Here is a 72089-nt window from a genome sequence, read left to right as displayed (position 1 = left end):
AGGTTGGAAGATGGATGGATATATATCTTGTCTTTACTGGCATTATTTTAAATATATATATATATATATATATATATATATATATATATATATATATATATATATATATATAATGTTTTCTAACGAGCTTCACCATTAACAATACATTTTCACAAATAATTCAACATATCCTACTTTACATTGAATTCAATGAACTGAGTAAAAAATTAGCTAAATTATTTCTAAAAATTTATGTGCTATTTGTATTTTATACGGTAACAGGATACATCTTGATAAATAATGCAGTGCACAGTTCAGTTTGAAATTTTTTATTTCTACTGACTAACATTATTTGAAATGTATGCAACTTGTCTCAACCTTTGGGTTTTTTCTTTTGTTCATATAGTTCTCAATGGTCCAACAAGCATGTTCCTCATGCTACCAGTGGATTGAAATGTGTTGAACCACTTTATTTTTGCTTTATTCATTTATTTTTATTTTATTGATTTTATTGAAATCACATAACATTCCATACAAATAAATCAATTTTTACAAAAATAAGATCGAAAACAAATCATCCCCAACCCCTGAGAAAGAGAGCTAAGCCAGCAGAGTAAAACTTAAAGCTAGTAAAAATAAGTAAATAGATTAATTAATAAGTTAATACAAATAAATGGAGAAGAAAAAAAAAGAAAAAGTGAAGAGAATCTGCTACCTCAGTGCTTTAAAAGCTTATTCTAAAATGTTATTGATTAGATCCTGCCAGGTTTTGAAAAAGTTCTGCATAGATCCTCTTAAGTGACAATTTGATTTTTTCCAGTTTCAAATAGTATATAAAATCAGTTACCCACTGACTTAGAATAGGAGAGTTAGGATTCTTCCAGTTGACCAAGATAAGTCTACCTACCAGTAGTGTAGTAAAGGCAAACACAGTTTGTTTGTCCTTCTCCACTTTAAGCCCATCTGGAAGTCCACCAAATACAGCTGTTAGTGGATTTGGAGGGATTGTGACACCAAGGCTGTCTGAAAGACATTTAAAGATTTTGTTTCAGAGTGATGGTAATTTGGTGCAGCCCAAAACATGTGACCCAGTGAGGCTGGAACTTAATTGCAGCGTTAACAGGTTGGATCTTGCCCTGAAAACATTTTGGACAATTTTAAGGGAGACAGATGTGCTCAATATATAATTTAGAGTTGAATAATTGTATGTGGGAGGCACAGTGGTGTAGTGCGTAGCGCTGCTGCCATGCAGTTAGTAGACCTGGGTTCGCTTCACGGGTCCTCCCTGAGTGGAGTTTGTATGTTCTCCCCATGTCTGGTTTCCTCCGGGTACTCCGGTTTCCTCCCACAGTCCAAAGACATGCAGGTTGCATGGTGCATTGGTGATTCTAAATTGTGTGTGTGTCTGTGCGCGCACCCTGCGGTGGGCTGGAGCCCTACCTGGGGTTTGCTTCCTGCCTTGCAGGGCGTGTTGGCTGGGATTGGCTCCAGCAGACCCCCGTGACCCTGTGCTAGGATATAGCGGGATGAATAATTGTATGCTTTGCGCATATGAAACTAGAGTGAATTCCCCACATTGCTATCTTCCAATCATTTTCTGAGAAGTTGAGTGAGAGATCCTTTTCCCACTGCCCTCTTGGATCTTAGAAAGGGAGGGACTTCATAACGGTTTTATATATTGCAGAGATGCTGTCTGAGTCCTTGAGACTCAGCAATATTTTTTCCAGCATAGAGGAAGGTGGGAGGTGAGGAAAATTGGGCAGGTTCTGTTTAACAAAGTTTCTGATTTGAAGGAAGTGAAAGAAATGTGTTGCTGGAAAGTTAAATTTGGAATGTAATAATTCGTAGGATGCAAAGATGTTGTCTATGTACATACAAATCTATAAGTGATTGAATCCCAAAGGTTTTCCAGACATTAAAAACTGCATATGCTTGCAGGGGTGGAAAAAGGTGGTTCTCGTGCAGAGGTGCCACAAATAAAAGCTTCTTTATCTTAAAATGCTTCCTTCATTGGTTCCATATTCTGAGTGAACCACTTTAAAATAATGTTAGAGTACAAGCAGGTCTTCCTCACTTAAAGTAAATGCAAAATCTTTACTACTCTGCTACAGATTTAGATCCAATGTATGCTCTAACAGCAAATATGTGATATCAATTATCAATTTTGCCTTTAGCAATACCAGCAATTGATCAAATAGTTCAAATAGTAGGAGGTGGCTCTCTGGCCTTTAGATTAATATCAAGGTAACTGAAGGACACTTGTTACAATTTATTGATAAACACACGGATTATAGAAAGATAACTGCTGTAAAAGGTGCCTGACCCTACACAATTTAAAATTGCCAATGCACCTAACCTGCATGTCTTTGGGAGCAAACCAGAACACCTGAAGGAAACCCATGCAGACACGGGGAGAACATGCAAACTCCACACAGGGAGGACCCGGGAAGTGAACCCGGGTCTTCCAACTGCGAGGCAGTAGCTCTACCCACTGTGCCACCATGCCACCCTTATAAAGGCAAAGAACTTTTATTTTTCTTCACCTGTGGGGCACATCTTCCCCTTGATTCCCACAGGCTCAACCCAGTCCCAAGTAAACACACAAGCACAAAACACTCTTTTTTGGCACCACCACTTCTCCTCCAAGCTTCGTCCTCCTCCTCCCGACTCTGGCCATTGAGTGGCGGCTGCTGCCCCCTTTTATAGTCCACCTGGAAGTGCTCCAGATGGTTGACTGCTGAGTTCCGGCTGCACTTCCAGGTGTGGCAAATATACAGCCCATACGGGCTCAGGAGTCCCAGCTGCACCACCCCCTGGTGGCGCCTGCAAGACGCAGCAGGGCTGCACCCAACTCCAATTCCAATGGAGCCCTGCAGGAAACCGAGGCACCACTCAAACCCAGGGGGGCATCCATTTAGCATCCAGGGGGAGGTATTACACCGGGCCGTTCGCCACACTGCATATACTGTATATGTTGACATATAAGACTGGATGCAGAGAAACTAGATAGACAAACATATAGCACAGAAGAGGCGGGCTGTTCACTGGTTATTCTGAGTTCTTTTTTTCTTTTTTTTTTTGAAGAGATGAACAGTTTTACAATTCCAAGATGATGTCCGATGCTGTTTACAGCTGTCTCTGTTGTTGCTCTGGGTTCATGTGGAAGATTCTTCATATGTTGTAGTGCACTCTTTATCTTTGCTGTGCGACACATGTCAGTGCTGCTTCATCAATATGCCTTCTGCTTTGTTTTGCCACTTCATAGTTAAAACGTATTCCTTACTCAGGCCCAAGAGTTTTGATGCTGAAGGTCACTTCTTGACGTAATGGCTTCTCAGCCTTGTCAGATTATTAGCACACAGACTTGGCTTGACAGACTAGGTCTCAGCTTCATGTCCATAGAGAGAAAAGAATTTCACCTTTTCAACTCCTCACAGAGATTGTGGCTCATAACTTCTTAGGCTTCAGAGACCAGGTTTCAGAAGGTCATTTTGCATACATAAAAGTGGTCTGTGGTGCTGTGCAGTTGTTTTAAATAAATAATTGTGTCACGAGAGCATGCAGGCTTACAATAGGTGCCAGTGTGCACCTGATGGTGCTGCCCCGGGGTTGATTGCAGTGCTTGGCTGATTGTGCACTGATGTGCAAATACGAGTGGATCACTCAGGTGCCTCATTCACACTTCAGAGTGGGTAGAGGGTCACATCTGCACCCAATCAAGCTAATAGAAGAGGAGCTTGCACGGATGAGAAAGGACAGAGAAATAGGAAAGAGAGAAGGAGGTTTAAGAAAGTCAAAGAGAGAAAGAGCAAGAAGCAGAATCAGGAGAGCCCATGCTAAAGAGGAAAGGGGGCAAGTGGTCTGATGCAAGTCTCAGGAAGAGGAACCTGTGGCTGAAGAAGGGTCACCCCTATTGAATGATCCTGGGGAATAGGTGTGGCCTATTATGCAGAGTCTTCCTCAGACACCAAAGGTTTGGTAGTGGGAGACATGTGTACAGCTCGGAACAGCACCCCACCAATACAGAGGGACTGGCAATGGGGACCTGAGCCAGGTATTTAGGGTTGATTAGACCTGTCAGAAGGACATCTCTTCTGGCTGAAGGATTCTATATGGGGTAAGAAGAGGAGATGTTGTGTTTTAAAAGGAAGAATTGGGGCTTGTGAGTTTTTAAAGAATTGTCTCCAGATTTTAACCTTGCTTTTATTAAATATTTAAAGATTATTTATCTTTGGGAACTTTTTAACTGCCATGATTTGCACTGTTTTTATTGGATTATTTATTGTGCAGTATTTGCATTTTTTCCTTTTATAATAAAAAAAAACACTTGACACTTTTTGCACCAACCCCTTGCTCAATAGTCATGAATGCAGATCATCTAGGTTCATGGCTGTTGATGGTTCTTGTTGGAAGAGGCTCCCAGACATGTCAAGGGACTGTGGAGCTAACCGGACAGTCACAGAGGAAGATAATCAATGGATCAGTGGTCAATTAAGCAAAGAGGGATCTATGTTTTATGAAAGTGCTGCTCCTTCTTTCAAGGATCTGTACTCTACAGAATGGTCCTAAATAAATCCTGGTTTCCAAACTGCCTGCTTTTTAAAAAGCATAAAGACAAGTTAATGCATGCATTTTTTTTACGTGGCTAAAGTGATATCATGGTTTACAATTGTTTTCCTTTTCCACTTTACTGGGAACAGGGAACAGGGGAAGGTGGTTACCAACTGTTTCACACTTTTAACCTTCACTATCATTCTTACTTGATCAGAGCCAGTTAGGTGCTCCTTAGGCTTGTCTTTGACATTATACCCACATATACACAGTATATATAGATACATATATACAACACAGTTATAAAAACTGTTTAAAAAAAATTAAAGGAAAACTTTGAAAACACATCAGATCTCAATGGGAAAAAAGAAAACATGCTGGATATCTATACTGATATCGATTGGGTAATGTGTTAGGAACGAAAGGATGCCACATCGTTTGATGGAAATAAAAATAATCAACCTATAAAGGGCTAAATTCAAATACACCCCGAAAATCAAAGTAAAAAAATTATGCAGCAGGCTAGTCCATTTTGCCGAAACTTCATTGGAGCAACTCAAAATCATACTCAGTAGTTTGTATGACCCTGAGTGCTTGTATGCATGCCTGACAACGTCAGGTTTTGGGGGCGGGGGGGGGGTTGCATGCTCCTAATGAGATGACAGATGGTGTCCTGGAGGATCTCCTCCCAGATCTGGGGCCTCATGTATAACGCCGTGCGTAGAACTCGCACTATAACATGGCGTAAGCACAAAAGCCGAAATATGCTTATGCACAGAAAAATCCAGATGCAGGAATCTGTGCGTACTCCAACTTCCACGTTCTTCCGCTACATAAATCCCAATCAGCGTGAAAAGTAACACTGGTGCACGCGCTTTATGTAACGCCCCAACTTCTCCCAGAATTACGCCTCTTTGAATATGCAAATGAATATAAATCGCCCTTAAGCTCAGCCTTCTGTGAAAAGACAATGGGAAAAGCATGGGGGAAAATATAAGAATTTCAGCGAATACCAAGTGGAGGCAAAGGAAGAACATACTATTTGTTCAAATAAACCGTGGTATAATCAACAAAAGGAAGTTGATCGAGTGACATAGCATGTTGGAGAAACTTGAAAGCTCACGTTCACAAAATCGCACAGTGCCGGAAATAAAAAAGAAGTCACATATCAAAGTCGCCATGAAAAGTCAAGTAGTAGCCCACTGCCTGAGTGTCATATGAAAGCTTATTAGGGTACAGAGAAAAAAAGGCACACAGTGGGGAAAAAGCACGAAATGTCAACTCCAATCTCGACATTTCCACTTTAATCACGTAGTTTATTTTGTCATTAAAGTAGAACATCATAAACTTCATCTTAAAATCGTTTAAATAACCAGTTTCTTAAATCACATCGTAATTAAAGTAGCACGTTAAATGCTTTGTTTTGTATTTGATCTTCTATGTGCTCTATGTGTGTGAATCACTACTTGCTTTTTAAACCGAATCTCTTCTCTTCCATTACATTCGTGATATTACAGCTCTCTGAATAACTAAAATACTGAGATTTATACGTGATATCATTTTTATGATGATAGGAGTTAAAGCACGTTATTAAACATGAGTTTCACGGCGCAGTGATTGTGTGCAACCTTCGATGAAATAATTTATAGCAGCAGTACTCAGGGGCGGCTCTAGGCTTGTGGTGGCACTGGGCAGAGGAAGAATTGGTGCTCCTTCGCCCGCCAATGTCAGTAAGGTAGCTTATGCACGGTGGATGGCCACGTCCGTTGCAGACACTGCATAGCCGCCTCGTGCTCATGACACAAGCATTTAACTTTTACCGAAATTTGTCGCTGCATTTTTAGCTGTGTTGTTATTTTCTCTTTCTGTTTTATATTCAATATATATTGGCATAGCCGCCACTGCAGTCCTTGCTTTTCTTTCCCTAAATACCCAATCACCACACAATCAGCTCTGTAATTCTCCTTAGAATTCCAAAAGCTAAACTTAAAAGAAGTTGTGAGGCGGCCTTCTGCTGTTATGCACCTAAAATCTGGAATAGCCTGCCAATAGGAATTCGCCAGGCAAATACAGTAGAGCACTTTAAAAAACTGCTGAAAACACATTACTTTAACATGGCTTTCTCCTAACTTCACTTTAACTTAATCCTGATACTCTGTATGTTCAATTCATCATAATAACTATTCATAGTGGCTCTAAAATCCGTACTGACCCCAACTCTCTCTTCTGTTTCTTTTTCCGGTTTCTTTGTGGTGGTGGCCTGCGCCACCACCACCTACTCAAAGCATCATGATGCTCCAGCATTGATGGACTGAAAGCCAGAAGTCTACGTGACCATCATCATCGAGTCCTTCCATGAGAACCCTAAATCCAAAGCGGACTGTTTCATTTATGTTAGGTAGAATGCCCAGAGGGGACTGGGCGGTCTCTTGGTCTGGAATCCCTACAGATTTTATTTTTTTCTCCAGCCGTCTGGAGTTTTTTTTTTTGTTTTTTCTGTCCACCCTGGCCATCGGACCTTACTTATTCTATGTTAATTAATGTTGACTTATTTTTATTTTTTATTGTGTCTTCTATTTCTCTATTCTTCATTTTGTAAAGCACTTTGAGCTACATTTTTTCTTGTATGAAAATGTGCTATATAAATAAATGTTGTTGTTGTTGTTAGAGCGCTGATTCTTCAAAACGTTTAAGGTACATTGAAATATCTTCGTAGTACATGTTTAATTATTCTATCCTTCACGATACTCCCAGTGAAGAATATAGATTATTTAAATGAAGTTAAAGGTTTATCTGTATAATATAATAAACATATTTTGCTGCATTTCACCTTAAAAATGATATTGTCATCATATGTAAATACGTGCTTTATAAAGTGGCTCAGGTTGTGCGATATTATAACTGTAGTGCAAGTTGACAGTGGGGTGATTGTACTTATAAGTACAAACAGTTTTACAAAGAGCAATTGGTTGAGGGCGTTTATAGTTCTTGGGATGAAACTGTTTCTGAACCGCGAGGTCCGTACAGGAAAGGCTTTGAAACGTTTTGCCGTGGCTGAGGCAGCGTGTCCTTGAAGTTGTATACTGATAATTCTCTTTCCGATCAGCTGCTGCTGTGATTCACACTCAGATACAGTGATATAAATACTCCGAGTGGTGCAGTGAGAGTAATATGGAAAAAGATGATCCACTGTGGCAAATCTTAACGGGAGGAGCTGTAAGAAGAAGAAGAAAAAAGAAGAAGAAGGTGCAGTGAGAGTAACAACACTAAAGCAGTTATGGTATTTGGAATACTATGGCTATTCCCTGGACCATTATATTGTTACAAGTTAATTACAATCAGATGTGTTACACTTATAAACAATATGCAGTTAGTTTCAGTGTATTTATAAAGCTGCGTCAGGAAAATAAGGTGTAACAGTTACATTGCTTTGACGCTGGGTGCCGGCAGTCTGCAAAACTGAGCGGAGAACTTGCGTATGACAAAGTATGAGGTACCGTGGAAACAGGTGTGCCTTTACGCCAAGTGTAGTTTTTATACATCGCAATTTGATTATGGAAAAGTTCTTACGCAACATTTCTATGTGTACGCACATTTATACATGAGGCCCCTGGACCAGGGCATCACTGAGCTCCTGGACAATCTGAGGTGCAACCTGGCGGCGTTGGATGGACCAAAACATAATGTCCCAGAGGTATTCTATTGGATTTAGGTCAGTTGAGCATGGGGGCCAGTCAGTGGTATCAATTCCTTCATCCTCCAGGAACTGCCTGTATACTCTCGCCACATGAGGCTGGGCATTGTCGTGCACCAGGAGGAACCCAGTAACCACTGCACCAGCATAGGGTCTGACAATGGGTCCAAGGATTTAATTTCGATACCTAATGGCAGTCAAGGTGCCATTGTCTAGCCTGTAGTGGTCTGTGTGTCCTTTCATGGATATACCTCCTCAGACCATCACTGACCCACCACCAAACCGGTTCTCCACAGCTTCTCCAGACCCTTCCATATCTGTCACATGTGCTCAGGGTGAATCTGCTCTCCTCTGTGAAAAGCACAGGGTGCCAGTGGTGGACCTGCCAATTTCTGGTATTCTATGGAAAAGGCCAATCGAGCTCCACAGTGCTAGGCAGTGAGCACAGGGCCCACAGAGGATGTCAGGCTCTCAAGCCACCCTCCTGAAATCCATTTCTGATTGTTTGGTCAGAGACATTCACACCAGTGGCCTGCTGTAGGTAATTTTGTAGGCTCTGGCAGTGCTCATCCTGTTCCTCCTTGCCCAAAGGAGCAGATACTGGTCCTGCTCATGGGTTAAGAACCTTCTATGGTCCTGTCCAGCTCTCCTAGAGTAACTGCCTGTCTCCTGGAATCTCCTCCATGCCCCTGAAAATGTGCAGGGAGACATAGCAAACCATCTGGCAATGGTACATATTGATGTGCCATCCCGGAGAAGTTGGACTACCTGTGCAACCTCTGTACGGTCCAGGTGTAGACTCATGCTACCAGTAGTGACAATGACCGTACCCAAATGCAAAACTTGTGAAAAAACAGTCAGAAAAGATGAGAAGGGAAAAAAGTCAGTGGCTTCCGCCTGTTAAACCATTCCTGTTTTTGCTGGTCGTCTCACACATCATCAAGTGCGCCTGTTGTTAATTTCATTAACACCAAAGCATCTGAAACTGATTAACAACCCCCTCTGCTACTTAACTGACCAGATCAATAACTTAGAAGTTTTATTGACTTGATGCTAATTAAAAAGTGTTCCTTTAATTTTTTGAGCAGTATATTTTAATTGCAACTGTACTAGTTTATCTGCATTGAGAAGCAGCTTTCATTTGGATAGAAAAAGACTCATCATACAGTATATTGCATGATTATGCCTTCAAATCAAGGCAGACCACGACAAGAAGAGAAAAATTGGTAAAGACTTAGTAATGGCAAGTCAAAACAATTACTACAATTAGTTGTAAAGCAATAAAAAACAACCTCAGCAGCATTTCAAGCAAGAGTATGATATTCTAAAAAAGTGAGCCTTAAGCCTTTATTTAAATGCTTAGACCAATGTGGTTTCACTAATATTAGTAGGTAGAGCTTTCCAGAGTTTGCATACCTTAATAATACTTTGCAAAAACATAAAAACTTTGGAAATGTAATCATTAATTCCTTTTATTAATGACAGATGTGTTTTGGGGCTTGTTAGAAAGGTTCAGCATAATGGATTGTATATGAAGGCATGAAAATTAATATGACACACGAAAATGTTCAAATTAACACAAGTGAATAAGAGCATTAAAAGGAAATAATGTTCTTTGAAAGATCCATTTCTTCAACTTGATCTTTTTTACTGTCAGACAACGTAGTTGCTAGGAAATTCTCCTGGTGTTGCATCCTTACACAAAACAAAATAAATACAAGTAAATAACACAATGTGCAATGCATTACACCATCACAATATTATATACAGTAGTAGTGAAAGCTATATTACACAAAACACAAATAAAACAATATTTTAATGCAGAATTGCACTCTGGCCCAGTAATATATCAAACAAGTCTTTATAAAAGAAACACAAAATAAATATAATTTAGAGTTCAACAGAAGAAAACACAGCTAGGAATCAGAGACTGTATTTAACCAAAGTGGCTAGTTCCAGTAATTCTTGCCTTTAAGTGACCAGTAATGTCTCCTCAGTGGTAATAACTAAAAGTGTTGGTTGACCAAGTAATTGTAGTCTTTGATTATATTTCCTCCATGTTTCCTGACCCGTGATGTATGCAGAATCTCAATGGAGTCCAGTTTCCGGTCTACAGTTTTTTCCGCTCTCCTAATAACATGCTGCAGTTTATGATTTAAGTGAGCAGATGTATTGCCATAGAAAACAGTTACGGAATATGTATGAATGTTTTCAATGAAAACTCTATAAAACTGGAAAAGTACCGATTGGGACAGATTAAATTTTTAAAGTTAATGGAGAAAACCCATTTTGCTAAAAGCTGTTTTTCATCCCAGTTTAAATTGTGAGTAATTATTGTGCCAAGAAATTTAAATTATTCTTATAATAAATTTTAAAGTTAAGAATTCATTTCAGATACATATAATATAAAGATATAAATTTTAAAGTTAAGAATTAATTTCAGATACATATAATATAAAGATATGTGCCAGCAGGAATGTGGCAGGACTGGATAAGTGAGTTTGAAAAGAGGTGTATTTCATGAAAGAAAACCTTTTGATCATAAGGTGTACAAAACAGATTTTTGCTGTGTATGTGCTGATGTTTAGTAACTAGTAAGAGATTAGGAAAGTAGACTAAGTAGTGTAATTTAATGACTTGGGGCATAGCTGTTGTGATGTGAAAGGTGTTAAGAAGAATTTTAAATAGTGACATAAAAGCTATATCTGCTAGCTAACTGTTCCAGGTTTCAAGAGTAGTAAATACCAAGCTAAAGTTCCTTCATTTGCTTTCCTTTTTTCTAATTAGAAGGCCTAACTATAGAGAGTATTGTCTCATTGCACAATCAGTTGAGCTTTTTCAGCTTTTTCTCTGATTAAATTTTTGAGTATAAACTATTTGTAATTTTGACTACTGCCAGTAACCAGAAAAAAAAGAAAAGTAGAAGTCAGGCAGAGGGTAATTTTGTATTCTTGCATAAGAGTGTAGGCACATAAAAAACAGATGGCTAACAAACAGGACAGAAGGATAAGTTCACAAAAAAGTAGCAAGGGAGAGAGAGAGACTTCTGCTTTACCTGTGAGCCTCATCAGCAGAGGGAGAGTAAGGAGCATCCATGGAGTCTTCACCCAACCACCAGAACCAGGATGTGCTAGATGCGACCTTCCAAGTGTGTCCAAAGGAGCTTTGATCTAGTTACAATGTACTGTACACATTTGTGCATTGTATGCGTGTAGACATGTGTGTAATGCACAACAATGTTGTTTTTCCTATAGCACTGGAAAACTGTTTGAATTTTGCTAAACCTAATTTATTTCCACTGCCTTTTTCCTTATGCTTACAGTAACCACATATGTTATTTCACAGTATTTTCACAGTATACTCGGTTCCTGCTTTCTTTGCAGAATCCATGCCATTGAAAATGCTTTCAGTGAGGCTACAGTCACATTGTGCAAAATGGAGTTATAAGTACACAGGATAAAAAAAAATCTGAAGACAATGGCTTGGAAACTTTGACATGAAGTGAAAAAATACATATCAGGAAATGGATGAAGCCAGTATTATGCATGACATGAAGCAATGCCAAACATTAAAAATAAAATTAAAACAAAAGTACAAAAAATCAGACAGAAGAGCAATTAGTAATGCAGTAATTTCTTTCAAATCTAATAAATGGATAAGTATGAAAATATCAGTTTAATATATATACAAGTAATGACATCTTTAACACTACTTTTTATAATGAGAAATATGCATGGAAAAATATTCATTGTTTTAGCATAAAAGCCACATTAATCTACTAAGCCTTTATACCCGGGGTACTCAATAGGCAGACTCCAGTCCGCATCCGTACCCAAATACGGTTAAATCTGGACCGACGCCAAAACAAACATGCAAATTTAATCATAATCCAAATGAGTTCTCAATGAAGTTTGATCGTGATTCCGCGCGATATATCTTTGAGGTTTCTACTCGATTTGGCTGCTTCATCTATGTCCAATCACAGCAGCTGTAACAGTATCGTCATAGCAACGTCCCCACTACTCCCCGCCTCCCCTCCAATACTCGCTTGCTCATTCACTGCAGCCAGATTTATGTACCGGTCACGTGCTCTGGGTCAGGCCGGTGAACAGGCAGTCTTCTCATCACTCGCGGGCAGTGCAAATTTCGATAACTGAACTTTTTTTTTGCTGACTGAAAGTGAAGATGGCTGGCACAAGACAGTACATTGATAAGAAAAGAAAAGTTGATTTTGAAAACCGCGAATTTAAGAGTGAGTGGATAGAAAAATATGCGTTCGTGCTCCCCGTGGGAAGCAGAAAACCAATGTGTTAATCTGCAACGAGACGGTAGCAATAATCAAAAGTGGTAATGTGAAAAGCCATTATGAAACCAAGCATGCACATTTTGAACAAAATTACCCTCAGAACTCAGAGGTAAGGACCATAAAAATAAACCAACTGAAAGCATCATATGGAGCTACAAGCAGTGTAATAGTTAGATCAGCCACACAACAGGAGCAGGCAACAGAAGCCTCACTAAGAGTAGCATGGGTCCTGGGACAAAACAAGAAACCCTTCTCTGATGCTGAAGTAGTCAAAGAGTGTATGAATAAAGTGGTGACTGCTCTGTTTGAAGGGACTCAAAAGGATGAAATAATCCAGAAAATAAATAAGTGACACAGATGCTTAGAGACAGAGCGATAGACCTGAAGCATGTTGTTTCTATTGCTACTGATGGTGCACCATGTATGATTGGGAAAGAGAGGGGATTAGTGTCACGCTTGAGAACTCACCACCCTTACCTCATGGCATACCACTGCATAATTCACCAGATGGTTTTGTGTGCCAGCCTTGGAGAAAGGTACTCAGAAGTCATGACAACAGTCATGAAACTAGTCAATTATCTGAGAGCATCCTTCTGCTTTGCAACATCGTTTATTGCGCTCATTTCTAATAGAGGTGAATGCAACATTTGGTGATTTGCTCCTTCACAACAATGTCCGGTGGCTTAGTAAAGGCAAGGTACTGGAGCGTTTTTGGGCACTGCAGAAAGAGCTGGAGACATTTCTGTTGGATCAGAAGAGTGCAAAAGCCAAACCGTTTGTGGATTTCATGAAGAATGATGAGAAAATGGAAATTGTTGCTTTTCTAATGGACATTACTTCCCATCTTAATGACCTTAATATGAAGCTCCAAGGCAAAAACAGCACAGTGTGTGACCTCATGTTAGCTGTCCGTGCTTTCCAGAGGAACCTGGAGGTGTTCAAATGTGACTTACAGCAGGACCTGCTTCACTTCCCAAGACTTTTGGATCAGACTGCAGGAAAACATCACCATCGCAATTATGCTGAATTCCTGGACAAGCTGATTAAAAATTTCCAAATTCGCTTTGAAGATTTCCCTTTGGGAAGATTTTTCCCTTTGGAGTCTTGCTGTGCATCGAAAATCCATTTCTTGTCAAAAATATTGCAGAATTCTCAAATGAAGCCACAAAAGTTTTCCAATGGGCCAGTGCTGCTTCTCTGCAAACAGAGTTAATTGAGCTACAAGAAAACCTAGCACTGCAGGAATCTCACTGTGACCTTGTCACCTTCTGGACAAAGATGGTTACTGCGGCAGGTGTTCCTCTCCTGCAGAAGATGGCCCTTCAAATTCTTACAATGTTTCCCTCAACGTACTGCTGTGAATCTGCCTTTTCCACTATGAACATGGTGAAAAACACATACCGCAACACCCTCACCAATGAACATTTACATCAGTGCCTCCGCCTTGCCCTCACACCTTTTATGTCCAAGTTTAAACAACTGGTGGCACAAAGAAGGTGTCACCTTTCACACTAAAAGGCCTACCATGTCATTTTTTGTGTATAGTTCTAAAGTTTGGGGATTGTCTTTTTTTGGAGTTCTCTATTTGGAATTTGACCGTCACTTTTCCGGACCTCAGACTGAATGGAAATTTAGTAAGTGGACCATTTCAAATTTATATTTGAGTAGCCCTGCTTTATACAATCCTGTTTTGACATTTCCTAGAAGATATTTTATCTCACATTACAGCCATACATATCACATTATATTGCACACCTTGTAATTTTATCGTGTTTGAAAACCATCCATGACAAAAGATAAAGGGAAATGGAAAATAAAAAGCTTGACATTCAGGTAAAAATAACAGCAGCAGTGATACAATAGTAATTCTAATATGGGCAGCATGTTCAAATTGATCAGTGTATCTGAAAGTCAGCAAGTATCTGTGTCTGCAATGAAACACTAGTGTGGAACTCAGAAGATTGCACATATATGATGGAGTGACAGTTAAACTTTATTCAATAATTTGAGAGACAGTGCTATAGTTGACAGGTGTTAGGATAGGACCTACAGCTCTTCAGGTAGTAAATCAGTATTTGGAACTTTATTTTACTATAAATGCCTTTCCTTTCTCTTCATCGTAGTACATGAAAGCTCCTTTTGGTCTACATCCCCAAAATGATATGTGCTGTCTACCTACTGTGAGGGGTAGCTCTGATTCCTACTTGTGTAGCTAAGACATATGTTAGGGAAATTGCAATCGCAAGGTTACCCTACATATTTCAGGGACAATAGATTTAAACTAAAATAAGAAACCAGCTGGATGATTTTTTTTTTCTATTTGCATAAGAACACAGCCAAAAATAGAGGGAGAAATGCAAGAGAGGTGTATGGATTTGAAAATGAGGAAAAGAAAGAAGTCCGACTGTACTTCTAAGGACATCAGAAAGATCATTGCTTAAGGAAAGATTAAGGGCATTTATGTACTTTACAAGTATTTAGACTGTTACATGGGTTAGCTTTGTTTCCCGCTCACATAGTTAAGACTCCATGTCAGGGAGGCTGTAATCAGAAGGTTACTGTATCTCTGAAGGTGCAGTCAGTGCTTTACTGATAGTCAACAAGATTCATCTTTTGAGAAGAAAGAGTATATTGTCTCTTTTAAATAAAGGTACATCTGAATGTTGACATCACTCCACTCCCAAATCCAAGGTTGCAGGAGCCATGACTGGTAAGAACCACACTTTATATTATTTTTGGGTCCCAGCCCTGAAAAATGTATTAGGTTAGAAATACCTAATAGAACTCCTGGAACTGTCCTTTTAGAACTCCCCCTGATGGCCCTGGGTGTCCCAGTATTCCTGAACTTCAAGCTATATTAAAAGGGCCAATCAACCCTACAAGGGGCTAATTACTGCAATGTGTAGCTCTAGGTCATGTGTAAGGCAACAGGCATCCCTTTTGCTGCTTAATGCCTTGTGTAACTTCTAATCCACCATTTATTGTACTACTCTGCCCTTACAATTTTACGTTTTTCCCTGTTGCTTCAGAGCACAATTCCATCATTCTTGAACCATGTGTCTCCCCAGTTTGGCATTTCCATTAGCTGTAGCCAGTGTCCTTCATGCCAAGACATATCTCAGTTAATGTCCTATTCACAATTGTGTATACCTTAGTTCTGACTAACTTTATGATATTTAATAAGTAAAGTGCACAAAACTCATAAAACACACAATATAATATATACCAATGCTAGTTTTCTACACTGTAAGTCTTTAGTTGTTCAAATGAAAACACCGAATAACATTACAATCAATACAAGTAAGCATTACTGTAATAAAGTAAAAAGTAACAAGAATTAGAAAAGTCAATGAGAAGTACATTGATGGCTGTAGTTCTGCCACGGTATGGGGATAAATTACAGTCATCCATGTAAGGGATCAAAAAGGGATCTTCAAATTCGATGGATTATTTAACTGCTGAGAAATATAAACAGATTTTGAATTATCATGCTGTAACTTCAGAAAAAATGACTGATGAGCAAAAAATTTCTCTTTCAGCATTATAATTACCCAAAGCACACTGCAAACACAAATAATGCCTACTTATCACAGATGAAGTACTAACAGCGTTAGGGTGGCCACCTCAGAGTTCTGACCTCAACACAACTTACACTGTCAAATAAGTCAAATAAGAAGTTAATGCAAATCCTTCAAGAAGCATTGTAAAATTTGAATCTTGAAAAAAATGTGCAGCAGTGTAAGTGTAGGTGAATTTCTTCAGTTTTGCTTCATAATGGATACCACATAAAATAAAGACTTGCTTTGAAACACAATACATTCTTATTACCTTATAATTGTATCCATTTTATTTTTGTTCAAGGAAATTAGCACTGACGGCTATCTTTAAAAATATTTCTTTGCATGGTGTAAGGCTTTGTATGCTGTATATACATCCATCCATCCATCGTCTAACCCGCTGAATCTGAATACAGGGTCACGGGGGTCTGCTGGAACCAGTCCCAGCCAACACAGGGCACAAGGCAGGAACAAATCCCGGGTTGGGCGCCAACCCACCGCAGGGCACACACACACCCACACACACACTAGGGACAATTTAGGATCGCCAATGCACCTAATCTGCATGTCTTTGGACTGTGGGAGGAAACCGGAGCACCGGGAGGAAACCCACACAAGCACAGGGAGAACATGCAAACTCCACACAGGGAGAACCCGGGAAGCAAACCCAGGTCTCCTTACTGTGAGGCAGCAGCACTGCTCTATTTTTAATGTGTTTATATAATTTGTGTTCTATGTATAATGTGATTGTTTTGCAGGTGGTTCCCAAAGAGGGAAGGCCACCCTGATATCTCTGCTGCTCGGGAGCAGTTCATTGGAGTTTGAAGGAGTCTATTGAGAGCATTGTTTTTTCTTTGGGATTTACTGGTTTACTATTTTCCGCTCTATTTATTAGATTTGTCTTACAGAGTGTGCATTTGGGATTGTTTACTTTGGATTACCTTTCTGCCAGTTCCTTGTTGTTTTTCTTGAGCCTTTTTTGTTGCATTTTCTATTTTAAAATAAATATTCTTATTTATATAAGATTCTTGCTTCAGATTGTCTTTTGAAGGTAGAGTTTTTTTATGATTTCTCTTCCATGGGAGGCATCTTAGGATATTTTGGAATATTAAAAACATTTTGATCTTTAACAGCCAGTTTCCTCATTTTGAGCCTAGTCAACTTGTAGCCTGCAGGTAGTAGATCGTCGCTGGCTTGTTTGAGATGAGGCCATTTTGCCCAGGAAATGGATATCCCGTCCTGCTCTGGCTGCTTCTTTGAAAGTCTTATGCCCTTCTCAATTTTGTGTGCAGCACCCAAATAGCAATAACCTAGATGTCACACTGTTATAATTTTGACCTGACAATGAAATGAGTCTAACAGCTGGAAATGATCTTTTTTGCACTGTAAATGGTCAGGTTGTCTTAATGCTGCACTAATATGATAATATCCTGGAAACCAGTACATCTCTGCTACTCCATGTCCCTTAAGAACTTTATCACATACCATAACATGTTTAACTGGCGCTCTGCCCGAGGTTTGTTTCCTGCCTTCTACCCTGTGTTGGCTGGGATTGGCTTCAGCAGACCCCCGTGACCCTGTAATTAGAATATAGCGGGTTGGACAATGGATGGATGGCATAACATGTTTAATCCATTGCATAGTTGCGGAGGCCTGGAGCCTATCCTGACATGGCATAGGCACATGACTAAACCAGACCATGAATGCATACACCCACACTCACAATTTAGAATTAACAATTAACTCAAGAAACATATTCTTGGTCATATAGATGGAAAACCATAGTAACATGTGGAAAAAGCATAAAGCATGCACGCACAGGGAGAATGTACAAACTCTACAATGAAAATAAATGGGGCGAGATTCAAGCCACTGACAGGAGATCCATGAAGAAGCAACACTAACCACTATGCCATTATGCCACCTCCTGATGAAGAACTTTATTCCATTTTTAGTGTTTAGTTTATTGTTATAAAAAATGTACATAGATAGGCAGCATGGTGGCGCAGTGGGTAGTGCTGCTGCCTTGCAGTTAGGAGACTTGAGTTCGCTTCCTGGGTCCTCCCTGCGTGGAGCTTGCATGTTCTCCCCGTGTCTGCGTGGGTTTCCTCTGAGTACTCTGGTTTCCTCCACAGTCCAAAGACATGCAGGTTAGGTGCATTGGCGATGCTAAATTGTCCCTAGTGTGTGCTCGGTGTGTGTGTGGGAGTGGCCTGCAGTGGGATGGCACCCTGCCTGGGGTTTGTTTCCTGACTTGAACCCTGGGATTGGCTCCAGTATTCCCCAGTAACCCTGTAGTTAGGATATAGCAGGTTGGATAATGTATGGATGTACATAGATTGTTGTACACAAAACTAACAAGAATGTCAGATCTGAAGTGGAAAAAATACACTTCTCAAAATTCTAGCTGCAAGTCTGAAAAGTTTAAAAATATTTTACAGGAACTTGGCAATACCAGTAAATAGCCCTTCTTGGATTTTCCATTTCCTTTGTACAGATCTGCCCACTTCCACCTTTATTCTAGTTCATTTACATTTTCATTTTTTGATTGTGTTCTTGTTGTGTTTCAGCGACACCAAAACAGAAAAAAGTGAGCAGGGTTCAGAATAAACTAAAACCAGATCAAGGCCTGTGTTCATCAAGCATTTCAGAGTTACTTCTAGGAATTGCACTAAAAGTCACACTAGGACAAGAATTTCTCCTACCTCAGAGTAGGACATAAGTACATTCACAAAGCAGCCTAGTCTTACTCCCAGCTAGGAGTGAAAGTTCACACTTGAGAATGAAAGACATTATGACTTCACAACACTCCAAGCCGCAAACTGGAAATCATAATGATATTTTGTAGTTTTATGATACCAACACTAAGGCTACACCACAAGGATAATGAGGATGATAATAACAATAATAATATCAAAGTACTATTAGAAGAAGGAGTAAAACATTAAAAGGTAGGATATTACTGTAAGATGTTGCCACTTTGCAGCGACATAATAATAATAATACAGTAACGAGCACTGAGATGAAAAGACTGAGACACACACACAATGAATGAGAGTTAGGCCTGACAATGGGCACATTTATTGAATGCTCCAAGGACTGTTCCTGCCTTTCACCCTGTGTTTGCAGGGATAGGTTCCAGCTTGTACATGACACGCCTCTGAATAAAGCAGGAAAATAAATAAAATGGATGGATGAATAACTGGAAGATCCATATCCTTACCTTCAGATCAATCTCCTTCCCACTGTCATAATCATGGTAAATGCCTTGTAAATTAACAATTCCTGAAACTAGGCACATCCATTCTTATGCTGTTTCTGAAGTTAGGTCCATTCTTCCAGTGTCCTGATCATCTTCCAGACTTGAATAGCGTGTCCTTCTCCTTGATCCCCCTTCTGTGATTCTATATTTATTCAGTGTCTCAACCGAACCTTCAGAGGCTTGTAAAATGTAATGCAAATGTTTCAGGAGCTTAAGTAATGCAGAGCTCAGCTCATCCATTCAGTCTTGCTCATCTTCTATGCTGGCTACTACAGTATAGTTTACATTCTTAACCACTTTAATTTTGATACTGTGTTTTCTCTTGCAATTCACATATATGTGCTCATCCACACTTGAGTCAAACATCTTTATGTGCATGCCATCAATCACAGTAATAGCTCCAGGAAAAACAGCAATGAATAGTATGAATGCAGCTTGCTTTAAAATTACCTCTGAGGAGTGATGATGAAATGTATACATTTGTGACATACCAAAATCATTGGTATTGCAAAGCTGTATTTCTCTATGGTTAAAAAACATAATGATTCCAACATTTTCATTACATCTGAAAATACATGGTTTCTCCCTGTAGATGGAGCTATCATGTAACATGCAAGATTTGTTATAAATATTAATCAGTCTCTTTCACATCACTATCTTTTTATGAGTGCAAGTCTTTTCCTGGATGTGCATTCCCGCCAGTGAGTTATGACAGAAAAACAAGGTTTCCTGTGAAGTTAGGAGTAGTTTTCAAATGAAGGAAAATTGAAAAAATGCTTTTATTCCTCTTCCTAAGAATTCCTAAATTTTCATCCCACAGATTTTTGTGGCAATTAGGACCATTTTTATACTCTTACACACTTCATAAATATGGGCAATGGACTCTGTTATATCTGGGTCTCAGATGCATTCTTCACCCCGGGAAGCCTAGCCTCAAATTCAAATGGCAGACATTCTAACATACAGTACATGGGCCCAAAATGAGGTAGTCTTTTAAACTACTAAATACTCAAAACTTGTCTTTCAAGGGGGTGAATGACTATAAACCTCTGGATTAAAGACAAAAATAAAACCATTTTTATTATATTTCAAACAGTTTTTAATTAAAGAAACTGAAGAACAAAACAGGTAAGGCAGGGAAAATGAAAGCACAAAAAGTTTGAAAAAGGTTTGCCTAAATAGGTAACCCAAAGTAAACAAGTCCTGTCTATAATCCAAAAGCAGTATCCTAAAACAGTACAAACAATAACTAGAAACCAGAAATCCAAACAATACTTTGTGATATGAAGAGATAAGAGACATGGCAAGGTTTGGGGCAACCACCCGTATAATTCAGTAACAACAACAACAGCATTTATTTATATAGCACATTTTCATACAAACAGTAGCTCAAAGTGCTTAAATCCTGGCTTCAAAAGTAAATGCTTTTTAGTTTGAGTCAAGTTTACAAGATAGAGTCCAAAACAGAACTGAATTCCAGGGAAAAGGTGTGCAGCTTTATAGGAAGTCTGGGGGAAGTGATGTCGTCCTCGGGGCTGGGACCGGAAGTAATGTCGTCATCGGGACCGGAAGTGGGGTGTCCCAAGTCGAGGCGGTGGCTCCTGGTGGGATTTCCCGGGAAAGGTCTGTAGGGAACTTAGAAAGAGCGTCAGTGCACCCTGCCACCCCCTGGGCATTACCATTCATCTCCAAGCCCTTCAGCTGCCTCCTATTCACACGTGTGTGAGAATTTACAATAATATTCCACACTCTAAACCTCTCAATGTCTTTCCGAACAATCTCGGCACCAGCCAGAATAAATAGTCTGAAGGGAGAAATGACATTATGGTGAACCTGCACCCTTAGTTTTCATCAACATAACACCTAGGATATAACAATGAAATACAGTATATACAGTATAAGCAATACATAAACAATGAATAACTAAACAATACAACATTAACAAAAATCATAAAATTACACAAGTCCAAAAATGTAAAAATGAATTTAAAAAAATGAAACACAATATTTAAAAACAACAAAAACTTTAAAGTAAAGAAAACATGGCTGTACCAGGGGTCAGACTATGGCTGAAACATAATAGTTCTGTCCTTCAGAGCGTAGGCAAGTCAAATAAGGTAGTTATTAAAGATGAATCGACTGTGATAACTGATGGAGCTTCATGAGCAGAGGTAAGAGAGAATTAGCATCCACAAAACAAGTTGTGCATTCACAGACAGATAAATAAATTGTGTCTTTGGGATAAGATGAAGACCAAACTCTGAGTCTCACAGTACCTACAGTTTGGTATGAGACAAGCAAATAAAATACCAATAGAGAATGTGGAGTTTTAGATCTAAGATTTGTGTTAATCAATAACAGAGTATTGAATACATTATTAAAGAGGAAATCAGTGCAATCAAGTTAGTTCAGGGGTGATGTATTTGTTACATTTGGTCAATTTTAGAACTTAACCAGAAGAATTGTATACTTGTTATAAGCTGTTAAAATTTAGAGGATGAAGACTGTGATTTACTTTGCTGGATAGAGAAGGACTAGTTCATGCAGTTGTTCCAAGAAGAATGCAGAGCTTTATTCAAAGGCTATTGAAATATTCTTATTTCTAGCCTTCAGTTAAATCAACACATGGATTATTTACTCTCTCCTGTGGCTTCCAATTAATTTTAGGCAAATCTAAAAATCTGAACTCCAACAAAAATAGCTATCAATGCATTTAGTAGCTACTTTTCCACTACCAACATGGAACCATACAGAACTAAGCAAAGCCTAGTTCTTGTTTTGTTTCCTAAAAGTTTTTTTTTTCCTTTGAAATTCTTGCCACCATTCATGACATTTCTCTGTTTGGTTCCTAGTTTGTATATGGAACCTGTGCCTGCTTTTACATCTGGCGGGAGCTTTCCATAACATCCATGTGAATGTAATTTTATCCAACCATTGCCAGAGATTGATATAAGAAGACAGGCTTAGCTAAAGTTTATACACAAAAAGCAAATGTCTGTCAGGTTTTCAGGAGGTTGTTATACTCAAAATCACTAGATCTGAGACTAGAAGATTCTAACCAAAATAGTGCTTGAATATTCAGAGTCATTTCTTCAATTTGCAACAGACTATCAAAGCACATGCTTCATGTGTCAAGCAACCATGCCTAGTAATGACTCAGCAAGGCTCAACGAGTTTTTTGTAATAACCACAGACTCAGTTTTTCCTCCAAGAAACAGCTACTGGTGCACAATGCACCACCTTATGAAATAAATGTGTAATAATATAAAATAAAACAACATATAGTCTACTTCGAAAGCCCTTAAAGTTCTACAGTCTACAACAACTACTTAGTAGCTTATTCCACATGTCTATGTTTCTTTGTGCAAAGAAGAACTTCATAATATTTCTGTGAAATTTAAGCTCAACAAATTTCTGTGTTTTTGAGTAACTCATTTTAATATAACACTCTTAATGTACTGTACTAATTCCCCCCGTAACTTTTAACAATTCAATCATGTCTTCTCTTAACCTTCTTTTGCTTAAACTGAAAAGGCTCAGCTCTTTAAATCTTTCCTCATAATTCATCTACTATAGCCCTATAATCAGCCTTGTTGCTATTCTCTTGATTTTTTCTAGTGCTGCTATGTCTTTTTCGTAACTTGGGGACCACAACTAGTAGGCCCAGATGTGCAGGCATCTTTTTTGGTTCCTAGAATTAAATGCTGTTTTAGTCTTTTAAAACTAATGTTATTTGTTTGAAACTAGTTTGTATACATTATATCTGTGTAATCATTCAGAGTATCTCTTTAGAGAAGGGCACATATAACAAAATTAAACTGAATGCAGCAGAATTAGCCTTTATATTTTGAATGTCACTCTTGGCTATTTTAGAGTATGGGAGTATCACAGTGCAGTTTGAAACAACTTATATATATTTTGAGTGAGATGAGAAGTGACATCATACCATTTGGTCAAAAGCTTATAGGTGCTTAACAGGTACAGAAACTTTGGGAAAGCACTGAGGTAGAGGCTGCAAAAACTAAAACTGAAAGCATAGGAAATTTTCCCTGTTGAATAATTCATGAAGATGTCATTACTTCCTCTTTTGTCTTTCTATTTGAGCATGTCTTGCCTCTTTAAGCCCTCATTACATCTGGAGAAAAAATAACTAGAGAATTGCAAGCACAGAGAGAGAAAAATGCAGATGACATCTCTGCTTGGAGTCACCTTCTTGGCTCTCATCATCTCGCCAGCCATGGGAAAAACTTTCCAGCGTTGTGAGCTGGCAAAGCTGCTTAAGGCATCTGGGATGGATGGATACAGAAGAGTCAGTCTTCCTAACTGTGAGTGACTGGATGGGTTGGGCCTTAGGATTCTAAATCAGTTTAAGAGCTGCCTCATCCTATTATCTTTTTACAGTCGACTCAGCTGTTTAATAAAAAAATGCTAATTACCAGTGCAGATGATGGGTAATACATTTTTTAGGCATTTTCTCTGTTCTGTCTTTCACTCCCGTTGTGTCTAACAAATGAAGACTGTGAACTCCAGTTTAGACCCCAGTTCAGATAGTGACTCGGGGTTATTGAGATATACTGTAGTCAATAGACGTATATTTCACAGGTTGATACTTCCCATGGACTCTCGATTTAAAAGCATGAAGTTCAGCTGTTAGTTAAGCATGGCCCAGTGTGCAAAGACTCAGAAGCTTACAGGTTCCCAGTTAGGACAGCTGGCAGATTATCAGCTTATTGTTTTCTAGTTCCTTTTTCTACTCTCGTCACATGTGTCTCTTGTCTTGCCCAGGGGTCTGCATGGCATCATTTGAGTCTAGATATGACACCATGGCAAGGAATTATAACAGGGACGGCTCAACAGATTATGGTATCTTTCAGATTAACAGCCGTTGGTGGTGTGAGGATGGAGAGACACCAGGCTCCAAGAATGCCTGTAAAATTTCTTGTAATGGTAGGTGAGCCATTGTTAGTAGAACTGCTCATTGATTCCCTCTTTCTGCAATTTAAAGTACTGTAAAATAATCCCTTTTATCTTGCAGCACTGCAGAATGATGACATCACTGATGACATTAAATGTGCCAAGCGAGTGGTCCAGGACCCCAATGGAATGAGAGCCTGGTGAGATACAGATGCAAAAAGTTTCCATGTGTCTTTCACAAGTGACCAGGGGGCATAAGTCTCCAAGGGGGCAATAGTAGGCTGTTAGAGAGAGAAAATAAATGGCATTTTCAGATTCTAAAGTGGCCTCAGCTATGGCCATGTATGTTTATGTGACTCTCTGCCAGGCTTTGGTGTCTCAGTATACACATACGTACTAACTCATGGTGTGCCCAGATGTGGTGTTCATCAAAAGGTCATTTACTGCTTCATCCCTTTCTCTCCATCTCCTGGTGACTAATTAAAGTTTCACTCTTTACAACGCTTGTTATTACAGTGCAAACCCTCACTAATAGTTTGAGATAGCTTGTCTAAGCATGAAAATGTCAGCTGTAGGCAGGTGCAGTGTGGAGGAGAGGTGGACCTAAATGGAACCCCATTTGAATAAAGAAATGACTTGTAGAGCAGAGTGGGCAGACAGAGGACTGAGTCTAACAGGCTTTTCTCCAAAATTAGGGTGGCTTGGAGGCTTTACTGTGCTGGAAAAGACCTTACGAAATACTTAGAAGATTGTGACCTGTAATGAAGATATACAAGATGCACCACTCCTGCAGCTGAACAACCAGAACAACTTAGCTTTCCTCTACATATTGCTTCAAAATGAACTAATGTATTGAACTGCCCTAACTGTCTTCAATTCCCTGCTTTTCAAATCCTATTTGAAGCCTTAAATAAACCTTAACTGATCCAAAGTTTTATTTTGTTCTCTTTGTGGTGGAATGTGTGAGTGAGAGGTGGCACCTCTGTGATACTTAAATTAATTTGAGTGTTGTGTTCTTGCATTCCTACCTGCTTCTGTCAGAAGTGAATTGGATTTCTATGGGGCTTTATGAAAGATTTTTGGGGGGTATAAGGATTCACTTAATTTCAAGTAAGACAATAGTGTGGACATCATCATCCCCAGGTTTGTTACTATCCTTTCCCCAACCTGTTCTCTGTCCTGTACACCATCTTTCCAAGCACACAACTTACTGAAATGAGAAAAATGTGGAACTTTTAAAATCTTTTCTGAATGGGGGTCACATAGCTAATGAATATCTAATTTCCAATGACAGTGGGTATGAGCTAAAGCAGCTACTGACATCTATCCACATCTGGTGGAGCAGACTCTGCTTTACCCTAACATTCAAGGATTCAGTGCCACCCAAATTTCCGCTTGCTGTGTTGTGACTCCACAGACAAGCTTGTATACAGGGAGTGCACAACTTGAGATTCAGATTTTCTGAGGTCTAAACTCCCCAGTTGACTAATTTCTGTGTTATTAGCAGAACAAACAGGAGTAACCACTTAACATTACAAGTACCTTTCAAACTTTGAATTGCAACCGGTAAATGTCAATTACCACTTTGATCATATGTCAAGGAGGGGGACTCTGTCTGTTTCTTGAAGAAATTAGACTATTTAACCCTGAAATTAAATAAATCCAGAGCAGCAAAACAGCAGAAGCATATGCTTGGACTAGGAAGTCTAAAACACTGAGCCTTAAACAGACCTTGGTAGGTGGTCAGAAGTCCTTTCTTCTTCCAAGCAGATTGTCTTTTCAGCAATGATGAAACATAATAGATTCAAAAAATATAAGAAGTAAGGCACATATGAAACGAACCTGCAGTCTGATCCTTGCAATTATAATTTTCCAGGGTAACTTTTGTTTTTTCTATTACTTAAAGCTGTTATTGTTGAGTTAGTGTGTCAGCAGTTGCACCTGGAGGGAACCTACCATACAACATATTACATCTGGTCCTTTGTGATGTTTAGAGAAAAAGCTGTATAATGGTTACCTCATTCTGATAGATTAACCAAATCATTCTTGTGGCAATTTAATTTCCTTTATTACTATCCCATCTGCTTCTGTAATAGTGAGAAATGCTCCTTACATATATTTATAAAGGCATGGATATACATTTAGAATAAACATAATACAAAGAACTGACAAATACTTAAATTATGCGTTATTTCTAATCCACCTGAATAAAATATCTGTGTGTCTTTGTATCTGTGCGGCCAACCTGTTGCTATGTCTTTGACATTCCAATAAATAGTGCATCACAAATATGTGTAATAATGCATTTTATTACTACAAATGTTTTTGATTCACCATCTATTGAAATGACAAATACAATGTATTTTATTACTACAAGCTTCACAAAATACATTCCAATAGTTTGTACACTGCAAATGTTAATGTTCAGGTCTATGTTGATTACTTGTCTTTTAATCCATTTTAGTTAGTATAGCTGTACTTGCTACATTTGTTTCTACAGCTAACACATCTAGTATTAGGTAAAGTATTAAGATAATTGTTTATTTCCAACTTAAATACTTTAAAAGGATGGTTCACTTTTGTATGTGTTTCTCTAGTCTAGAAATCTCTTGAAATACATTGTTTCTTAGTTTCCTTTATGTTGCTGTGCTGCATTATAATGTTATTTTAATTTTATGTTTATTTTCCAGAATAAAAATCTTTTGATTTGTAGTTTTCATTAATTTTCACAGAATATGCACTTTCATCAGTTTCTTTCCTAAGCAGTTTGAATGTGCATAGAAATATAACACTTGAAGAATAAATGTTCAAAATTCACAATATTGAACTATGAATTAAACAATACATAAAATAGGAACTTGGGCTGCAAACAAGTCAAGACTGGAATAGTGTAATCTAGTACTGACTAAACAAGGCAGCACTTAAAGCCGCATGAACTTTAACCTTTTGGCACAATAATCATTATAAACAAATCATACAACTCAAGACTGCTTGGTATTTATTTCAACTCTTTAATTTTAAAACATATCTAAATACTAGCGCCAGCTGGGGCTCTTCTTGGATACCATGGGGGCCTCCAAGGGACGCTGCAGGAAGGAGCAAGGACTTCTATTTCCCCTATAACCTGGAAGTACGTCTTAGTCACATCGACAGAGGAAATGATGTACTTCCGAGATGAAAAAGAAGAGTTTTTGATCTGACCCGGAAGAGCTAGGAAGTCACATGGACTGAGGGTTCAGAAACACTTCCGGGTCAAGGACTATAAAAGGACTGTGGGAGATCCCAGGGTTGAACTGAGTCAGGAGGAAGGGTGGCAACACGGCTGGGAGTAGGAAGATTGATTTGTTTATTGATCATTGGAGTATTATATGAGTATTGTGGAGTGGAGGGTGCTTTGTGCACATTATTATTGTAATAAAAATAATATTTGGACTTTTATCTGGTGTCTGGCGTCTGGTCTGAGGGTTCAAGGGGGTGACAGCGCTCCCTATCTGTCAGAATACTTAAACAAGCCATAATTCAATCTGTTGAAATCTTTATTTGATATTTTGTATCTTTTAAATAATATTACTGTAGATGGCTAGATATTGACCTAAACTTTGAATCTTTTTATTAATCTGAATTTTTTTATCTTTTTAATTTCTTTAGAATGTACAAAACTAATTTTATTTATCAGCCAGGGTAATTAGGATCTGAGTGGACAAACAGCCTGAGAAAAGCAAATGCTTACTGATTGTTCTTGTAATCATTGATAATTCAATGTGAAGTGAGGTCTCCATGTTTGGTGTGAATGCTGAGCAGAGGGAGGAATGAAGAGTAGAGAAGGGGACAACAAAGGACAGAAGAACCCAAAGAAATTGACAAGATCTCTGCAGAAAGAACAACAATCTGAAGTAACTCTGCAGCACCTAGACTTGGAGGACTCATCTTCCACCACCTACATTTTCTACATAAGTTTTTTGATAAAAGTCTTTATCAAACACAGTACATTTTCTAACTTTTATGTCTCTTCTCAAATATATCTCCTATTTTTGCTACCTTTGGCTTCACAGTTTTTTTTTTGTTTTGTTTTTTTTTTATTTAATAATATTGATTTTATACTTTTTGATTGGATCAAGGTATGTTGATAAGAGTTCTCGGTGAAGGCGATTGCTATATTCTCACAGACATTAGCTGTGTGGTAGAAATTAACATATTAATTAAAAAAGAAATGTATCCTCTACCAGGACAAGTCTAATAAAATCTTTATGAGTCAGTAATCAGGCAGGTGAAAGCTTGTTTATCTGCGTCAATTATATACCTTTGTAGCATCATACTGAAGAGTGTGAATTCATCATAGCAGTCTGTTACAGCATGGCCAGAATAGTCAAAAAGTACACAAGTAGAGGGTTAGATTAGATTAGATTAGATTAGATTAGATTAGATTAGATTAGATTAGATTCAACTTTATTGTCATTACACATGTACAAGTACAAGGCAACGAAATGCAGTTTAGGTCTAACCAGAAGTGCAATTAGCAGAAAGTGCAGGATAAAGGTATAAGTTCTAAGTACACCTAAAAGGGATATGTGCAGGGAGAGGCTATGGGTAACTATTATAGAATGATATTATGTGAGCATAATATACAGATTGCTAGTAACTATACTTATAAATTTACAATGGATGAACAGTATATACAAGTTGCTATTAACTGTAGTCAGGAATTTGCAAATAGATATGAACATAATGTACAGGATATTATGTGAGCATAATATACAGATTGCTAGTAACTATAATTATAAATTTACAATGGATAAACAAGATATACAAGTTGCTATTAACTGTAGTCAGGAATTTGCAAATAGATATGAACATAATATACAGGTTGCTTTTTTCTATAGACAGGAATTTACAAGTAGACATGTACAGATAGATATGTACTGTACATAATGTGCAGGTTGCTATTTTCTATAGACAGGAATTTACAAGTAGACATGTACGAATATATACTCAATCAGAAGTGTACAAATGTATTGTGCATGGATATTTGTATTTTCAAACAGGTATGTACATTGTAGCGCAGTCCATATTAAATAGTGTAGTGGTAATGGGAAGAGTATAAGGATGTGTGAGGTGGGGGCAGAGTTCAATAAGGAGACAGCTCTGGGAAAGAAGCTGTTCCTCAGTCGGCTGGTTCTTGACCTGGGACACTTGAAGCGCCTACCAGAAGGCAGGAGAGAAAACAGTTTGTGGGCGGGGTGAGAGTAATCCTTAAGAATACTGCGTGCTCGATGCACACAATGTTTCTTTTGAATGTCCTCATGGCTGGAAGTGGAGTCCCTATAATACGCTGGGCAGTTTTCACCACCCGCTGCAGTGCCTTACGCTCAGCAACAGAGCAGCTTCCGTACCAAACTGTGACACAGTTGGTTAGGATTCTTTCTATTGTGCAGCAATAGAAGTTCACCAGAATAGTTGAGGACAGCTGGTTCTTCTTAAGTGTTCTCAAGAAGAATAGGCGCTGGTGAGCCTTCTTGACCAGGCTAGAGGTGTTGGTGGACCAGGATAGGTTCTCCGAAATGTGGGTCCCCAGGAACTTAAAGGATAAGACAGGCTCAACAACCATTCCGTTGATTTGAATGGGTTCATGTGAATCTCTTCTTCCTTTCCTGAAGTCCACAATGAGCTCCTTGGTCTTATTGGTGTTAAGGAGCAGATTATTGTCCGTGCACCAAGTGGCCAGGTGCTTGATCTCCTCCCTGTAGGCAGACTCGTCGTTGTTGCTGATGAGGCCGATCACCGTAATATCGTCTGCAAACTTGATGTTGTTGTTAGATCCATACACAGGCCTGCAGTCCAGTCGTGGGTGAAGAGGGAGTAAAGGAAGGGGCTCAGCACACAGCCCTGTGGTACGCCAGTGTTGAGCGTGACGGTAGTGGAGCAGATGTGGCCTGACCTAACATGCTGGGGTCTGCTGGTCAAAAAGTCCATAATCCAATTACAAAGTGAGGTGTTAAATTCAGATCTCTAAGTTTGGTGATTAACTTAGAGGGTAAAACAGTATTAAATGCTGAGCTAAAATCAACAAACATTAGTCGTGCATAGGTGTTTGTATTGTCCAAGTGTGTGAGTACAGAGTGCAGCGCTATGGAGACTGCATCATCTGTGCTCCTGTTAGCACGGTAAGCAAACTGGTGTGGATCTAGTGAGGATTGGAAAGAGTCCTTTAGGTGTGTCAGGACCAACCGCTCAAAGCACTTCATAATGATGGATGTGAGTGCTATGGGGCGGTAGTCATTCAGGCACGTTGGGCTAGAGTGTTTCGGCACTGGCACAATTGAGGTAGATTTAAAGCACGCTGGTACAGCTGCTTGGGCAAGGGACATGTTAAAAATGTCTGTGAATACCCCAGCGAGCTGCTCTGCACATGCCCTCAGTACGCGCCCAGGGATACCGTCTGGTCCAGCAGCCTTGTGCACGTTGATCCGGCTCAGTACGTTGTAGACGTCAGATGAGGTAAGTGAGTGGTCGGGTGAGGAGGCGATCTTGGTAACATTTTCTTTATTGTCTTTCTCAAAGAGAGCATAAAAGTCATTAAGCTCATTCAGAAAGAAGACATTAGTGACTGTGGGGGTGGGGTGACTGGGTTTGTAGTTGCTGATGGCCTGGATGCCCTGCCACATGCGCCGAGGGTCAGAGTTTAAAAAGTGCTCCTCTAGCTTTAGTTTCTAGCAGTGTTTGGCCTTTTTGATGCCCCTCTTCAGATTAGCCCTGGAAGTGCTGTAGGCCTGTGCATCACCTGATCTGAAGGCAGTGTTGCGTGCCTTCAGTAGGAGACACACCTCCTTGTCCATCCATGGCTTCTGATTTGGGTATGTGGTGATCTGCTTCTGGGTTGTGACACTGTCTATGGTAGTGTTGATGTAATCCAGAACAGAGGAAGTGTAGCTGTCTATATTCGTGTGAGAGCCACAGGTGGCCTGAGTAGCAAACATACTCCAGTCCGTGTGTAGAAACCTGTCCTGGAGTGTGAAGTCCACCCCCGCTGGCCACACCTTGATGGTCTTCACTGATGGCTGCACACGGTTGATGAGGGGTGAGTATTTAGGAGTGAGGAACAAAGAAAGGTGGTCTGATTGTCCCAAGTGGGGAAGGGGGTCCACATTATAGGCTTCAGCCATGTTTTTGTATACATGGTCTAAAGTTTTGTTTCCTCTGGTGTGACAGAAAATGTTCTGGTGAAATTTAAGGAATACTGTCTTTAAGTTGGAGTGATTAAAGTCCCCCGCAACAATAAAAGCAGCCTCCGGGTAAACAGTTTGTTGTTTGCTGATGGCCGCATAAAGTTCGTTCATAGCAAGCTTGGCATCAGCGTCGGGAGGAATGTAAGCGGCAGTTATAATGGTGAAGGTGAACTCCCGTGGCAGATAAAACGGTCTACACTTAACCATGAGAAACTCTAGGTTAGCTGAGCAGTGTCTCCCAATAATAACAGAGTTTGTACACCAAGCATTATTAACACATTTCTTGTAGAGAGAAAGAAACACGGGCAGCTATATGTTGCATTGTCACGATGTAATTCCAAACACGGAATCAAAATTCAATGTGATATTAATGAAAAGGTAAAAGCGAAAGAGATCAAATATAAGGACATAGGTGATATGACAGAAGTACGCTGCATGAGATGCAGATCACGCGGCACAGCAGCAGCAAGCCAGCAGCTGATCGAGCAAAGAGGAGGTAAAAAAAAAAACTATTTGTTTCCCATTGTATCACCATTTAAGAGGGGGTTTCGAAGGAGCAACCACGTCTCCTTGGGGTGTGTTTGGCCCTCCTCTTCACAACGTGAGCATCAGAGATGCAAAGTGGCTGGCGTGTAGTGCAGGCCGGGATAGGGTTGGCGAGGGAAGCGAGCAGAGGACGAAGCCCCCTAGTAATATACATTATCATCTATTGACTTTGAAAGGAGACTCCAGCCCCCCAACCTCGGAAATCATTTACATGTTCATGAGCATCTGCATACTTTGAGCTGGGATAACCCACTCCCTCACTGTCCAAAATGCTTTGCGTATACATTTGCATATGTGGTCTTAAACAGGGGACCACATACAACTGATGAAAAAAACAAAAAGAAATACTTGAGTAAACAATGTAAACAAATGAAAATTGTAAACATATAATAATTATAATGCACATTCAGATTTCACATTATTCCTACTGATTACCTGTTTCATTTCAAAGGAATATACTTAGGTAAACCTATGTTCATCAACAACAGCCAAAACACTAGGAAAAGAAGAAACTGATCTAATACAGGAATGTTTTACTCATGGACAAGTAAGAGTAAACAGCTCCAGTGACCTAAAAATATTATTATTACTTGACTGACACCCTTATCCACAGTGACTTACAACATATGAGATACAATTGGTTACATTTCCATTTTCCAATTGGAACACAGGCAGGTGAAATGACTTACTCCTGGGCACAGTGTCAGTATCAGGATTTGAAAAAAACAACTTCAGAATTTGACATTAAAACATTACATTATATAGTACTTTTGAAACACCCGATTAACCAATAGCAATATACCTGATGCCCATTCACCCCCATGGGGTCTCATTATTTATCTTGTTACAATAGAACCTGTCAAGGAATGGGATATTTCAGGCAGCAAGTGAACTATCAGTTTTTAAAGGTACCTTCCAAAAATTGGTCCAAGGAAGAACAACAATGAACCAGCAACAGGGTTCTAGGCATCCAAGGCTCATTGATGCATGTGAAGAGTGAACAACAACAACATTTATTTATATAGCACACTTTCATACAAATAATGTAGCTCAAATTGCTTTACATGATGAAGAAAAGAGAAATGAAAGACAAAGTAAGAATTGGAATAGGACAACACTAATTAGCATAGAATAAGAGTGAGGTCAGAGGGCCAGGGAGGACAGAAAAAACAAAAATGGCTGGAGAGAAAAAATAAAATCTGCAGGGTTTCCAGGCCACGAGACCGCTAAGCCCCCTATGGGCATTCTACCTAACATAAATGACCTCAATCAGTCCTCATTGTATTTAGGGTTCTCATTGATGGACTTGATGATGATGGTCATGTAGATTTTTGGCTTTTAATCTATCAGTGTAAAAACATCACGGTGCTTTGATTAGGTGATGGTGGCGCAGATCGCCACCACAGAAAACCAGGAAAAGAAACAGAAGAGAGAGTAGGGATTAGTACAGATTTTAGAGCCACCATGAATAGCTATTATAATGAATTGAATATGCAGAGTAGCAGGATTAAATTAAGGTGAAGTTTTCAGAAAGCCATGATAAAGTAATGTGTTTTCAGCAGTTTTTTAAAGTACTCCACTGTATTAGCCTGGCAAATTCCTATTGGCAGGCTATTCTAGATTTTAGGTGCATAACAGCAAAAGGCTGCCTCACCACTTCTTTTAAGTTTTGTTCTTGGAATTCTAAGCTGACACTCCTTTGAGGATCTAAGGTTACGATTTGGAATATAGGGTGTCAGACATTCCAATATATAAGATGGAGCGAGATTATTTAAGCCTTTGTAAACCATAAGCAGTATTTTAAAGTCAATTCTGAAGTCTTGTCTGTCTGGCCTGATCTTACAAAATAGCTACTGTAGCACAGATTGTTGCAAAAATGCAATGCTGGCCATGACAGAACGTTGTCAGAACACACAGTGCATCACAGCTTGCTGCATATGGGTCTGCATTGCCACAGACCGGACAGAGTGCCCATGCTGACCCCTGTCCAACACTGAAAGCACCTAAAATGAGCGTGTGAGCATCAGAACTGGATAAAGGAACAATGGAAGACGATGGCCTGGTCAAGTGAATCACATTTTCTTTTAGATCCTGTGGATGGCCAGGTGTGTATGTTTTGTGAAGTTGGGGAAGAGATTGCAGCAGAATGCACTCTGGAATGAAGACAAGCCACCAGAGGCAATGTGGTGCTCTGGGCAATATTCTGGTTGGAAACTTTGGGTCATGGCATTCATTGGGATGTTACTTTGACATGTACTGCCTGCCTAAATATTGCTGCAGACCCCATGAACCTCTGTGCAGTGTATTCCCTGATACCAGGATAATGTTCTTTGCCATAATGCAAAAATTGTTCAGGAATACTTTGAGGAACATGACATAAAGTTCAAGGTATTGACATGGCCTTTAAATTCCTCTCATCACACTCTGATGAGCATCTCTGGCATGTGTTAGAAAAACACAATGGACTTAAAGGATTTGCTGGACTTAAAGGATCTGCTGCTAATGTCTTGGTGCCATACATCACAGGACATCTTCAGAGGTCTTATGGAGTCCATGCCTCTACAGGTGAGGGATGTTTGGTGGCACAAGGGAGAACCTCTTAATATTAGGCAAGTGATTTTAATGTTGTGGCTGATCGGTGTATAGTTGCCTCACCAAAAAAATGTAATTGTTACACCAATTTCTGAAAAATGCAGGTTTATTTGTACATTGAATGTATTTATTGTTCCAGAAAAAAATGGAGTAAAAATTAGGTTTACATATAATTATCAAGGATCATGACAGGGTAACTGATATCTTGTCAACATTAAAGTTACATCTTCAAAAGAATGTATGACAGCAAATGAAAAAACATTAGAAATTCCATTATCACATCTTCTTTTAACAATAAAATAATTTCTTATCCATTTGATTCAAGAATTAAACTTTGATGAATTAAGGTTTAATACATGAAGTGCATCTTTATGATTTGTACTGCCTATGGTATATTTTCTTATATAGTGATTCTTGTTTATGGTTATCCATGCAAGAGAGGTGCTGTAGTACAGAATTAAGTGACCGGAAAGTCTCCTAGGCTGACATCAAGGTGAGGACATGGAAGAAATTGAGGATGTAGGATACTAGGGTGTTTTTTGTGCCTCTGGAGAGGAACATGAACATATACTGAGCTGTTGCCCTAAAACACTAAATGAAGGTTGCTATCATTGTAGTCATGAACAGGTGCTTAAAGTGATTACTTAGGCCATGTTCAGTGCTACAGCTTAAACTGAGCAAATAACTGCAATTCCTGAAGAAAATGTCATAGACACCATCCTAAGACCATATATTGTGATGTTCTTGGAAGCATTAAGGCAGGTGCTCATGCTAGAGCTCACAATTCTTTGGGATGAGTAAATGGAGGAAGCCAGCGAGAGGAAGAAAGCCAGGTATGTAGACTTGGTGGACAAGTGTTGTAATGGGCCTTGCCTTCTAGGCGTGGGTGTGTGGCCATACAAGTGGGCTGCAGAAGCTTTGCATGTCCACCTCTATGCAATGCCATCAAGCTCCTAGGCATTATTGGTGAACACAGAAGAAAGGCTATCAGAGAAACAACGGAGGCAGAAGAAGAAAGCCTCCAAGAGGCCGAGGATTAGGAGGGACAATATCTGGTCACATGTTACTTGCACACAGGCTGGGAACCGATCATTTCAGGTTGAATCACCTAGGCGAGAGTGTCTGATATTGAAAGACCCTGTCACACATGTGTGTCTGAGTGTCACCTTTTGGGCTTTTATGAGATAAGCTCTACCACCCTGGGACACTGGGGTTGTGACTGCTGACTCTCATCTGTTTTATCACCCACAACTCAGAGAAGTCACCTATTGAGGGTAACTGACTACTTCTTTCTGGTCCAGGAGGTATAAAAGCAAGGATCTCCTGGAAGGTGGCATCTCATTCAGGAGATGGGTTACCAGTGGTACAGACCTCTTGCCCTGTAAATGAACTGCCCTCCAGAGCTTATCGATATGAAACTAATGGCTAAAAGATACAGTGGGTACGGAAAGTATTCAGACCCCCTTCAATTTTTTACTCTTTGTTATATTGCAGCCATTTGCTAAAATCATTTAAATTAATTTTTTCCCTCATTAATGTACACACAGCACCCCATATTAACAGACAAAAAAAAGAATTTTTGAAATTGTTGCAGATTTATTAAAAAAGAAAAACTGAAATATCACATGGTCCTAAATATTCAGACCCTTTGCTCAGTATTTAGTAGAAACACCCTTTTGAGCTAATACAGCCATGAGTCTTCTTGGGAATGATGCAACAAGTTTTTCACACCTGGATTTGGAGATCCTCTGCCATTCCTCCTTGCAGATCCTCTCCAGTTCTGTCAGGTTGGATGGCAAACGTTGGTGGACAGCCATTTTTAGGTCTCTCCAGAGATGCTCAATTGGGTTTAAGTCAGGGCTCTGGCTGGGCCATTTAAGAACAGTCACAGAGTTGTTGTGAAGCCACTCCTTCGTTATTTTAGTTGTGTGCTTAGGGTCATTGTCTTGTTGGAAGGTAAACCTTCGGCCCAGTCTGAGATCCTTAGAACTCTGGAGAAGGTTTTTGTCCAGGATAGCCCTGTACTTGGCCGCATTCATCTTTCCCTCGATTGCAACCAGTCGTCCTATCCCTGCAGCTGAAAAACACCCCCACAGCATGATGCTGCCACCACCATGCTTCACTGTGGGGACTGTATTGGACAAGTGATGAGCAGTGCCTGGTTGTCTCCACACATACCGCTTAGAATTAAGGACAAAAAGTTCTCATCAGACCAGAGAATCTTATTTCTCACCATCTCAGAGTCCTTCAGGTGTCTTTTAGCAAACTCCAAGATAGAACTTTTTGGCCTTAATTCTAAGCGGTATGTGTGGAGACAACCAGGCACTGCTCATCACTTGTCCAATACAGTCCCCACAGCGAAGCATGGCGGTGGCAGCATCATGCTGTGGAGGTGTTTTTCAGCTGCAGGGACAGGACGACTGGTTGCAATCGAGGGAAAGATGAATGCGACCAAGAACAGGGATTTCCTGGACAAAAACCTTCTCCAGAGTGCTAAGGACCTCAGACTGGGCCGAAGGTTTACCTTCCAACAAGACAATGACCCTAAGCACACAGCTAAAATAACAAAGAAGTGGCTTCACAACAACTCTGTGACTGTTCTTAAATGGCCCAGCCAGAGCCCTGACTTAAACCCAATTGAGCATCTCTGGAGAGACCTAAAAATGGCTGTCCACCAATGTTTACCATCCAACCTGACAGAACTGGAGAGGATCTGCAAGGAGGAATGGCAGAGGATCCCCAAATCCAGGTGTGAAAAACTTGTTGCATTTTTCCCAAGAAGACTCATGGCTGTATTAGCTCAAAAGGGTGCTTCTACTAAATACTGAGCAAAGGGTCTGAATATTTAGGACCATGTGATATTTCAGTTTTTCTTTTTTAATAAATCTGCAACAATTTCAAAAATTCTTTTTTTTGTCTGTTAATATGGGGTGTTGTGTGTACATTAATGAGGGAAAAAATTTATTTAAATGATTTTAGCAAATGGCTGCAATATAACAAAGAGTGAACAATTGAAGGGGGTCTGAATACTTTCCGTACCCACTGTATATTTTATTGTTACATTGTGCTGTGAGGCATCTGTTATTTTCAGTTCTTTTACGTTCCAAGTAAACAAGGTGCCCAAGCTGGCTCCCCATCATTTCTTTTGAGTATTTTCCTTCCCTCAACCAACAACACTTCAAAACACCTGATGACCCCAGTTACTATCACTGATGATATGTCCACATGTATTATTTGCTGCATGTTATAAATAAATATTTCATAAAATAAATTTACATAACTGAATATCAATTTCTCTAATTACCATCTGTGGAATCTTTTAAGATTCCACAAGCACAGAATATACAAATCTAGACAGTCCTGCTGTTTTTGAAAATAACACTTTACTGTTGTGTAATACATATCCTAATAACTATAAATTAAAACTCTTTTAAATATTTTTGAAGTTGTATGAAAATTCAGATTGTCTTTCTGTTTCATTCGTATGTCTTAATTCCAAGGTCAAGTGGTCATAGTGCGATATTTTTACTTTCATAATATTTCCTAAATCATATTATAAAGAGAATAGTTCACACTCTAGTATGCGGTCCATAAATGCTGTTCAGCTTCATGTCTTTCATTTAGCAATATAGCTGTGTCATCCATCCGCTAATTTAAAACATTTACATTGCTTATCTGACAACTGAATTCCATAGCAATTTTTTTAAATATGAGAAAGAAATTTTGCAGCTAATACCTCTGTTAATCTGAAACCTGGAAGTGGAGTTATGTCATAGTTATTACTGATCCGTTGCATCAATTTTTAACATTTTTGAAAGTTTTTCCAAAGCTAAATTAATCTGCTGTAGAGTTTCAAACATCAGTTTGTCATGTAGAGTATTGAAAGCCTTGTCATCTTTCAATAATTTAAAACTTTCATCCTTGTTCAAATTATTATAATCGATCTAATCTAAGACTAATTAAATATTATTGGATACGTGACTGCTTTTTATAGTCTAAATCCATTTTGATATAATCAGTAAAACTTGGACAATTTTTCATTATAGAGTATTTCTTTGTTATCATGATGAAGTAATATGGTTGGTGTCTAAGAACTCAACTAGGGCTGTAGTACCCAGGCCAGCAGGCAAGGGATGATGGGAAACAATTAATCTGAATGGCGTTGTCTCGTTGCTATGGGAACAGTAAAGGCATTAAAGCACATACTTAACGCCGGATCGATCAGAGCCAAGAGGCTTGCAAAAGGGGAAGAGCGGCTTAATGGAATAGAACGACGCGCTGCGGAAGTGGAAAAACAGGCACGGCGGGGCCGGTGGCGGGGACTCGCGCTCCGCTCGGCCCTTATCTCGGCCGCAGTGTGCTGCGTTCTTCCATTGCTCCTGACGCTGTTCTTCGCGTCTCCTGCGATGGCTGAGGAGGAGGAGAACTGGAGGCGCTTCTTGCTCGGGGAGTGGATGTTGGGATTGTGAGTTTGTTTCTGTGTTGGTTCGGCCATATTTCTATTTGTGGAACCAGTAAATAAATGCGCACACACCATTCCGCTGGGATTCGTTTATGATTACGCTTGGAAAGCAGATTATGAGAAGGCGACTGCTCATCAATGTGTCTGTGGATATTTGTGTTGGCGATATTTTGGGAATAAGAGCTCACCCTCGCTGTTACTAATGGAGGACTCTCGGGTCGTAACTGCGACAAGCCATATGTTTTGCTTGCCGGTAGACAAAACAGCACACTACAGAAATCTCGGAATCGAGTGGCCGTGTGTTGTGCACACTGGTGTATACCTGGACACCAGCGAAGTGCACCTTGAACCGGCAATTGGTTGTACAAAACTGTACCCTTCATATCTTTGATTATGCAGTGCTGAAGTTGGTCTGGAGTATTCCAAGTGCTTTTCTTTTTATTCTTGTCTTGCAGTACACTTAAAGCAGAGAAAACGATGACAAATTTGAGAATGAGGAAGCTAATACGATTGCTTTGCCTTGAGAGAATCTTTTATTTTAAAATTCATTTAAAATGGTCAGTAAGCAGTACACATGTGGTTATATTGTTTTCTTAACTATTTTGATTTCTTTATTTAGCTGGGCAATATTGGATTGATACTATAATAAACAACACAGGTGTGTAAAATTAAACTCCTAAAAAGGTTTTAGTTGTCAATAGTTAGTTTTATTTTGATTAATGCAGTAAAATATAATTAGAATGTTTCCATCATAGCATTTTTAAGTACCAAATTGAAAAGATGTATAATCCATCCATCCGTCCATTATCCAACCCGCTATTTCCTAACTACAGGGTCACGGGGGGGTCTGCTGGAGCCAATCCCAGCCAACATGGGGCACAAGGCAGGAAACAAACCCTGGGCAGGGCGCTGGCCCACCGCAGAGATGTATAATTAATATTTAAACATTTACACAATTCATGTATACAATTGCTCTAAATCAATTTATTGTGAAAACATTTAGTCCCTGGAGCCTTCCTTCCATGTCCTGCATATTCTGATGGAATCTTTCACTCTGTTCTTCACTCACCACAGTGAACTTTGTAACTCGTGTTGTAATCCAGTTCTTTAAATATAACTAATAAATGTGTAATATTTTTTATTTATTTGGATCTTTGTTACCTAAAAGCTTCATTTGAATGATGCCCAAGCCTCTTGTTCCAGGTTGTTCATTGTAACTCAAATTCTGCATAAGAAATCAGTTTTCTAATATCGGGTCTGGCAAAAATTACCTCTTGCAATTTAGGCTCAGACAAACCCAACAGAAATACATAAAACAGGCTGCACCTTTTAATAGGGCTTTGGCAAATTCCTTTTTTAAACCAAGCTTAATATGAAGCAGTTGTAGCAACACTCAATCTGGATCCACCAAGCTAGGTCTGATGATGTTTTTGGCACCAAGCTGTCACTTTTCCTAGCTGGTTATTCCTTCTGAACCCAATGTAAATTCTTGACAGAGAAAAAATAGTTTTGTTCTGTATGTCCTATCTGCCGATACAGTAAGATTAGTAAGATACACAGAACTTTCAGGTTCCCAAATATGAACCAGCAGTACTCATTGTAGTTAATTTTTTTCCAAGAAGATTTTCAGAGTTCTTAAAGGTTTCTTTCAAATGCACCAAATGAGCAGAATGTACTGATTTATATTATTACAGTTATAACGAAGAACTCATGTCCAGCATCTTTTAGATGAGTTTATAAATTGCCTCTATTCTTCTGCATTGTAATATCTACCCAGTTTCTGCATTAGGCCACTTATGTCAGTGTAGTGAACCAAGGATCCATTTGTCTCGAAATATGTTGCAAATTAAGCTGCTCTATTTTGCTACTAAAGAGAAAACTATGTGTATGGATGTAATAAGTTTTTATCTTTTATTTGGGACCCCAGGATCTCTTACCAAATCATTAAGTTTATCCCGAGTAAATGCCTGTGTCTTATTTCTTTATCAGTACTGTACATTCTCCCTGTGAGTGAGTTTCTACAGAATTAATTATCTAGTGAAATCAATAAAAAGACAATAATTGACTTATAAAAAATAAGATTTTGTGGAAAAAAAGTTACATGGTAGAGAAAAATAGTTTCATTTCTGAATTCAGCACCCAAAGTATATACAAAGTCCATGAAATAATCACATTTTTTCAATCTATACTACTTAATTATTTACATATATTACACCTTCCAGGGTGAAGCACATATCACAGCAATGCAAACTTTGTATACAGAAAAATAAGTAATCTAATTGCCACAAAACACCAGGTCCACACATTTGTTTTCTAGCATTTGTCATACAGTGCTATCTCAAACGGATAAAAACAATGTTTTTAATATGCATTGAATCAAGTTGTGAGGAATTTGAAGTAAATGGTAGGCCAATACTGAATGAAATCAGAATATAGCACCTTCCGCCACTTTAGTCTAAATTGTCAATGAAAAATAATAGTGCTCTATTACATGTCAAGTAATTGTGACTAGGTTCTACAAAATGAGACACCAGGCAAAAATAGATAGCACAGTATCCTATTTCATAAGGATAAACTCAAACACCCTTACTCACCTTGCTGTAGAACAGGTAGCATTGTTGAAAATCATACTTTTCTTTGCATTTTCTGTCTAATCTTGAAGTATGGCTCTTCTGGGTGCCTGAGAGGTGTCATGTGACTCAAAACTGTTTAGGAAGGAGCAGGTGAACATCTTGACCTACCCAAGCATGCTGAGATCTCAGGGAATCCCTGCATAAGTTAAATGTACTCTCACTGTCCAATTTTAAAAATGCCATCAAAGCTGAAGGACTGAGTTCCAAATCAATCGACAGCCAGAATAGGAGCACTGCAGACTGCTGGATGCTTCATACTGTAAATTGTCTCACATTCACAACATGAACAGATTAACAATAAAATGTTTTTATGCATTGATTTCTAAGGGTAGTTTTCCTACTATCAGTGCATCTGGTGCTGCTAGAATGGACTCCAGCACCAGTTGAATTGGACAGATCCAGTTTTGAATTGATGGCTAAAGAGTTATTCTAATGGAGTTTACAGGTATTGTACAGGATAGTCTCTGTAGTTGAAGTACTGGTCAAGTATAGGAAGGCCAGAAACGCAGAGTCAGTGTTAAAGATAGAACCTGTAATTTCTGTGTTTTACAGATCAATGCCTTAACCACTATACTGTAGTTCCTTGCACCTGTTTTTGAATGCAGATGAAAGGCTTGTTAATGTGGAAATGCCTAAAGCTTGTTTACTTTATGTCTAATTTTCTTTATCATTTCTTTCAGTTTTCAATCTGGCACTCCCTCTTCTCGGCCATTTAAGGAGATGTGGGATAGATTTTCAGCTAAGACAACAGGAGTGAAAGTGGGCATCGTGGACATTAGTGAGAATCCAGGTATGCTGTCCATCAGCTGTGGGAGAATCTGGATGAAGGGTGACCCAAAGAGAAAGAAATTCCAGCTGCATGCACTGTTTGACCCATCCATCCATCCAGTCATCTATTTTTCTAGACCTTGGATTTCCTGGTTATGTTCACTGGGGAGTCTGAGCCTATGATGGCAGCAACAAGCACAAAGCATGGACCAGCCCTGGATATGAGGGTATGCTAGTCCATTGCAAGATCCCCTCAGTCACAGTAGGCCAATTTAGATCCATCAATAAAAGGGACTGCCCTGCTCGTCTTTGAAGGATTTTACCAATTATAAAATTAGTGGATTTTTAAAATGTTAATGAATATACTGTAAAGCAAATTTACTAAAAAATCTCAATTAAGTCACTTTCTTTATTTTTCTGCAGAACTGAGTGCCAGATTCCTTGTGACTAAATATCCAGCAATATTCCAGTGAGTATTATTCTTGGAAGCTTTTCCTATTGACAATCATTAGTCCCAAAAGCCTCTGGATTTTGCCACTCTGGCCTCCCTGACAAAGGTTTTCCTATGATCCTCTTTGCTGCATTCGACACCAAAAAATAATCAAATGTGTAAAATGTTTATCTTTCAGTCTCTTACCTTTCTAACCTCTCTCTCTATATATATATATGTATATGTAATTCCTTTCCTTCTCCTGTGCAATGCACTCTTCTCTTGTGCTTTTATTTCTGTCTTAATGATATGGTAACTTTCCAACAATGTACAGTCATTAAGAACAGTGTAGTTTACTCGGGCTCTGAGTCAATGTCACTGACCATCAGAATGGCAGTGTCAGAAGGCCATCCAGTATAATTTGGTCACCTTTTATACTTGATAGTAGTGAGCCAGCATTTGAAACAGGGCTTAGGAAACTGCTTAAGTGATGGGCCTTCTGTGCAGATTGTGTTTAAATCCTCCAAGGTTGAAACAGTGAGTTTCACATCGGTACTGAAAAGCCATGTTCACACTGAGTTGTTGAAATAAGCAAAACAAGCATGATCTCAACAAGATGTAGAATATATTCTGGACATTTTTACAGTAAAGATCTTTAGCAGTAAGACTTCCCAGAAACTGTTGTAAGACTTGTCTGAGAATTGGCTTTTAATAAGAATTTTTAGCTATCTATATTCAGTGTTCTCCCCAGAAATGTTTTCCAGCCGGGTGGCAAGAAAAAGTAGCCGGGTGGGGCGGGGAAATTTGGTGGTGTGAAAAATTTAAATGTGCACTATTTTTATTAGTTAATTATTATTAATTATTTTCCAAAGCTCAATATAACTTCTTTTTTAAGGTTTGACACTTGTGAAAGAATATTTTTATTAAATTTAAGAAGTATCCAATTCAGGATCCTAAAACCCTAACAAAAATTTTAAATAATTGTTATGACATAAACCAACAGGCACAAGTATTGTCGCTGTCAGGAAGAAAAATAAAAACATTGAAAAAAAGCGTAGGAAACCTAATGAAGAAAAATTTAAAAATATTCTTCGAAGCCAACTTGCATATGCGGAAGGTGTCTTCAGTTAAATATTTATTCTTCTTTTCTTCCTAGAGGCCCAGTTGTCTGAAGCTTTCCCATAATCAAAGTTCCCAGTATCTGGGCCCTCCAAGGAGATCACTCGTACACTGTCGTAGTGACTGTACTGCAAAGTCATCAGACAGCCATCTAGTGTCACTGGCCATTTTCAGCTTAATCTGGGGAATGTTCAGAATATTTTTAATTTCTCTTAAACCAGCCATCCTAACTGAAGAATTTTGGAAGAAATAGAACAACTGCCTTAAGATGTTCAGTTTTGTTAAATAAGGTACAGCAGCAGCTGCTTGAGCACTTGCAAGGGCCAATCAGTGTTTTTACACAGTGGCAGTTGTGCAAGAGTCCAGATGTTTTATCTCTAAGCAGTTTTGTCACACCTTTCTGTTTCCCAATCATAACAGCCGCTCAATCTGACCCTAGTCCAACCAAATTAGCAGTTTTCAAGAGTGTCCATAGTCTCACTCAGTGTGTTGATTATAGTCTCCGCTATGCAGTCAATCATATTGCGGGCTGATACAAAACTAACTCTGACCTCTTTAATGACCTGGCAAACATATTTAATGTAAATAATTAATTGTTTTACATCTGAGATATCTGTGGTTTCATCACACAGAATGCTGAAAAACTTTTCTGTGTGTATATTTTTCAGTATGTTAGATTTTATTTCTGATGCTAAGAAATCCAGCAGCTCTTGCATTATTCTGCATTCTGCTATTATAACTGCCGCTCTGCTCCCGCTATTAGCATGTACAGCCCCCTCTCGCCCGCCCACCTCTCCATACTCCTTGCCACCGTATTAAGCTGCTACACCCCCGCTATTACCATGTTCAGCCCGCTCTCAAAACCCCACCTCCCCAAACTCTTTGCTTGTGAACTCTGCTCCACCTTGACACCCGCTATTTGCTTTAGCAGTATTTGCCCACCTGCCCGCTCGTCCCTTGCCATCTCTGCAGATCATTAGATCTGCCTGTGCCTGCAGATTTTCGCATGTCATCTCACAATGTCATGCGAGATGACAGCCGGGCGCTCAACTAAATTAGCCTGGGCGGAGCGCCCGGCTAAAAGACGCTAGGGAGAACACTGTATATTCTACACTCGCCTAAAGGATTATTAGGAACACCATACTAATACGGTGTTTGACCCCCTTTCGCCTTCAGAACTGCCTTAATTCTTGATTCATTCATTCATTCAACAAGGTGCTGAAAGCATTCTTTAGAAATGTTGGCCCATATTGATAGGATAGCATCTTGCAGTTGATGGAGATTTTTTGGATGCACATCCAGGGCACGAAGCTCCCGTTCCACCACATCCCAAAGATGCTCTATTGGGTTGAGATCTGGTGACTGTGGGGGCCATTTTAGTACAGTGAACTCATTGTCATGTTCAAGAAACCAATTTGAAATGATTCGAGCTTTGTGACATGGTGCATTATCTTGTTGGAAGTAGCCATCAGAGGATGGGTACATGGTGGTCATGAAGGGATGGACATGGTCAGAAACAATGCTCAGGTAGCCCGTGGCATTTAAACAATGCCCAATTGGCACTAAGGGGCCTAAAGTGTGCCAAGAAAACATCCCCCACACCATTACACCACCACCACCAGCCTGCACAGTGGTAACAAGGCATGATGGATCCATGTTCTCATTCTGTTTACGCCAAATTCTGACTCTACCATTTGAATGTCTCAACAGAAATCGAGACTCATCAGACCAGGCAACATTTTTCCACTCTTCAACTGTCCAATTTTGGTGAGCTCGTACAAATTGTAGCCTCTTTTTCCTATTTGTAGTGGAGATGAGTGGTACCCGGTGGGGTCTTCTGCTGTTGTAGGCCATCCGCCTCAAGGTTGTGCGTGTTGTGGCTTCACAAATACTTTGCTGCATACCTCGGTTGTAACGAGTGGTTATTTCAGTCAAAGTTGCTCTTCTATCAGCTTGAATCAGTCGGACCATTCTCCTCTGACCTCTAGCATCAACAAGGCATTTTCGCCCACAGGACTGCCGCATACTGGATGATTTTCCCTTTTCACACCATTCTTTGTAAACCCTAGAAATGGTCGTGCGTGAAAATCCCAGTAACTGAGCAGATTGTGAAATACTCAGACCGGCCCGTCTGGCACCAACAACCATGCCACACTCAAAATTGCTTAAATCACCTTTCTTTCCCATTCTGACATTCAGTTTGGAGTTCAGGAGATTGTCTTGACCAGGACCACACCCCTAAATGCATTGAAGCAACTGCCATGTGATTGGTTGATTAGATAATTGCATTAATGAGAAATTGAACAGGTGTTCCTAATAATCCTTTAGGTGAGTGTATTTGTACAGTCTTGACATCGCATGCATTCTTCATCAAGACTTCTTGATACCAGTTAATTAAAGTGTCAGTCTCTTTTTCTCCAAAAGTGGTTAAATTGTCTGGCCATGAATCATGATATAAGATTGAGTAGCAATGAATGATCTCAGACCTGTGCTGGCTTCCTTGCTATATTACTCCTCATATTTTCAAACTGGCTTTCCACTTTCTTGACTGCATCTGTTTTTTCAACATGCAATTGAAGGTTATTTCTAAAGTTAGTGAGACTTCCAGCTTTGAGCTGAATATTCTGAAGGATAATCCCTGTATTGGAACTACTCACTGACTCTCCCTGCTTTTTAGTTTTCAGCCTGTCTGAGATCTGTGCGTTATCCTAGTGTACCACATTTTTATGCTGAACAAGTGATTCTAGGCCAATTTGCATCAGAAACTCCTGCAACTTTCCATTCTTTAATGGTCTATCTAATGTCCCCTTGATTGCGAGAACACAACTGTGCTATAGTTTAATGCAAAATCAAAGAAGGCAGGTGGCATTCCTTTCTACAGCTCTGCTCCAGCCATGGAAATAAGTGCCCCAACCCTAGTGGATGAGACCGAAGGCCATAGTAGACATGAAAGCGATATATTTTTAAAATGCATTTGTTTTTTTGTTTTTTTTTTTTATTTATATATTAATTTTATTACAATCAATACATAGCAATCAAGTTTTTACAAAAAAAAAAAAAGAATTATGCTAAGAACAGATCGATCCCCACCCTTGAGAGAGAGAGCAAGCCAAACGGTGTAAAATTTAAGGCTTTTAAAAATACCTAAACCTAGAGTAAACAAATACTCTGTGCTTTATAAAATCATTTCAAAATATTACTGATTAGATCCTGCCATGTTTTGAAAAAAGTCTGCACAGATCCTCTAACTGAGTGTTTGATTTTTTCCAATTTTAAATAATATAACACATCAGTTTCCCACTGACTTAAAAGAGGAGAGTTTGGGTTCTTCCAGTTTATCAGAATAAGTCTGCGTGCCAACAGTGTAGTAAATGCAATCACAATTTGTTTGTCCTTCTCCACTTTAAGCCCCTCTGGAAGAACTTTAAAATGCATTTGTAAGTATTTTAGCAGTCCAATGTTCATTTTGTAAGCAGCTGGGGCAATAAGTGTCCCTTTCAGTGGATAAGACAAATATGCACAATAGAGAAAAAAGTGACAAAAGCCTTCCTAGATTCGTATAAATAGATTTAGCTCAGTTGTAGCTGTCCAGTGTTCATTTTGTAAATAGAAGAGCATTTCAATAACAAAGGCTCAACTGTGGAAATGATTGTCCCCTAATGTGGATGGGATACAGGGGCAAATTAAACATGATATTGATATAGAAGGCTGTCTACAGTCTTTTAGAATACATTTTGAACAATTTCAGCTTAACAGTGTTCATTTTGCAAGCAGCTTACAGGGGCACACGTTTGTACAGCAAGGCTCAGCTATGGAAATGAGTGCCCTCTCTGGTGGAAAGGATGGAGGGGCATGGTAGATATGGACATGTTATATAAGACTGTCTGATAGCCTTATTAAAGACACTGTACACAATTTTAACTACACAGTGCTCACAGTTTGATCAGTTTTAATCTACCATGATCAACTGTGCATGTAATATGCAGGAAAAAGAGTTTCACAGGATAAATGACACCTGCTGTGAAATTGAGATCCTCCTCCAATTTTAAGGTTGATCATGACAGGCAAGAGATTTTTTTTTTGTTTGAATTTAAACAATTTCATTCACATGGTGAAATTTGAGTTCCACAACAAATCTTTTTCCATGAAAAATGTTTTATTCTCTCTCTCCCCTACCCCCCCAGAAAAAAACTACCTGAGTAAATATTTAAAATCAAGGCACCATGTATGGCATGATAGTGGATTAATACATTTATTTTAATGATTTGTCTTTACAATGTCTTTGCACAGAGTTCTTGGGTGTCAAGTAATGAATTATTTATTATAATTTTTACTGTTATTATTTTTTACAAAATCCTGTTCTTATGTTTCTTTGTTGATGAGCTCCCGTTGAAGAATTTCTTGGTAACAGAACATATAGTGTGGACACCATAATGACTATCTAAGTGACATAATCAGTACCATTTAAGCAAAGTTTACCGCCCGCCATCAATTACGCAGCACCATAGTAAAACAACATTAACATGTAATATACCTGCAGCTTTACTATGCAGACTTCATGACATCGCTGTGCAAGAGGAAACTGCATAAACATGATAATCACCAAAGTCTATTTTTTTCACATTTGTGACCTTGTTAGTCGCAGTCTGGAGCCCTGATTATTGATTACATTTGTTGTGAGTGCCTTAACCAAATCAGCCAAATGGAATATGCAAACAGAACACTTCTGTAGCTTAATTCAGCTGTTTAGCATGAGCATATCTAAAAAACTAAAAAGCAACCAAGAGCAAGAGATGCTGTAGGTGTTTTGCTGGAGCAGGAGTACAGGTAGATTCTGCTTATTTTGTCTGGCTCATGATCCAAAAGAATAAGCACTGCTGCTTCAGTTGTTTGCTCCTGTGGCCTCTTTGCATATAGGATAAGCCCTGTGTCCTTCCATATACTGTAGGTGAGGCACATTTACTAGAAATATGCTGTTGGATTTGACAAGAAGGTTAGTGCAGTGACTTTGACAGTCTCTAGATTATCCAGACAAGCCAGATGATTTAGTTGTGGCGTGTACTGAATTGCCAAATGATGCATCACCTTCCTTGACCAACTAAAGGCGCAGAGAGGTTATACTTTCCTTTTATAGCTTTGTGTGTATATACAGTATATATGCGTTTGTTCTTGCATGTTATTGCTAATACATTTTATTGTTGTTTTTTTTCTGTGTTGATCCATTTCAGAATCTGTGACCTTTTAGTAACTGTGGAATTTGATCATGAAGCATTGATGATTTTCTATATCTACAAATTAAATTTGATGATTTAGGTTAATTCAGTCAATGCAGCCACTGGTTCTTTGAACACAATGCCAAATTAGACTATACAAAGAACCATACAGAGATATCCATCTCAAGACTTGAAATGGTTAACCATCCCTGATGAATGTGTCTTCATAAAAAGGAAGATGATTTTATAACCTGTAACATCTAGTGTTGCTTTTAGTGTAAGGAGAATGCATTAATGTAGTAGCCACAGCCAGGTGGTATATTGCCTACTAAATTACTTACATTATTCCTAGAAGGTTAAATAGTAGGGAACTCTTAGCTGTACAGGCTGTATAGCAACAGTTATCTTCAACCTGCAGTCCACTATATGTCAACAACAATTTATTTCTCGTATAACCTAAAATCACAAGGACTGGCGCAGTGGGCTTTAACAGGCCCTGCCTTTTGACAGCACCACATTCTTGACTCCCTAAGAAAAAAAAGAAAAAACTCCTAAAAAATACCCTTCTATGGAAAAAGAAATGGAAGAAATCTTGGGAAAGGCAATTCAGAGAGAGACCCCTTTTCAGGTAGGTTGGATGTACAATGGGTGTCAAAAAATGGAGTAAATACGATACACAAAATAAAACACAAGTAATCCTCCTCCGAGAGTTGGATGGCTTATCTATCATTGCCACCTCAAGAATACAATACAGTATTACTGTGTAATAGTTCAATAGTAATAGTTGAAACTACAAAGCAAAATGCAAGAATATATTACTCATTCATTTCACTAAGTATAGCTGAGTTCTGGAGACCTCCGCCAACAAGCTGCCTCCACCTTACTTGCCATTCCACAATTGAGTCAGTGCTGAGCCAGACAGTCTGATGAAAGGACCCTTCTACTCCATGATTCCAGTACACTTTTATCAGAGATGACTTTTCCATAGGCAGTCAAACAACTTGACAGTAGAGCAGTGACACCAAGTGTCACATGTGAGTATTGAGAAAAGAAACCGAGTAGGTGGGTGTTAGTAACAGTTTATAAATATATTACTTATATTTTAGTACTAATGACTAATGCCAGAAATGCAGCATGCACAGTGTAAAAGGAAGCGACTCGACACGCATAGAAAAAGGTTTGGGGCAGCCACCCGTATAATATTCCTAGCTGCAAAGGATTCTTTTAAGTTCAGTTAATGATGATGATAGTACGGAGTCCAAAACAGAACTGGTGAAGGTTTGAAAAGATGGCGGTTTTAAATGGTCAGACGGGAAGTGATGTATGTTAACTGGAAGTGATGTAGGTTGACCGGAAGTGATGTTTCTCTAACATCAGCCTGGGAGCCGGGACCGGAAGTGACACTCTTCTGGGCGCCGGAACTGGAAGTGACGTTCTTCTAGGCGCCAGAACTGGAAGTGACGTTCTTCTAGGCGCTGGAACTGGAAGTGGTGTTCTTAGTGACGTTCTTGATTCAGATAGGTTTTCCCACGGCTGGTCTGTAGAGATAGCAGGAGAAGGTTTAATGCACCCCGCCCTCCCCTGGCCTGGAATTAACTTTACTTGGTCCACAACAGCTAATCAGCAGCTCTACCCATGGTATGCCTAAATGGCGAGTCTTTAGCCAGGATTTAAAAGCTGAGACTGAAGGGACACCTCTTATAGTAGCAGGCAGACAATTCCACATCTTCGGGGCCCTGTAAACTAAAAGCTTGACTTCCCACAATTATTTTAGTAATTCTTGGACTCGTAAGCAAACTGGTATCTTGAGTTCCTAATGTGCGCTAGGGTTTATAAGTAATGATAAATTCAGTAAGCAGGACCTTGGCCCTTTTAAGAGGTTATATAATAAAAGGAGGATTTTGAAATCTGCCTTAAACTTAGAATTTAAGAACTGGAGTTATGTGTTTGTTTGCAGAAGCATTCCGAATTAACTGAAAGCTGTATAAAGAACAATTTCAATGGCCAGTGAACACTGCATTGTAGTGGTCAATCCTACCTTTTTCAGTATCCTGCATATTTAGAAAACTCCTTTATTTTCCAAAAGTTATAGGATAGAAAAAAATATGTTTTGTAATGTGTGCTTTAAATGACATGCTAGTGTCAAAGATAAAGCCTAGATTGCAGGGTAATTCCAACTGAGTTAAATAATGACAAAACATTGTGGCAATCAGATCATTCCCTCCAATAATTAACACGTATATTTTGTTTGTGGTCAAAGACAAGTAGTTCTCATTCATCCGCTCACTAACACATCTAATTAAGGACATTGGAGAAACATCATTTGATTTAAAAGAAAGGTATAACTGGGTGTCATCTGTATTAGATTGAAAATTATTTCTAAGTTTTCTGATGATAGATCCCAATGGAAGCATGTAAAATGAAAACAGTTAAGGTCCCAGAACTGAGCCCTGCGGTATACCATATCTTAGTTCTGTGTATAATAATGGAGTTCTTTTGGCACGCTTCTGTACATACTGGAAATGATTTAAATAAATACGAATTAAACCAAGCAAGGACTTACACTGTTATGTGTAAGGTGAGAGTAAAGCTGATTGGCAACTACTTTTTCAAGTACAAACCGGATTCCAGAAAAGTTGGGACACTAAACAAATTGTGAATAAAAACTGAATGCAATGATGTGGAGATGGCAAATGTCAATATTTTATTTGTAATAGAATGTAGATTACAGATCAAACGTTTAATCCGAGTAAATGTATCATTTTAAAGGAAAAATATGTTGATTCAAAATTTCACGGTGTCAACAAATCCCAAAAAAGTTGGGACAAGTAGCAATAAGAGGCTGGAAAAAGTAAATTTGAGCATAACGAAGAGCTGGAAGACCAATAAACACTAATTAGGTCAATTGGCAAGATGATTGGGTATAAAAAGAGCTTCTCAGAGTGGCAGTGTCTCTCAGAAGCCAAGATGGGTAGAGGATCACCAATTCCCACGATGTTGCGCAGAAAGATAGTGGAGCAATATCAGAAAGGTGTTACCCAGCGAAAAATTGCAAAGACTTTGCATCTATCATCATCAACTGTGCATAACATCATCCGAAGATTCAGAGAATCTGGAACAATCTCTGTGCGTAAAGGTCAAGGCCGTAAAACCATACTGGATGCCCGTGATCTCCAGGCCCTTAAACGACACTGCACCACAAACAGGAATGCTACTGTAAAGGAAATCACAGAATGGGCTCAGGAATACTTCCAGAAACCATTGTCAGTGAACACAATCCACCGTGCCATCCGCCGTTGCCAGCTGAAACTCTACAGTGCAAAGAAGAAGCCATTTCTAAGCAAGATCCACAAGCTCAAGCATTGTCACTGGGCCAGGGATCATTTAAAATGGAGTGTGGCAAAATGGAAGACTGTTCTGTGGTCAGACGAGTCACGATTCGAAGTTCTTTGTGGAAATCTGGGACGCCATGTCATCCGGACCAAAGAGGACAAGGACAACCCAAGTTGTTATCAACGCTCAGTTCAGAAGCCTGCATCTCTGATGGTATGGGGTTGCATGAGTGCATGTGGCATGGGCAGCTTGCATGTCTGGAAAGGCACCATCAATGCAGAAAAATATATTCAGGTTCTAGAACAACATATGCTCCCATCCAGACGTCATCTCTTTCGGGAAGACCCTGCATTTTTCAACAAGATAATGCCAGACCACATTCTGCATCAATCACAACATCATGGCTGCGTAGGAGAAGGATCCGGGTACTGAAATGGCCAGTCTGCAGTCCAGATCTTTCACCTATAGAGAACATTTGGCGCATCATGAAGAGGAAGGTGCGACAAAGAAGGCCCAAGACAATTAAACAGTTAGAGGCCTGTATTAGACAATAATGGGAGAGCATTCCTATTTCTAAACTTGAGAAACTGGTCTCCTCGGTCCCCAGACGTCTGTTGAGTGTTGTAAGAAGGAGGGGAGATGCCACACAGTGGTGAAAATGGCCTTGTCCCAACTTTTTTGGGATTTGTTGACACCATGAAATTCTGAATCAACATATTTTCCCCTTAAAATGATACATTTTCTCAGTTTAAACTTTTGTTCCGTGATTTATGTTCTATTCTGAATAAAATATTAGAAGTTGGCACCTCCACATCATTGCATTCAGTTTTTATTCACGATTTGTATAGTGTCCCAACTTTTTTGGAATCCGGTTTGTATTTTAGAGAGTAAGGGTAAATTTGAAATGGGTCTACAGTATAATTATTAAGTGTTTGTGGGTCTTGGTCTGACTTTTTATGTAATGCTTTGATGACTGACACTTTTAGTGCATCAGGTACTGTGCCATACAATAATGTGCTATTGATAGTGCTAAGTATAGTACTGCAAGAACATCCATTGCACTTTTACTAGTTTTGCTGGTAATGGATCTAGATAACAAGTAGTAGGTTTCATTTTAGAAATTAAAGTTAAGACTTTCTGTTCTGTTACAGGATTAAGATTTGTAAACTGTTGAATGCAAGGCGAGACATGGTATGACAAGCTAGTATGAGACCTAGGATCTTATATTTTTGATTTTCTCATTAAAGAACTTCATAAAGTCTGTACTACAAATGTCTGTTGGTATTTTGTTTGCACTGTGGTTCTGAATTCCCATTGGTTAAATTAGTCACTGATCTTAAGAGAATACTAGGATTATTATTATTATTTTAGAATAGTAGTCTGTGTGGGCCTTAAAGAGTTTTTTTTTGTTTTTGTTTTTTTTAACACTCTCTGTCCATGTAGTTCAAAAGACCTATAGCTTTGTTGTTGTTGTTTTCATTCTGCGCTCCAGTTTTGAACACTCTAATTTAAGGGCTTGAGTGTTCTTATTAAACCAGGGTTAGTTTCTTTGCACATTTGATTACATTTGTTTTAAGGGGAGCCACTACGTCCAAAGTCTCTCACAAGGTCATATTATAAGTGGATGTTAGCTGATCTATATTATTTTTTATGATTACTCTTGACTTACTCAAAATATCTGTAAATTTTGAAGCTGAGTTGCAGTCTAGATGTTGTACTGTTGTTGTCTTATTCTGTGACTGTAATTGGTAAGAGCTGAACCAAATCAAGTGTAATAAAGTAGTGTTCAAAAAAAGCATACATTTAATGGAGTAATGTTTAAATTTAGAAATTCAACTCTGAGTTATAATTAAATCTAATGTGTGGTTATGATTATGAGTTGAACCATTGACAATCTGACAAATTCTACTGAATTTAACAAATAAGTAAAATATTTGCTAAAAGTGTCATTTTCCTCATCATTGTATACATTAAAATCCCCCATCAACACTACATGATCATAATTTATTGCTAAATCAGATAAAATGTTGCCAAATTCAGTCCATGAATATGGCCCTGGTGATCTGCAGACTAACACTACCATTGTGTTGGAATCTGTTTTCATATTTGTACTAAATGCCTCAAAAGATGTGAATTTCTTTAACATTTTAGAAGCACTCTTTACAATGTATCCAAAAGTTTGCTTTTTTTGATTGTTAACATATGAATGAAGGTGACATTCAAGTAATTAATGCTTTTATCTTTTAACGCTTCAACTTCATTCGACTGCATTTTGTCACAATAAATTATTCCAAGGCCACCTGATTTATGAAGGAAAATGTATCCATCTGGTGATGCTTCAGCTAGGGAAACAGTGTCAGATTTACGAAGCCAGGATTCATTGAGAAGACACAAATCAGATTTTTTAGTTAGTATAATATCATTTACCAAAGCAGCTTCACTTCGAAGAGAATGAATGTGTAATAAATAGTATTTAAAACTGAATAGATATTTCTGAGCTGGTGATATGCTATATTATTTGTTTAAATTTGAATTAACTTACTATTGCAGGTGACCTTGGTGGAGGATCTCATTTTATCTCTTCATCTAATTATACTCCTTATTTTTTGGTAATCAAAGTAATTTAAGGTTTGTATTAAGACTAAATTTACCAGATGCCCCACAACAGGAAGTATGGGTAATAACTACAGGATAATGCAAGAGAATGTAGAACTTTGCATTAATCCATTTTTTTTTTTACTATTTAGTTTTATTGTTTTTTTTATCTGAGTATTTTATAACCTAGAAAACATAGTGTTGATTTATAGACCGTAGCAAATTGTTTTTTCTTTCTGAGCTGTCCGTGGTAATGTTCATTTTCATTGGTACAGATTAACTCTTTGTTTCTTTGCAGTTGCAAGAATGGAGTTTGTAGAGAATACCAAGGCTCCTTGAGTACAAATGCCATTTTAGACTTTGTGCAGAATAAGAAATGGCAGAAGATTGACTCAGTACCTGACTGGCTAGGTCCTTCATCATTAGCGTGAGTAATGCTTCTCATAAGCCCCTGAATATTTTACTCAAAGCTGTAGTTTAGCCAACAAATTTACTTCATAAATACTAAATATTTTTGGAATGAGTGCAATTATACATTACTTTTTTTCTTTACAACCGTTTCTTTAAAATGATACTTTCGTCAGGAGTTCTTCCTTAACATCAAGCCAAAAAAAAAGTTAAAAACGCGCTTTAAAACAATCTAGACGAGAACAGGCCATTCAGCCCAACAAAGCTCGCCAGTCCTATCCACTTGTTTCCTCCAAGAAAACATCAAGTCGAGTTTTGAAAGTCCCTAACGTCTTACTGTCTACCACACTACTTGGTAGCTTATTCCAAGTGTCTATCGCTCTTTGTGTAAAGAAAAACTTCCTAATGTTTGTGCGAAATTTACCCTTAACAAGTTTCCAACTGTGTCCCCGTGTTCTTGATGAGCTCATTTTAAAATACAAGTCTCGATCCACTGTACTAATTCCCTTCATAATTTTAAACACTTCAATCATGTCACCTCTTAATCTTCTTTTGCTTAAACTGTAAAGGCTCAGCTCTTTTAATCTTTCCTCATAATTCAACCCCTGTAGACCTGGAATCAGCCTAGTCGCTCTTCTCTGGACCTTTTCTAACGCTGCTATGTCCTTTTGTAGCCTGGAGACCAAAACTGCACACAGTACTCAAGATGAGGCCTCACCAGTGCATTATAAAGGTTGAGCATAACCTCCTTGGACTTGTACTCCACAGATCGTGCTATATAACCTAACATTCTGTTAGCCTTCTTAATGGATTCTGAACACTGTTGGGAAGTTGATAGCTTGGAGTACACTATGACTCCTAAATCCTTCTCATAAGGTGTACTCTCGATTTTCCGACCGCCCATTGTGTATTCAAACCTAATATTTTTACTTCCTATGTGTAATACTTTACATTTACTGACATTAAATTTCATCTGCCACAAATCTGCCCAAGCCTGTATGCTATCCAAGTCCTTCTGTAATGATATAACGGATTCCAAATTATCTGCTAATCCACCTATCTTGGTATCATCTGCAAACTTAACCAGCTTGTTACTTATATTCCTATCTAAATCATTTATATATATTAAAAATAGCAGCGCCCTAGCACTGACCCCTGTGGAACACCACTCTTAACATCGCCAGTTCTGATGAGGTTCCTCGCACCATCACCCTCTGCTTCCTGTGTCTGAGCCAATTCTGCACCCATCTAAAAACATCACCCTGAACTCCCACTTCTTTTAACTTGATGCCCAACCTCTCATGTGGCACCTTATCAAATGCTTTCTGAAAGTCCAGATAAATAATATCATAAGCTCCACTTTGATCGTATCCTTTTGTTGCCTCCTCATAGAATTCCAACATGTTAGTAAAACACGACCTCCCTCTTCTGAACCCATGCTGACTGTTCAGAATAACTCCTGTCCTTGCCATGTGTTGCTCAATCTTATCCTTAATAATTCCTTCCATTAATTTTCCTGTGATGCTTGTTGCTTACTGGCCTATAGTTGCTTGGATCTGCCCTGTCACCCTTTTTATATAATGGGATGATATTTGCCATTTTCCAGTCCTTTGGAATCTCTCCAGTGCACAGTGACTTCCTAAAAATATGTGTCAAGGGTTTATATATGTACTCACTAGCCTCCTTAAGAACACGAGGATAAATATTATCTGGGCCTGGTGATTTGTTTGATTTCATCTTATTTAATCTGAGCAGCACTTCTCCCTCTACAATTTCCAAATCCCTCAGTACCTCCTTAGTAGTGTGTTTACCTCTGGGAGGTTATCCACTTGCTCACTTGTAAACACCTCAGAAAAATGTAAGTTTAGGGCATCTGCTATTTCATTGTCTGTATCTTTTAATTCCCTTTACTATTCCTGATGAACTTGACCTCCTCCTTAACTGTTCTTTTACTACTAAAATACTGAAAGAATCTCTTGGGGTCTTCTTTCGCCTTATCTGCTATATTCCTCTCCAACTGTCTTTTAGCCTCTCTGATATCCTTCTTAATGGTTGCCCTCATTTCTCATACGCTACGGTTCTCTTTGCAGTCATTAGTCTTATATGCCTTATACAGCAGTTTTTTTCCTTTGCAACTTCTTTTTTAAATCTTTATTAATCCATCGTGGAGTTTTTTTTAGTTTCCTATTACTTCCAAATTTAGGTATGTATCTGTCCTGCATTACATGTAAAACATTTTAAACCTGTTCCACTGCTCCTCGACTGTCTCCACATTTAAAAGCTTATCCCAGTCTATCCTACTTAGACTTTGTCACATCTGCTCAAAATTAGCCCTACCAAAGTTCAACTTAACAATTTTAGTCTTTGCATCTGTACTCTTACAAAATACTGAGAATTGTATTACATTATGGTCACTTGACCCTAGTGGTTCAATCACCTCTACACCCTCAATTCTATCCTGATTATTACAGAATACTAAATCCAGACAGGCTTCACCCCTTGTTGGTGCTTTAACATGCTGTGTTAAAAAACAGTCGCTGATTACTTCTAAAAACTCCTGCTCTTGTGCTCCTCCATCTGCAAGGTTATCCCAGTTAATATTTGGATAATTAAAGTCCCCATGACTATAATATCCCCCTGTAAACTTGCCTTTTTGATATTACTAAAAAGATGTGTGTTGAAATTACTGTCTGAATTGGGTGGTCTATAACACACTCCTAAAATAAGACCTTTTTCCCTAATATTTTCCAGGCGAAGCCACATGTCCTCACTAAGATGGGGGCATGTGGCTTCGCCTGGAAAATATTAGCTTAGTTGTCAAAAATTAGCTTTAGTTGTCTGTCTGGGTCACGGTGTTTACAATGCATCTAAAGGTTCACTTTAATACTAATTGTTAACGTTTGGATTTAGACGACATTCAGGTCATTAATGCTTCTGTCTTTAACATTTTGACTTTTCCACTGCATGCATTTCGATACTATCATAGACAGTGAGCAAGCTGTATATTATTCAACTTACTTCCTAAATTACTTGGAACCTGCTTGACTGCCACCACACAGATTAATTTTGAAAACTGGATCACCAATAATGCTATTGTGCAATATTGACCCACCAAAGTTGTGCAGTGGAACAAGACTGTGTGAAGAAACCCATGACAAACGTGATAGAAGCAACAGTTTTAACTGTCAATGCTAAAGGAGAAGATGTGATAATTCCGTGCCTTCCATGATACCCACTGACTCGCTCTTCTATATTAAGTGACTGTAACATTAAGTGTAACTTGCGTTTGTTACCATCCATCCATCCATCCATTTTCCAACCCGCTGAATCCGAACACAGGGTCACGGGGGTCTGCTGGAGCCAATCCCAGCCAACACAGAGCACAAGGCAGGAAACAATCCCAGGCAGGGTGCTAACCCACCGCAGGACACACACACAAGCACACACTAGGGCCAAATATTGTATATCTCAAAGCATTAGATCTTATCATTGCAGTAATACATGTATGTACTTAGTACAGAAGTACAAAATGATACACTATATGAATTTGTAAATTAAATATTGCTGAAATATTTTGAGTATGGTGTTGTTTCATTTTTACATTTCCACACATATAAGAAGCCCGGGCAACACTGGGTGGTTTAAATTAGTATTCTATATTATACTGTTAATTGTATTGTGTTTATAAGAACTATTTCTAAGCACTTTGAAATCACTTCAGTTTTTTGTTTTTTTTTGTCTGTTGCCTTCTAACTCCTCATATATGATATACTGTTTGACTTGTCTTGATGTCTAGTTATACAAAAGCCAAGTTTTTTGGAGTTATTCTTATCTTTGGCCATTTAAACCTGAAAAACGTTAATTTTTTATGCTATTTTTGGACCATATTTTGTGCAGGAAAATACACCATTATGATAAAAAGTAAAACAGTAAGTGTCTTCGCAAAAATTATCAGAACGATTTGAAGTTGTGCTTGCCACAGCAACTGTCAACAGGGTTTTAATTCCTAATGGGAAACAAGGAGTCAAAGTTACCACTTTTCAAACTAAACTAAAAAAATGTGAATTGGTAATATAGTTATGTGAAGTGTAGTTTTATGCTATTTCAAGGTTGCTGATCACAAATATAATTTGTTATATTTGATTGTTTACTGGTGGTCCTAGCCTTCTAAAAGCCACTCCTAGAAGGCTGAATATGACAAATTTCAAACATCAGTGCAGTGCAGTATTGTTTTAGACTATTTCAAGGTTAGTGATTACGAATATGTTATATTTAATTTCTGATTTCTTAACTACGGATCTAGCCCTCTACGGACCTCTATGAGAGGATTAAAAATTACAAATTAATATTACATCTGGAGAATATTTAGACTTTTAACTATTTATATTGATGCATACATTTTAACAATTCAAAAATATGAATCAGTGTTAGTTTTAATTATGTACTTTTTACTTATTAGATTAGATTAGGTTGGATAAAATGTATTAATTTTGATTCATACAGCAGCAAAAACCTAAAAACAAATATGAAGACTTGTAGGACAAATAATACAATCACTCAACCGATAAATAAATAAATACAGTACATTTTGCAGAAAATGCAAAATGAACTTAGAGTATCAGCATTTAGTTTGTGGCATCAGGAGTCAGCATTAAATTCTTTGATGGCAGCAAGCAGAAAAGATTCCCAGAGGCACTTTTTAGCACATCCTGTGGCATCCAAGACTGCATCTCCAGGAGGGGATGTACGGTATTTTTCATGATGGTATCCAAGTTTGCCACCATCCTCTGTTCCACAACAACTTCCAGTGTGTCGAATATTAGACCTGTGGTGGAGCAGTCTTTCATGATATGTTTGTTCAGGCATTATGCCTCATGAAGTTAATCATTATATTTCTTATGAACATCCTGAATTAGGACGGCTTATGATAATTCAGAATTTTTTTTTTTTAACACTTTTGCTGTAGTTATTGATGTAACACAAACCTGCCTACAAATTCTTAGCAACTGTGTTGTGTGGTACAAGTTCAAGCTCAGGTAGTACTTTGTACAATGTTAATTTTAAGATCATATTGCAACAATCTGTACATTTGCCTCCACAATATTCAGCGCTCCTTCTGCTAGAAGAGGAGTAGTAGTTACAATAACAGTAATAATAGCAGTATTAGACTTGTCCTGTGTACACAGTGCAACTTTTACTTGCTTGTCCAGGCAATATGTTTCCATATTCTGGTAGTACAGATATGATCATCAGTAATGGCAAGCAGTACTGAGTGTGGAAAAAATTACTTTAGAGTGACATGCCTTGGTCATAGATGTAACTTGTATAGGTCTATTTAAAACTTAAAAAAAACATTGTTTGATCTAAATATTTTTCTTCTGTGTTATAGTGAATCACTCTAGAAGTGTGTAAAGTGCCCTCTTAATTCCATAAATCAATATAAGCCATTTATTTTTTCTGTTCAAATTTTTGTCACAATTGTATTTCTTTAGTAGAACGAGTGAGACTGTAGTGATCACAAAAACAATTATGTGTTCTCCTTGTCCAGTTCAGCAGACAGAGTCTTTGCCCATTTACTTTAAGAAAACTAGGGGGCTTTGACCCTGCTCACTTCGGTCAGTAGCCTGTGCTATACGGCAGCCACTTCGCGTCTCTGCCACTTGCGTATGTGGATTTCACTTTCAACAAATAACAAATCTTTTAATTCTCACGGATACGCCTCTTCATTGGGAAGAAACACTTGCTTTTCCCTGATGGCATCACGAATTAGACAATCTACAAGTCTCCAACTTAAAGTTTAAATTCAAACAATATATTCAATCGCTTTTCACTGTTTCATTATTTCACCGAGTACTAATTTCCGTTTGTTTGCGCAAATGTGATCTTTACTATCATTTTTGCCTTTCAAATTTTAGTACTTTCATTTTCACTGACCTGCTCTGCATGTGTATCGCGCCAACATTTTTGAATTCTTTAGGACATTCTACTTTGTCATCTTCTCTTTGTCTTTTATTTCTGGCAACAGGCGTGGTTAAATCTGTTGACACAATGTCTCATTTCGCGGGATGTGAAAGTATCTCTCTGAAAAAGTCTTGTCTCGTACCAGGATTTTTTTATTATAATAGAGAAATTTATAGGTATTAGCAGATCATATATACCTAAAAGGCAACAATGGATTTATCCCGTGCATTGATGCAGTAGCACTGCCTCACTCAACAGATGCTGCCTATGCTGGTTTTTATTGATGTGTCTGCTTCAGAGGGTTTCATGACTGTCTCAGAGCTAAACTGCAGCATGTCACCTTTTTGCATTCAAATGAAAGTTAGTGTGGCACATAGAAATGGCATGTAATTAAGGAGGCCTGAAAACATTTAAACTTATTAAAGCCTTTGGATGTTTCATTTTACTTTTAGAGCAGAGTAGACTTTTGCATAGAGATTAGTATGCATGATTTTAACTTAAAGAACTAAAGTATTTCAAGATACTGAGAAATGCTGAGAACCTTAAAAATCTGTTTATTTATCTGTAAACATTCCTGTGTGATAATGAATTTGTAATTTTTGACTTTTGATATCTCTTGAGCAAAAGGGGCACACAACAAAATGAGAACTGACATTGGAATTCTTGTCATGTTTTTCAGGATTGAATTCCTCGTGCCCTTCTACACATTTAATGTGTTTTTGAAGGTAGGTATCTTTATTGTTGAAGCCCAATAAGCAGAAAAAAGAGCTAATATCAAATTATTTTAAATTAATTTCTTTGTTTTTTTTTTAAACAAGAGGATACACTGATAACCTCAAGAATCTGGGTTAAGTTACATTTGATGTATATTTTGGAAAGCATTTCCTTACACAGACAGCTGTAAATATTAAATATGGAACCATTTATTTAGCAATGTGATTAAACACAACACTCTGGGGACCTTTTTAATTTTGACATAACATTCCTAGATAAATATGAATGGACAAGGTTTTTCTCATGTTCATTTAAGTGTACTTAGTCATTAGGCAGAAGACACTCATAACAGAAATGTTGAAGACCTTTAAGACAATCTGCATTCTAAATATTTTAGTAAGACTTCAGGATTCCAGTGAACATAATAGTGAAGCAGAAAATATGGTATACTGCAAAGCAAACTTTATGATATTTTGGTTCTGGGATATAAATCTGTAATGAGGCACTATAAACCATACTCTTGAAATTTGAGGCTGTATTCAGTATAAAATGAGCCTCAGTGAAGTCATGGGTTTATTTTACGTCATACTGTTAAATGATTTGGTCATCAGTGCAAGTCTTTTAGGTTATCCATGTTGTTCTGTATTGTAATGGTTTGGAAGGAAATTCAAACCAAAGGACAGCAACTTTCTGATTTAAATAATTTTAAGCAACAGGAAAGCTGGGATTATGCCCACAATGTCTGAATTAAATATGAAAAATATACATCTGTAGCTGCATTCCTAGTATAAGTATGGCTATTGCCTCTGCTAAATTCTTTTCCTGTGTTCTTTTGTAGAATGTTCTAAAATACTTGACAGAAGAGGCTGGCTTGCCGTTATGGGGGTCCTACACCACGTTAGCAATATTGGTGCTCTTGATAGGCGTGTTGGTGGCAATGGTGAGTGTGGTGAAAATTATGTACAGTAATTTGTAATTTGCCCATCTTCTTGAATATTGTACCTTCTTTACTGATTTCAAAGCTATCAGGATGACAGTTTATACCAAACCACTCTGAAAGTAGAGATCTTGAAATCGTACACAAGGAATGAATGAATCAGAAAAGGAATCATGATTTGTTTGTATATTTAGAGGTAGAGGAATTGCCCACCACCATCTAAAGTCTGTTTCCACTATAAAAAAACAACATGTATTGGCTGGCAGTAAGTGATGAAATTCAATTTTGTTTGAATTTGTGCCACTGACACAAAAAGAAAGTTGCTTAGTTCCTATGAAGCATTTACATGTAATCATTCTGCCTGTCATTTTAGTATTTAAATAAATTCCTCTATTGAAAAAAAAAATCATTGGACTATCTTCCTGTCATGTAGACCTTTTGTTGAGCCACCAGATGTGTTCTAGAAGTACTGTATGTCCCCACTTTACCAATTATGGTGGCAATCCTGGGGCCTCATGTATAAATGGTGCGTACGCACAAAAATGTTGCATACTCCCATTTCCACGCTCAAATCGCAATGTATAAAACCTAAACTTGGCGTAAAGCCACGCACATTTTCATGCTAGCTAAATGCTTGGTAGACGCAAGTTCTCCGCTCGGTTTTGCAAACAAGCGGCACCCAGTGTCAAAGCAGTGCTTTTGTTCCATTGTGGTTTCCCTTTCTTTTTTAGATCCACATCCCTGACGTGGCTTTATCAAATACACTAAAATTAACCGCATACTGTTTATTCGTTTAAGGCATCTGATTTTAATTAACCTGTAATGATATAATGGTCCACGGAATGGGCAAACTATTCCAAATACCATAGCTGCTTTGATGTTGTTCCTCTCAATGCACCACTCAGAACAAATCCCCAGGCAGGGCGCCAGCCCACCGCAGGACACAAACACACGCACACACCAAGCAGACACTAGGGTCAATTTAGGATCGCCAATGCACCTAACCTACATGTCTTTGGACTGTGGGAGGAAACCGGAGCACCCGGAGGAAACCCACGTAGACATGGGGAGAACACGCAAACTCCACGCAGGGAGGACCCAGGAAGCGAACCCAGGTTGCTGTACTGTGAGGCAGCAGTGCTACCACTGTGCCACTGTGCCACCCTCTCCACTTGGTATTCACTGAAATTCTTCTATTTTCCCATGTGCTTTTGCCAATGTCTTTTCACAGAACGCTGAGCTTAAATGCTATTCATATTGATTTGCATATTCAAAAAGAGGCGTAATTGTGGGATGAGACGGTGTGGGACAGTACGTTACTTATCACATTGACCGGGATTTATGGAGTGGAAGAACGTTGGAGTTGGTGAACTCACAGATTTATGCACCTGGATTTTTTTGTGTGTACGCACATTTCTGCTTTTGTCCTTATGCCATGTTTTAGTGAGAATTCTACACACGGTGTTATGCATGAGGCCCCTGGTGATTGTAACCCTAAAGATGTTTTGGAGTTGGAAAAAAATTGAAGCTTCACAGCACTTGCAGTATGCAGGAATCTAGAAATAGGGAAGGGAAATTTATAGGTAACAGTAGCAGGAGAGGAGAGATGTCTCTGTAAGGATTGTTTCTGTGGAGAAAACTAAGTAATGATGGTGTGTTTTGGTGTGTGTTTGTGTGGAAAATTTGTAGCATGTCACATTTTTAATTTAAAACTGTTTCTCTACAGGGATAAATTGAATTGTTTTGAACAGAGGTGCTGCTGAATCTGTGGTACTCAGGGCACAGGCCTTCTAACTGCTGACCTAATGTAAACACCAGAGGGCAGCAGAATTCTGTTTAAGCCATTTGCAAAATTGTCAATGAATGCTATTACATGATGTTCCACAAATGTAAACTATAATACTTTGAATTTCTGCTGCAAAGTTTGTTTCCGTTGCCAGCGTTTATCAATATTTTACATCCTTATTGAAATATAGTATCAAAAGGCTGTTAGGATGCAGGGCGGCATGGTGGCACAGTGACAGCTCTCCTGCCTCACAGCAGGGAGACTAGGGTTTGTGTCCTAGGTCCTCCCCACGTGGAGTTTGCATGTTCTCCATATATCTTGTGTGGGTTTCCTCCCACAGTTCAAAGACGTGCAGGTTAGGTGAATTGGTGCTCCTAAATTGGCCCTAGTATGTGATTGGGGTGGGTGTGTGTGTGTGTGCTTGCCCTATGATGGACTGGCTTTGTTTTTTCCTACCTTGCGCCCTATGCTTTTTTTTTGATCATTAAATATCTACATTTATTTAAAGCTATTTTTTTTTTTTAATTTCGAAAAAAAAAAACAATAAAACTGAAGGCTGAAGTACAAATCCCTACGTTTGAAAGTGTAAAACATTCCAGTGATGCACATACAAAAACAGGGGAACACATTTTAGGTTAAAAACAGTAGGAATATACAGAGGTAAAGAGTCCTTTAATAAGTTAACGGCTTAACAAAAACAACAAAAAAAAAAAAATACTTCTTATAAACCATGTGCTAAGTGATTACTTACTGTAATGCTTCTGTTTTGGGGGTCTCTTATCAGCTATTGCACATATAAGAACTTAAGCCATAATGAAAAGTGGCACAGAAATATGAAGCCCTACAGCATCACCCCTAAATACTCTGCACTATACATTACCTGCCAGCACGTTATCAGTCTTTTCACAAATAGCCGAGTAGTAGGGTGGGACCATGTCACCATCGCCCGGGGTCATGTCAGAAGAGCTAAGTGCATTATCGGGGTAATCCTCATTTGAGTCCTCGCTTGGCAAATCCTGATGCAGCATTCCAGGGCTTGCCATGGGGCAGTCCGTTTCAAAGTTTCCTAGCATGCTGGCAAAAGTGGTCTTGGGACAGGACATGTACTCGCAGTCTTCCTCCCCATCTGGGTTTAGGCAGAGCTGCTGGGGAACCATCTTGCAGGAGACATCTTCCAAGGGAAGTAGATCCACATTCTGGTCAGAGTCATTTTATGTAGGTGCCACTCTCTCCATGGATTCCTGGGCGAAATCCTCAGCAGGGGGAGGGGGGGTGGTGGCGGTGGTGCTGCTGCTGCTCCTCCTCCTGGAGCTTTAGCTCCTTTATCAACGTAGGATCTGCACCTGGAGGCTACTGAATTGTCAGAATGGAGGGTGTCTGCGCCCCCTGCATCAGCAGACATCAGATGTTCCTCCATTTCATCCACAGACTGAAGTTCAGTCTGGATCTTGCCGCTGCTGCCACCAAGAGTTTTCCTTTCTGTTCAAAGGCAAGGTTATCAATGCCATTAAAATCCATCGCTCCTGGATCATTAATCAGCATTTCACCCTCGGTATCTGTTATGTCCTCAGAGGAGGAAGCCGGTTCTGTTGGAGGGTCCCCCAAAATCTCATCGGCAGGTAGTGCTTCTGCCTCGTCATCTCCTTTGTCCAAGTGAATCCCAAAATCCTGATCAATGGGAAGCTCTTCCACGGGGCTGTTAGCCTGGTCAATTGGAGGAACTCCAGCTACTTTTTCATCCGATCTCGATTCCACACCCGAGCTGCTGTCAAAGTCTTTAAGTTCTTCAGGAGTGCTAGTCTCACTGCTGCTTTGAGCTGCGAGCTCTGGCCCACTCAGCGTACTCGACTTAGACAGGCCCTTTTCATGCTCTGGCTCTGGAGGCGGCGGAGGAGACGAACGGTACCTTTTAGATTTGTCGGGGTAAGAATCAAACTCGAGCGTAGTGTCACCCTATGCTTGCTGGGATAGGCTCCAGCAGACCCCCGCGACCCTGATCATTACTAAGCTGGTTAGAAAATGACTGTTAGAATGTAGTTAAACTAAATTAAAACCATTTAGGGTTGGCCTAGTGATGACATTTATTCTAACTCCTTCATGTATCCTGAAACTTTTTGGCGCTCTTTATTTTACCACAGAGTGTTTGTCTTCCTCTAGTGAATCATGCTCCTTTGCTTTCAGACCTTCTAGGTGTTGTTTGACTGTTTTCATTCAAATTCTAATTTAGGAATGTTGCATGTCTTGTAGATTCTGGATAAAATATTCGAGGTGTGTCTTTTCCCATTTATCTCCAGAAGATTCTCACCAGATTGAGGCCTGAGATGATAGGCAGCCCAATGGAGGTGAGTCACAATTATACCACAAAAAAGTTACTTTATTATATTGGGCAAAAATGAATTGGCAAGTGCAGCTTAGTTTACTTTGGATGAAACTGATGACAAAGAATTAAAAACAAACTTCACTCAAGCCTGCAGTGGTGCAAAACACTTTCCTACAGAGTAAAAAGCTAATTAATTGCTTAGAGTGGGAGTGTTAGCAAACAGGCACCAGTGATTCAGACGAGAGAGGTCATGTTTTTCTAATATGCTAGAATTCTGTGAAGAAACCACAAAAACATATGATCAGTAAGTTGATATTCTTTATCTTGATTTTTCAGAAGGCATTTGATAAGGTCACACGCTGAGAGTTAGGGATAAAACTAAACGAGGTAGGAATTCCTTATCTGAATTAGTTGATACTAGCAAAATACCCACACTTTGGAGCGGGGAAGTAGTGTGTTAATGAAGTTATGAAAAAGAAAAGGAAACATTTTAAAATTAACGCAACATGATTGTCAATGTAATTGTTTTGTGATTGTTATGAGTGTTGCTGTCATCAAGGATTTGATTATCATTATTTCTTTCAATCAGGTTCGTATTTGGAGGATGTGTTGTGTTCAAGTTATATTCCGTGTTTGTCAACTGTTGTAAAGATAACCGGTTTCATTCATCGAAGTGTTCACTACTCAAATCGGTACTCGTGAATCTTAAGATGTTTAACAGGCATTCCCGGTATTAAGTTGTGGATTTGCCTGCGAATATTTAGCGGCAGCGTGTCTATGAACTTAATTTAAACTTAAGCTTTACACCTTGCTTCCCTATTGATATGTCTACAGAGGCTTGTTCAGTATTCAGAGTGTTGTTCCTTTCTTACTGCATCAATAAACAGCTCGTCTTCCTCTTTATCTGAGACATCACACACTGCATGCACGGGTTTACCTTTCCCAGTCGTGCAAACTTTAGCGAAGTGGTTCAATTTACCACATTTTTTACAGTCTTCCTTTAGCTGGACATTGAAATTTTCCACCGTGTACTTTGTTTCCACAGTACCTGCACTTATGAATATGCTTGTATGCATCACACGCTTCATATTCTTTTGCTGCCTTCTGAATTGTGTAATGCATTTTTTGTTTAGCGCTCTTTGGAGCTCTTGCTTTCTGTGTGCGTACTGCGTTCACAGTCAGTTCACGTGAGCCGCTCGGAGTACATGCATCGAAGGTTCTCAGCTGTGCTGGTGCTATCTCGTGCGATCTTGCGATGTCCACGGCTTTATTTAATGTTAGCTCAGACCCGACACTTAAAAGTTTCTCTCGCACTTTCGCTGAGTTTGTGCCAAACACTATTCTATCCCTGACCATCTCATCTTCAGTCGCATAAGCACAGTCCTTCACCAGCAATTTTAAATCTGTTACAAAGTGATCAAAAGTCTCGTCTATACCCTGCGTCTTCTCATTAAACTTGTATCTCGCGAATATCATATTTGTCTTAGGCATGACAAACGCCAGCGGCAGCATGTCTATGAACTTAATTTAAAGTTAAGCTTTACACCTTGCTTTCCTGTTCGTTTGCATAAGCACAGTCCTTCACCAGCAATTATTTAATGTTAGCTCAGACCAGGCACTTAAAAGTTTCTCTCGCACTTTTGCTGAGTTTGTGCCAAACACTGTTCTATCCCTGACCATCTCATCTTCATTTGCATAAGCACAGTCCTTCACCAGCAATTTTAACTCGCTTGTATGTGTCACTCGCTTCATATTCTTTTGCTGCTTTCTCAATTGTGTAATGCGTTTTTTGTTCACCGCTCTTTGGAGCTCTTGCTTATTCTCTGCGTACTGCGTTCATAGTCGGTTCACGTGAGCCGTTCGGAGTACATGCATCGAAGGTTCTCAGCTGTGCTAGTGCTATCTCATGCGATCTTGCGATGTCCATGGCTTTATTTAATGTTAGCTAAGACCCGGCACTTAAAAGTTTCTCTCGCACTTTCACTGAGTTTGTGCCAAACACTAGTCTATCCCTGACCATCTCATCTTCGTTTGCATAAACACAGTCCTTCACCCACGAATATTTAGCGGCAGCGTGTCTACTGGATTGCTGCTGACAGACGGCCTTATATGGGCAGGCACTCACCACGTGGAGGCGTGGCGATGAGGGATGCAACTCCGCCTCACACGGCGACCGAGCTGCAGGCTATGGCCGTATATATGTACATAAGTAGGTTCCATTTATGACCATTACACGTAGAATTTCTAAATAAAACCTGCCTAACTTTTGTAAGTAAGCTGTAAGGAATGAGCCTGCCAAATTTCAGCCTTCTACCTACACGAGAAGTTGGAGAATTAGTGATGAGTCAGTCAGTCAGTCAGTCAGTCAGTCAGTGAGGGCTTTGCCTTTTATTAGTATAGATTAAAATGGGTGTCTCTATAAGGTCATTACTGGGGAAGCTGCTTTTTTTAATTTGTATATAAATAACAAGCTGGTAAACTTTGGAAGTGATAGCACACTAGGTAGAATATCAGCTAATTTAGAATCAGTTGAATCATTATAAAATAACTCGGAAAGAATACAGGCAGATGCTATATTCCTGAATATTTCTGCCAATATTTATACCTAACAAATATTTATAATCACTTGTTTTTCTGCTATGAATATTATTCTTAATCTGAATTGTAAACTTTGAATAAATTAATTTGAATTACGAACTGCATTATGCAAAATAAAGATTTCTAGCCAGGTGGCACTTGGTCTGTCTAATCAGAAAATTAATTTATCAGGTTTGGAACTAAGCCCATCAACTACAGCAGCTTTCAGAATCTGTGAAATGTGGATAGACAGGGCGTAAAAAGGCTAGAAATGGTATACAGTAGAAAAGAGTGATAAACCTCCACTCCAGCATCCCTGGATAAGGGAACAGAAGACAAAAAAATGAAAGATTGAGAGGGAATGGACGAACCTCAAAACCTGTTAAGTCAAGACTTGCACTGAAGGAAGTTATCCAGGAAAAAAATGGGGAAACTGATATGTGAAGGATTGGTTTATTGGTTACATAACTAAAGTAAAGAAACAGAGCTCAGTTTATGTTGGTACAAACTTTCTATATAGCAAACATTCTTTTTTTGTCATTCACCCCACTGAAAATGTGCAATAAAGGCTTTACAGAAGTTGAGGCTTTATACAACAGAGGTACACACAGGAACATACTAAGGGGTTACACATTATTGTGAGAGAGAACCACTTCCTAACTAAATCCGTTAACCTTGCTGCATTTCATGAAGAGAGACAGTCACCTGTTTATAGTCTAAGAATGAAATCTGAGTTTCTCTAAACACTGTCTTCATTCTTTAGTTCTCTAGAGCTTAAAGATTAATTTGAAGCTGTTGTAGGTCTATGGCAATATCTGTGTAATATTTCTGTGATAAAGGTGAATAGTGATGCCAAGAACATCTTTGCTGACTAGGTCAGATGTGCTAATTTTGTTGAAAAGGAATAAACAAATACTAAAATATGTTGTGTGTTTGCTGCCCATTTTCAGATTTTGTCACTCATATATCTTATTCTTATTATTTTAGCTCGCAAGACTACAGTGGCAAGGTTTCAGGAAATGCTGATCCTATATAAGGTCAACCTTGCTCCCTGGCTGCAGAAGAACAAAGAATGGAGTTTTGCTACTCCGCACTAGCAGTTGCAGCCATGAGAATGCTGATTGCCTGTTGTAGAGGCAATGGGCATAGTGCAAAGACATGGACAAGAGTAACCATATGTGACTTTGAGGAGCCTGTCACCCATCCTTGTTTGGTGATTGTGGCTGAAGCACCTATGTGTGACTCTGGAATTTGGCTGGCTGGAAAACTGAAGTTGATCAGAACTGTATTCTTTTAGCTAATGGACTAAGGCCCTCTAATTATCTGCAGTTGCTGTACAGTTACTGCTAGGCCTGCTGGCAGGATCTAGTAGAGGCAGCATGGAAGGAAGCTGCTCTAAACATGATCGTACAGACAAAAGGTCCGGTGGGACCTGTGATAACAATGGCCAGATGTAAAGGTTAACATCTTGATGTCAATAAACTACAAACTTTATTCAGAGGGAACAGCTCACCCTGAGCATAAGGGGGCTTTGGAAATGTGGAGCAAGAGTAGTGGCCACATGGTTGTCCTGCAGGATGAAGATGCAGTGAGTGCTTTCACTCCTTTTGTACAATATACCCAACTGATTTTTCTGTATAATATCGAAGCAATCTAGCTGAATGTAATCTAATTCATAACCCTTAAAGACAGTGTCAGATCGAGTTTGTTCTGTATTAAATATGCCAGCAAATCCACCTAATATGTGTTTGTGTTGATCTTTTTTGTGTTAAGTGGCAAGGTTCTGCAGGGATGACCTGTCTTGTAATGCACGGACCCAGGAATTTCAAATCTGCAGCGAATCTGTCATTGCATGTAATTTAGAGAAGTGAGAATATCAATTAAGGTGCATTTGGTAGATAAGAGTCCACTGTTTATGGCAGCAGTGAATAATTTCTCTACTTCATCATTCAGTACTGAGTAGATCCTGAGGCTGACAAACACTGACACGACAATGGCAAAATATATTAAAAGAATATTCCACCAAAAAGTTGTATTTTTTATATATTACTTACCCAGTGTGTCTTATAGGAATGACCAAGAAAAATTTTTAATCTTATGTTCTTATGGAAAAGGAAAATAAAGTTTGATATAATTGATAGATAGATAGATACTTTATTAATCCCAAGGTGAAATTCACATAATCCAGCAGCAGTATACTGATACAAAA

General features: G+C 38.9%; 2 protein-coding genes across 4 annotated transcripts; both read left to right on the top strand.

Moving 5' to 3' along the window:
- Positions 1-23470: 23470 nt before the first annotated feature.
- LOC120515629 (lysozyme C, kidney isozyme-like) lies at positions 23471-25188 on the top strand. The gene is made up of 4 exons (XM_039736769.1): positions 23471-23674; positions 24135-24296; positions 24385-24463; positions 24959-25188. Exons 1-4 carry the CDS (start codon positions 23530-23532, stop codon positions 25023-25025), a joined length of 453 nt encoding a protein of 150 aa, XP_039592703.1. The 5' UTR covers positions 23471-23529; the 3' UTR covers positions 25026-25188.
- A 13570-nt stretch (positions 25189-38758) lies between these two features.
- On the top strand, positions 38759-71621 carry LOC120515869 (thioredoxin-related transmembrane protein 1-like). 3 transcript variants are annotated; one of them, XM_039737216.1, is made up of 8 exons: positions 38759-39089; positions 42400-42509; positions 42911-42956; positions 55476-55604; positions 62226-62271; positions 63099-63200; positions 67281-67325; positions 70868-71621. In XM_039737216.1, exons 1-8 carry the CDS (start codon positions 38800-38802, stop codon positions 70904-70906), a joined length of 807 nt encoding a protein of 268 aa, XP_039593150.1. In that variant the 5' UTR covers positions 38759-38799; the 3' UTR covers positions 70907-71621. The 3 variants fall into 3 exon arrangements, with proteins under 3 accessions (XP_039593150.1, XP_039593151.1, XP_039593152.1); XM_039737217.1 differs by having other exon boundaries at positions 38762-39089; positions 67231-67325; XM_039737218.1 differs by lacking the exon at positions 38759-39089 and adding an exon at positions 39109-39744.
- Positions 71622-72089: the final 468 nt, after the last annotated feature.

Source organism: Polypterus senegalus, chromosome 15 (genome assembly GCF_016835505.1).
Source record: "Polypterus senegalus isolate Bchr_013 chromosome 15, ASM1683550v1, whole genome shotgun sequence".
In the NCBI taxonomy this organism is placed as follows: domain Eukaryota; kingdom Metazoa; phylum Chordata; class Cladistia; order Polypteriformes; family Polypteridae; genus Polypterus; species Polypterus senegalus.
The sequence above is the reverse complement of the archived record's forward strand: the minus strand, read 5'-3'. Positions and strand labels throughout refer to the sequence as shown.

Excerpts from the sequence above, each read along its gene's own strand:
- LOC120515629 (XM_039736769.1), top strand. The coding sequence starts at position 23,530 with ATGCAGATGACATCTCTGCTTGGAGTCACCTTCTTGGCTCTCATCATC. Across the intron at positions 23,675-24,134 it reads AAGAGTCAGTCTTCCTAACT|GGGTCTGCATGGCATCATTT; the intron begins GTGAGTGACTGG and ends TGTCTTGCCCAG. Across the intron at positions 24,297-24,384 it reads CTGTAAAATTTCTTGTAATG|CACTGCAGAATGATGACATC; the intron begins GTAGGTGAGCCA and ends TTTATCTTGCAG.
- LOC120515869 (XM_039737216.1), top strand. The coding sequence starts at position 38,800 with ATGGGAACAGTAAAGGCATTAAAGCACATACTTAACGCCGGATCGATC. Across the intron at positions 39,090-42,399 it reads GGGGAGTGGATGTTGGGATT|TTTTCAATCTGGCACTCCCT; the intron begins GTGAGTTTGTTT and ends CATTTCTTTCAG. Across the intron at positions 42,957-55,475 it reads AAATATCCAGCAATATTCCA|TTGCAAGAATGGAGTTTGTA; the intron begins GTGAGTATTATT and ends GTTTCTTTGCAG.